Source organism: Castanea sativa, chromosome 3 (assembly GCF_040712315.1).
Source record: "Castanea sativa cultivar Marrone di Chiusa Pesio chromosome 3, ASM4071231v1".
NCBI classification, from domain to species: Eukaryota; Viridiplantae; Streptophyta; class Magnoliopsida; order Fagales; family Fagaceae; genus Castanea; species Castanea sativa.
This window is the reverse complement of record NC_134015.1, coordinates 42,868,655-42,940,743: the sequence shown is the minus strand read 5'-3', so window position 1 is coordinate 42,940,743 and position 72,089 is coordinate 42,868,655. Positions and strand designations below refer to the sequence as shown.

The window sequence follows — 72,089 nt, the reverse complement described above, 5'->3', positions numbered from 1 at the left end:
AAATCTCCAAGTTTGGCATAGTACTCCATTCATAGCTTTTTATTTATTTACTAGTTAGGGCAGCATGTGCCCACGTGCTTGCCTTGGAAAAAAAGTAGTGATATAAATCATTTGATTTTAAAGTATATAGAAATTTACATTAATCAAAAGAGACCTTAATTTTAATAATTTTGATAATTATGTCATAAAAAATTAATCTTATTCGTATAAGAATTTTGATCAACCACAAAGTTAGGGTAGCTACTTAACATATAAATATTTATTTTACTATAATAGTTTTTTAACACCTACTTGCTAAAGACAATATATCTACTCTCTAAAACTTTTTGAGAATGATAACGAATATCAGGGGCGGACCTACATAAGGGCAGAGGGGGGCCGTGCCTCCCCCCCCCCCCCCCACCCCCATTAAAAAAAAAATTTGGTATACAAAAAATTAAAGTTTGCCCTTAAATATATATATATATATATATATATATATATATATATATATATATATATATATATATATATAGGTCTCTCCTCCTCTAAAATATTTAGATATTGACCTACAAGAAAAGAAATAAATAAACAAAATTCATGCCCCTTTAACTACAAAAACAAAATAAAAAAATAAATATGGCTCATCTAATTTGACTATATATACTAAAAAACAAGTCTAAGAATACAACAAAATATCACAACATTTTCACAATACTCAAATTTAAACTAAAGTTTTTGAAAGCTTTAAAACAACGCAATGTAAATATCCATAAGTTATAAAACTTAAAGAAACAAAATACTAATAAACTAGAAACTAGATAAACCAATGAACCAATGCTCCATCTCAAGCTATGCTACTTCCCCTCAAACTACTCTCCCTTTTTGACCGAAATGGCCAAAAAGACGATCAGATTCGGACTCTGAATCCTGCTGCTGCTGCTGGTCACTCATCATGTCATCAATTTGAGACGAGAGTGCAGTGATCTGGCCTTGGATGTAGGTAAATTGAGTCATGGAGTGTTTCATGTGGGATTCTATCATGCCATACATTTGCTCAACCCTTTGAATAAGATGATCAAGACGATCGGGTGCCCGTGCACGTGCTTGAGAAAAGGGTTGTGCAGTATCCTCCAGAATTGATGTGAAATGCTCAATTTCTTCTATTGTGTCTCCACCTTCTTCATTAACTTTGTCTCTTGGGATTTGGGAGACACCAACAGATGTTCTGAGGATATGGGCTTTGCTTCAATTCACGGTTTAAGCATTGATTGGATAATCCCTTTGCATCACGAGAAGACCACTGGGAATCTTCACCCTTGTCCTTGTGATAAGAGCCATGACTATCTTGGAAATGGTAATATCATCCTTGAATTCCTATTTGTGATGCATTTGGTGAAGAGGAAGTAGATGTAACTGCAAATGTCAATCTCCTTGTGCGTGAAGAGATCAAATAGAAATACTGCCCTTGGTCCTAACAAGGTAGTCAAATTCTTCACCGAGTAGAGGTTGAAGATCATGATATAGGCCAATGCTCTCATCTCCGGGGTGAATGGAATGGTGTGCATTGCCTTCTTGTTGATTTCACCACAAAGGGTTTCCACAATTTCTCCAAGATTTTCTCGTCTCTCATCATACTGGATAGATGTGTGTGGAGTCGTTAGGCGAACCTTCAATATCTCTTAGATAGACTCCCTTGTGAGATGGAACTCTCTTCCTCGTAGTCAACTGTTTATGCGATCCCCTTCCATAACGGCATTGGCAAAGAATTCTCTTACGATTTCAACATAGACATTCCCAGTTGGGTTCAGTAGCTTCATCCACGTTCTTTCTTTGAGCACTTCAGGAATGAAAGTGTGTTCTAGGGACTCAAAATCTACAGTCCTTTCCAAGATGATTGGGGCCCTCTTATAGTAGTCATTATAGGCCATGTCTGCATCAACATCTCGAAATGCATCCGAAGAAATGCAAGGGCACTTTGAGGACTTCTTTGTGGTTGATTTCTTAAGAGGAGATATTCGCAAAATAGACACAAGCACAAAGGACCAAGGACAAAAAAAAAAAAAAAACCAAAAAAGGACCCAAAAAAAAAAAAACAAGGAAGTAAACTTGCTCAGATCCAAGTTAGTCCATAAACCAAAAGTCCTAAAAAGAACATAAAACCTAATATCACAAGACCATGTTTTAAGTGCCAAGCATGTAACAACACTAAACTAGCATGATTGAAGTGCAAAACATGTCAAGTGATGAAGTGTGTGCATCAAGTGTGCATGTGGTGTGCATATGTGATGCATGATCAAGGCATGACCAAGCACACTTGGGTCAAAGTGTGTAAAACACACAACCAATGTTTAAAACGTGTTGAGAATGTAAAAACATGGTAATCCCCAAAGTTTGGTACTCATCGTAGTCCAAAACAATACCAAAATGCCATTTGGGCATTTCATCAAACACATAGTATGCATACAAACCACTAACATGTAAAAAAATGCATGAACATGATGAAATTTTGCCTAAATACATGTTAAAATGCCACTAGGGGCCAACACAAACACAACCAAACAAAATGGGACTCGGCCCAAACAAGAAAATCAAAAGATTTTGCAGAAAAAAAAAAAAAAAAAAAAAGTTTTCCCTAACCCTTTCAAAAATAAACCCATTCCTTGAAATCCTAGAATCTAAGACTAAATCTAAGTAATCAAAAGTAAAAAGATTTTGTAACATACCTTAGATAAGTCCTAGAAGAGATTGATCTTGAGTTTTGGTTGAGTTTTTAGGAAAAAATATGTTCTGGGTTGAGAGAGGCATAGAGGAGACAAAATGAGAATGTTTGAAAAACTGTCGTTGTTTGCCTTTAAAAACTGCAGAATCGCGCTTTTCGTGGGTAAGCTTGTCGCGAAGTTACTTGCGAAAATGCCACTTAAGCACATATTAGTTTTTGTGAGTAGATTTTTTTCGTGAAACTCTCTGTATGAATTTCAGTGTATTTTGAATTTTGCCATCCTGATTTTTACGGGAAGAGATTACTTGCGACCTACTCTCAAAAATATATCTGAAAGAGTTTTTGTTAAAAACAAGAAATAAACACTTTGGACAAAAACTCTAAACACATAAAAGTATAAAAACACTTTCAAAAACAAATAAAACACTCAAAAATATTTTGGGTTTAATCAACAAGCATTTCAGCATATACATCACATTTAAACACGTACAATCACACAAATGGAATAAGCATTCATTGAAATATTAGACTTATGTGTTGTGTGTGTGGGTTAAGTATGAACTAGTCTATAGTCTAGAATGAAGCTTCAATGATCAATTCAAGCAAGTCATATACAACCAATACGAAATCAAGTGACCTGTCTCACTTGTAGAAATGAACGTATATGACCCCTCACTAATGTGATTACAATAGATTGAAAGCTTTTCATTTAACTTCCATTTTTCATACTTTTGATAAAAAAAAAAAAAAAAAAAAAAAAAAAAAAAAAAAAACAACTCAAATTTTTGAGAAACGACGTCATAAATTTTTTGATAGAATTTTGATGAATTAGCCTTTGACTTTCAATAATTGTATGGTTTCTCATAAACGATGTCATAAATGTTTGGTTTCTCATAAATTTTTGAGAAACCATACATTTCAATACAAGTCGCTTTCCCTTTTTCCTAGTCAAATACTTGTGTATGCGACGGCTTTTATAGCTCAATATCTCTTTTTGATATGTGATAATGGATGAGCTATAAGCAAAAACATAAAAGTAAATGTGAGGAGATATATAGGCACAAGTCTACGTATGTTTCAAATTTTTTGTGAAATACAAATATCTCTTTTAATTACTTGAATTATGGTGAAACTCAAATTTTTTGTGATAATAGTTTAGATAAGTATTTTATTTTCATTAATAGTTTATATATATATATATATGTGTGTGTGTGTGTGTGTGTGTGTGTCAAATTATCCGTAATAAATAGTTTATATCTTTATTTCATTTTGTTTCTAAAAAAAAATCTTTATATCATTTATCAATAATAGCTTAAATGCGTGTGTGTGACTATTTGGTTATAACTTACATAAATTCATGTTGGGTTATAGATTGTTCTTGGTTAATTAATTCAATTATCCAAGTTGATTAATTAGTTCAATATATATGCAAATCATAGAGGCACCAACAAATCACTAAATAAACTAAGTGCAATTGAAATTTAATAAACACAATGATTTGTTGATGAATGGGAAAAACTTCTCGCAAGGAAAAATCCCACCAGGTAATTTTCAAGTCATCACTCCTAAGAATCTATTAATCAAGAACAAGTGGTTACAAATATAAGAAATCTTACCACTACTCTGTTGGGGTTTATGCCCTAAAATCCAATTTATTGGCATGTCATAAATAATTAAATTGTTTAATTGTATGAAATTATTTATAAATGAACTAATGAGACATTATTATAGTCCATGAGATACATTGTATATGATTTAGTCACAGAAGATGTAAATCACAAGTTCCTTGTAAACTCAAAATGTAATTCGTAGTCGGCGATGAAATTGGGCATTTCATCTACGAAAACTATAACACATCAACTAAGATGATATGTCTTGATCATGGAAGTGAAGACTTCTAGTTGATGTGTTGATATGTCTTAAGAGTTAAAACATATTGGACTGGACCGCTGTGAGATTAATTATTCAATATACAACTGTCACTTGAATAATTAATCTCACGACTTCTAATTATATAGACTTTTAATTCTGAGAGGGTAGTGAACTTAATCATGAAATGTAGGTTACTTTGATATATCAAGAGTGAGATCTAATATTCACGGTCAAAACGTCAACATGTTGGATAACCACACGTAGTGTTGAGGGAATACATATTCTCAAGATAGAATCCATAATCTTTTTTGTAGAGACATGAAATATTCCCATGAGATAAGTTTAATGGGAACTGGTTATTCAAGACGTCCACTTTAGTAAGGAGTTACTAAAACTTATATTTATTGAAATTGAATTTCAATAAATGTGAATAACTAAAAAATTAAACCAGGTACTCAAGGATAAAATATTTGTTTACAAAGTGACAGTTTATTATGACTTTGTTCACTATGGATATTTCATGGAGGGGTCAAATCATATCATTAGAGTCTTGGGATATAATATATTAATAAGGCCTAAAGTACAATTATATTTATATAGTATTATTAAATATAATTAATGGTAACTTTAGACTTGTCAAGAGTTGACAGAAAAGCTCAAGGCCCATTGAAGCTAGAGTCTTATTTGTTCCATTTGGTCCCATCTCAAGCCATAAACTAAAACCCAATTGGGTAGGCCTAAAAGGCTAACTAAATTAGATAATCAGTTTTTATTTAATAAACTTTATTAAATAAAGTAACTACCAAGGTAGTTATTATGTACATATGATGAAAAGAAAGAAAACAGTTTTTCTCTACAAGGAGAAGAAGAATGATTTTTCTTTGAGAATTAACATACATAAAAACTGATTGAGAAACCACACTTCTTGGGCACCATGTGGAATTGAGATGAAGATTAAAGTATTCTCAAGTCTTGGTTTTGAATTTCACTGCATCAAAGTACGCTTTTGATGGAAACATGCATGTACACAGCGGAAAAACAACGGATCTAATTCATTCATAAATATTAACATGCACTATGTATGTTTCAAAATTTGAGAACAAGAGAGTGTACCTTGGAGCGGTGAATTTCAAAAAACGAAGTTCAAAAGCACTTGGGAACACTCTCAATCTTCACTCCAATTCCACTAACGCCTAAGATGTGTGGTCTCTTTATCAGTTCGAAAGGGAGAATGTCAAAATGTGTCTAACACTTCTTACACCACTTTGCGATGATGTTCTTATAATTCTCTACAGAAAATTTTGTATGTTTCTTCCTTTGTATCTAACTAATTATCTAATTGGGCTGGCCTTTTGGGCCTTTCCAATTGGTCTTAAGTGTGTGGCTTGGAGTGAGACCAAAAGGGACCAATAAGACACTAGCTCCAATGGGCCTTGAGCTTTTCTGTCAACTCTTGACAAGTCCAAAGTTACCATTAACTATATTTAATACCACTATATAAATATAGTTGCACTCTGGGTCTTATCTATAAATTATATCCCAAGACATTATTGTACATGGAACCCCTTCATAAAATATTCATAGTAACACAAAGTTATAAATGTAGACTGCCACTTTATAAATTATTACATCTTATCCTTGAGTACCTGGTTTAATCCTTTAAGTTATTCAACATATATTTATGAAATCCAATTCTATAAATATATACTTTAGTAACTACTTACTAAAGTGGTTAGGCCTAACTCTCTGAATAACGAACCCATTAAACTTATCTCAAGAGAATATTTTGTATCTCCGTTAAGAGACTATGAATTCCATCTTGAAAATATGTGTTCTATCAATACTAAATGTGATTGCCCAACATACTGAGGTTTTGACCGTAAATATAAATCTCACTCCCGATATATCAAAGCAACCTACATCTCATGATCAAGTCCATTATTCTCTCAGGATTAAGAGTTCATGCAAATATAAGTCATAAGTTTATTATTCATTTGACAATCGTTAGGAGAATAATAAATCTCACAGCGGTCTAGTTTAATATATTTTAACTCTTAAACATATCAACATACTAACTAGAAATCTCAATTTCCATGATCAAAACAAATCATCTTAGTTGATATGTTATAATCTTCATAGATGAAATACCCAATTTCATCACCGACTACGAACTATATTTTGAGTTTACAAGGAACTTGTGATTTACATCTTCTGTGACTAAATCACATAAATCACATACAATGCATCTTATGGACTAGATGATAATGTCTCAATATTCATGTTACCATTATTTTTAGATAATAATAAAACAACTTTATTAAACACAACATTAAGTCATACATAATGTCATACATAGTATCATACATAGTATCATACAATAGGATTTAAAGGCACACATCTTAACAATCTCCCACTTGCCCTAAAGACTATTGTGCACTAATCTAACTCCCATCTCGTCCAAATGTGACTCAAAAGTCCTTTGGGGCAAGGCTTTAGTAAAGGGATCCGCTAGATTCTTTGCACCATCAATCTTTGCTACAACCACATCTCCACGAGTAACAATGTCTCGAATGATGTGATACTTTCTCTCTATGTGTTTTCCTTTCTTGTGATTCCTTGGATCATTGGATTGTGCAGCCGCTCCACTATTGTCGCAGAACAATGTAATAGGAATTTGCTCAATTCTCATAACACCAAGATCAGAAAGGAATTTCTTGAGCCAAATAGCCTCCTTTGCTGCCTCACAAGCAGCAACATATTCGGCTTCCATGGTGGAGTCCGACGTGGATTTTCTGAAATCTAGATTCGATTGAAAATCTGAATCTGTATAGTCAATGGGAATTAAATCTTTACAATGGTAAACAAGCATATAATCTCTCGTTCTCCATAGATACTTGAGAATATGCTTTACAGTTTACCAATGTTTAGATCCTGGATTTGATTGATATCGACTGACCATCCCAACTAAATAACAAATATCCGGTTTAGTACAAAGCATGACATATATGAGACTTCCCACTGCAGAAGTATAAGGAACTTGTCTCATCATGTTTTCTTCCTCTTGAGTCTTAGGCCTTTGGTCATCAGACAGGGGAACTCCATGTCTAAAAGATAGTAATCTTTTCTTGGAGTTTTGCATGCTAAACCGTTCTAGAACCTTATCAATATATCCAGTTTGTGACAAGCCTAACATCTTATACTTTCAATCTCACCAAAGCTTGATCCCTAGAATATTGTTAGCTTCACCCAAGTCCTTCATATTAAATTGGCTTGACAACCAAATTTTAACCGATTACATTACCCTTACATTATTTCCAATGAGTAGAATATCATCTACATAAAGCACTAGGAACATTACTACTTTGTCTTGATGTCTTTTGTACACACATGGTTCATCAAGATTTTGTTCAAAACTAAATGATTTGATTGCCTGATCAAATCTGATGTTCCATGACCTAGATGCTTACTTAAATCCATAAATGGACTTTTTCAACTTACATACCATATACTCTTGGTTTTTTGCTATAAAACCTTCCGGTTGCAACATATAGATTTCTTCTTCAAGATTTCCATTTAGAAATGCAGTCTTGACATCCATTTGCCAAATCTTATAATCATAATGAGTAGCAATGGGTAAGAGAATTCTGATAGATTTAAGCATGGCTATTGGCGAAAAAGTTTCATCATAGTCAATGCCTTCTTTTTGTGTATACCCTTTCGCCACTAGTCTTGCTTTAAAGGTTTCAACATTTCTATCTATCCCTCTCTTCCTTTTGTAAACCCATTTGCAACCAACAGGTTTAATGCCGTTAGGCGCCTCTACAAGATCCCATACATCATTGGAATACATAGAATCCAATTCAAATTTCATAGCTTGGACCCAATGATGAGCATCTATATCATTTATTGCCTCATCATAAGTGTAGGGATCCGATTCAGTCTCTTTAGAGATAGCTTCATAAGTTTCTCCTAAACCTATAAATCTCACAGGAGACCTAACAATTCTCCCACTACAATGAGGCATCTATATATTAGACATCTCATGAGTAGTATCTTGTGGTGTATCTAATACAACCACATCATCTCTAGTTTCATCCATTGATTGTTCAACTACAGGTTCATCTATTTCAGCTAAAACAACTTTGCTCCTAGAATTAAAGTTATTCACATAATCATCCTCCAAGAATTTGGCATGAGTGCTAACAAACACTTTGTTATCCTTATGATTATAAATAAATAACCCTTGGTTTCCTTTGAATACCTTAAAAACATGCGTACTTCCATTTTAGCTTCCAACTTATCAGACTTCCCTTTCCACATGTGCTGGACATCCCCAAATGTGGAGATACTTCATACTAGGCTTGCACCCACTCCACAATTCCTTAGATGTGTTGGGAACAGATTTTGATGAAACTAAATTCAAAATATGCATAGCAGTTTTTAGTGCATATCCCCAAAAAGTAATCGGTAAAGTTGAATAACTCATCATGGACCTAACCATTTCCAAAAGAGTCCTATTTCTTCTCTCCACTACACCATTTTGTTGAGGAGTTCCAGGTGTAGTTAATTGGGATACAATCCCATTCTAAATTAGATAATCCTTGAAATCCTCAAAAAGGTATTTGCCACCTCGATCAGATCAAATGGCCTTTATCCATTTACCCAATTGATTCTTAACTTCAGTCCTAAACTCTTTGAACTTTTCAAAAGTTTCAGAATTCCATCTCATTAGGTACATATAACCAAATTTAGAGTAATCATCTGTGAAAGTGATGAAGTACTCATAACCTCCTTTAGCTTGGGTTGACATAGGACCACATACATCCGTATGAACTAATTCAAGCAACTCTTGGGCTCTTCTACCTTTTGCATTAAAAGGTTGTTTGGTCATTTTACCTTCCATACAAGATTCACAAACTGGAAATTCATCAAAGTCCATCTTTGATTAGTCTTTGAATCCTATTTGAATTAATATGACCTAAACGCAAGTGCCAAAGACATGCATCACTAGAAGGAAACTTTCTCTTTAATGATTTTACATGAGAGTTATTATCTAATTCAAAATTGTATAATTTATGCTTATCAGAAATTAAAATATAAAGACCATTCACAATATTGCTAGAACAGATGAATATTTATCCTTCTTTATTACAACATTGTCCTTCAGGATAATACAATACCCATGTTTACCTAAGTAAGTTGCAGAAATTAAATTCCTACGAACATTAGGTACAAATAGATAGTCTTCCAATATTAAAACCCTAGACTTAAAGCATAAATTAACAATACCAACAGCTACAACTGGAACTCTACTCCCATATGCTAAGGTAAGAAATAATTCTCCTTCATTCAGCTTTCTGGTCTCCTGGAACCCCTGCAAAGAATTGCAGATATGATTAGTACAAACTGAATCCACACACCAAGAATCTGTGGGATTCTATACCAAACATATTTCAAGAAGAAAAGAATTTTTCATATCCTTATTCTTGGTAGCTTTAAAACTTGGACAATTCCTCTTCCAATGTCCTTTCTCACCACAATTGAAACACTTTCCTTTGGGCTTCTTTCCCTTATTGGAAACTCCCAAGGCAATTTCTTTACCCTTTTGCTTAGTGAATTCCTTCTTCTTCTTCTTTTTACCCTTGCCTTTCGACTTAGGTTGAGAAGTAAAAGCTTCACCAACATTGGCTTCAACACTAGAAGTACCAAGAATGCCTTCCGCCGCTACCAATTCATTCATCAATTCAGACAAAGAATAAACCTTTTTGTTCATATTATAATTCAGTCTGAATTCCTTGAATGATTCCGGTAGTGACTGGAGTATCATATCCACTTGGGATTCTCCATCAATGTCGGCACCTAAAACCTCTAATGTATTCAGATTAGAGATCATTGTAAGACAATGCTCTCTCACTGAACTACCTTCAGCCATTTTGGTATTATAAATTTGCCTCATGGTTTCTTGCCTTGCCGAACGACCTTGCTCAGCAAACATCTCCTTCAGACTATGCATAATGTCTGAAGCTAGTTCTACATCTTGCATTTGATGCTGTAGAACATTTGAGATAGATGCTAGGATATGGCACTTGACCATTTCATTATATTTCTACCAGCGATCATATCACTGTTTTTCCTCAAGAGGAGTATCTAATGAAGGAAAGTTAGGACATAGTTGAGTATGCACATATTTGTGCTCTTCAGTCGTTAAAACAATGTCCAAATTTTTTTTCCAATCAACATAGTTGGATCCAGTCAATTTGTTTTAATTAAGAATATAAACAAGTGGGCTAAATGATGCTATGTTCAAATATGAAAATAATAAACATGAATATAATAAGTAAACTAGACATTATCAATTTAACATATAAACATATAGTATGGAACCTTAATAAAAACTATAACATAATATATGCAACAACAACCCAATCCCATGTTTTATAATTTCTTAGTAGCAAGTTTATTATAAATACTATGATTGATTGAGAATTATTCTCATTATTAGTGTTATCATGATAACTCTTATCAAACACTAATAATATGTCGTATTACCTTTGGCCTCTAAGTAATAATGACATAGCTCATTTGAGAGGTTAACATTACACTTAGTCTAGTGTACACCATTATCTAGAATCATGTGTAACCACATTTCATCTCCCTTTATAATGTTTAAACTTGTAGTACCATGAAACAAAACACCCTTCTTTGGGATCGCGAGGCATATATGCCAAGACGAGGTGCTTGTCCACACTACTTTAAACGGGTAAGTTCAATCTCGTAGTACTATGAAATAAATACCCTCCTTTGGGATCGTGAGGCATATACGCCAAGATGAGGTGCTTATCCCACACTACTATGAACCGATAATGGAGGCCGTGAGTTCCAACCCTTGTATCTCTCTCCCACTAGATATTTTAAAATAAAGGCTTTTAATTTAAAACATGCATAAACAAATTACACATAGCCTTACTCTTTTATTTATATATGAAAACACTTAGAAAAATTCTAAATCCACAGTCCTTGATCGATCCTCGATAGCTGCTCGATCGATCAAGAAAAGTTCTAGATGCTCAATTGATCCTCGACAGATTCTCGATCGATCGAGAAAAAGTTCTACGAAGCTCGATTGATTCTCGATAGATCCTTGATCAATCGAGAATTCTTTTGTCAGCTCAATCGACGCTCGATAGATTCTCGATCGATCGAGCGTCGCGAATTTCAAAATTTCCAGAATTTTTAAAAGACAGTTTTTTAACGTTTTCATGAACAAAACAACCATCATACAATCATAATGAACATAAATTGATATCAAAACTGAATTACATTGACGCTATAGCCTTAAAGTTCAATTTAACATACTTAAACTAAAAATTAAACAACATCATAATATCAATATTAGTTTTTATCAAAAACAATAATTTCAACAACCATGCAGAAAACTAATTTCTAACAACATGAAACTATTGTCACTAATTCCAAAACTCAAAACAAGTTAAACAGATACGAAATGAAGACCGCTCTGATACCATTTGATGGAAACATGAATGTACGCAGTGAAAAAACAACGGATCTACTTCATTCATAAATGCTAACATGCACTATGTAAGTTTCAGAATTTGAGAACAAGAGAGTATATCTTGGAGCGGTTAATTTCAAAAAACGAAGATCAAAAGCACTTGGGAACACTCTCAATCTTCACTCCAATTCCACTAACGCGCAAGATGTGTGGTCTCTCAATCAGTTCCAAAGGGAGAATGTCAAAAAGTGTCTAACACTTCTTACACCACTTCGCAATGATGTTCTTACAATTCTCTATAGAAAATTCTGTATATTTCTCCCTTTGTATCTAACTGATTATCTAACTAGGCTCGCCTTTTGGGCCTTTCCAATTGGGCTTAAGTGTGTGGCTTGAAGTGGGACCAAAAGGGACCAATAAGACACTAGCTCTAATGGGTTTTGAGCTTTTCTGTCAACTCTTGACAAGTCCAAAGTTACTATTAACTATATTTAATACCACTATATAAATATAGTTGTACTCTAGGCCTTATCTATAAATTATATCCCAAGACTTTATTGTACATGCAACCCTTTCATAAAATATTCGTAGTAATACAAAGTCATAAATGTAGACTGCCACTTTGTAAATTACTACATCTTATCCTTGAGTACCCGATTTAATCTTTTAAGTTATTCAACATATATTTATGAAATCCAATTCCATAAATGTATACTTTAGTAACTACTTACTAAAGTGGTTAGACCTAACTCTCTGAATAACAAACCCATTAAACTTATTTCAAGGGAATATTTTGTATCTCCGTTAAGAGACTATGAATTTCATCTTGAGAATATATGTTCCATCAACACTAAATGTGATTGCCTAACATACTGAGGTTTTGATCGTAAATATAGATCTCATTACTGATATATCAAAGCAACCTACACCTCATGATCAAGTCCATTATTCTCTCAGGATTAAGAGTTCATGCAAAAATAAGTCGTGAGTTTATTATTCATTTGACAGTCATTAGGAGAATAATAAATCTCACAGCAGTCCAATTCAATATGTTTTAACTCTTAAAACATACCAACTAGAAATCCCCATTTCCATGATCAAGACAAATCATCTTAATTGATATGTTATAGTCTTCGCAGATGAAATACCCAATTTCATCACTGACTACAAACTACATTTTGAGTTTACAAGGAACTTGTGATTTACATCTTCTGTAACTAAATCACATAAATCACAAACTATGCATCTTATGGACTATATGATAATGTCCCAATATTCATGTTACCATTATTTTTAGATAATAATAAAACAACTTTATTAAACACAACATTAAGTCATATATAATGTCATACATAATATCATACAATAGGATTTAAGGGCACACATCCTAACAACTTTCTATTCTTTGTTTTAAAATTCAATGATACATGTTATCTCTCATGATTGAAGTAAATCCGTGTTTTGTTGCTTCTGCTGCGTGTTTTGTATGAGATGCAAAACTAGTTTTTTCCATCATACTCTGGCCTATCCCAAATACCAACATTTGCTCTTGTAGAGACTTCTTCCTGTATGCATGGATCTCAATACGTGTCTAACTTTCCAGCAACTGATTAATTGTTGTTGGATGTAAAGTTCTTCACTTCAAAGCACGATGAAGATTTGGAAGCATTTGGTTACAAAACGCTAAAGTGCACAAGAACGCAGTAGCTTCTTACAGGGTGTATAAATTCTCTAATTGAGTCTGTATGTCTTTAATGACTTTAAAATAAAGCTTTTATATGGTTTGGAGGTTTAGTGAATGAAACCCTAGCAATCCAAGTCATCATGAGCCAAAATTCGGATCTGAAAATTTTGAAATCGCAAAGCTTGATAAATTGAGAGGTGTCGAGCTTGTGTCGAGAATCCTTCATTAAATCTCAATAGATGCTAGTGTTGAGTTTCGGTGAATCAGCTTTTCTTTGCTTGTTTCTTGATTCAATCTTCATGTCTTTAATTATACCACTTGTTATGTAAAATTTACATGCATCTTGATATATTAAACACATCTTAGACTACCCAATTACACGTAAAGTGCATTTTGTCAAAAGATAAGCAAATATATAGAAAATATTACCCTAACAATTCCATTCCTTTTAATTCTCTGTCGGATTAGTTTAGATTTGGTTGATTTTATAGTGGAATGAATTAATTTTAACAAATTAATCAATTATGTAATTGAAATTGATTTCTAGTTAAATTCCACAGAGTAAATTAGTCACCAAACATAATAGAGCACTAAAGAAAAGTGCATAATAATATGGTGATGAAGTAGAAAACTCAAGAACAACAATCTAAGGGAAAAACACTACAAAGGTTTTGAAACTCCAAGAAAAAATTCACTAATAGAATCAAAGCGCTTAACATTGAAACATACCATTGGAGGTAGCTAATTGGTACCTCCAATAGTGAATAATTCACGTAATCAAACTCAAAAGAACTCAAACTTTTTATCATGGTTTGTCAACATGTAATCAATTGAACCTAAGCACCTTATACTCCTAATCCCCATGAATAATGATTTTAATCTCAGATATTTAAAGTTACATCGTTTTTGACCTATAAAATATCAAAGCAAATACTTTCTCAACAAAAAAGAAAAAATCAAAGCAAATATATTGTCAAAATTGCTCTGATAGATGATACTACAAAATTCATTTTAGATATATCAATTTAGTAAATATGTATCAAGGACAGAATTTGAACAATGTTTGTTTGTTTGTTTTTATTTTTTTATTTTTAAGGATCCGGATCTTCTATAGTAATGCCATGCCTCTTCTTAAAGCAAGTGATCTATCGGGACCAAGCCCTCAATAATTAATAACATAAATTATACAAATGCATATCTTCGAAAACTATGAGGTTAAAACTAATGCTTCAATGAATAGTCCTATGTATAGCCTTTAAATAATGTTTCATCATTTAATAACTTTTTACCAAATTAAATTTTAAAAATCTTATCTTTGAATTACATGTTCTTTATATTCTTAACCTGCATATCAAATGTTTTATTAATTAGATGTTATTTATTATTTGATCTAAAAACTCATCTTTCATAGATAATTTTAAAATACAAAAAATTTGAATTTAATCATTTGCTAGATGACATAGATCTTGATCTCTCCAATCATCTTTGAAATTTTGCAAGCATGATGAGTATAAAAAAAATTAAAAAAAAAAAAAAAAACACTGAATCTGTAAAAATTTATATCCAGTAAAATAAATCTAAATAGTTCAACGTTAGTTAAAGTCATATACCATGTATAACTCGGTGTGATTCACTAAAGAACTATTGGGTTGTAAGCTACATAATCATTCCAAATTCTTATAACTCTCAAATCCCCAAGTGACAAAGTCAAATCCCATTTTACCTGTTCATATATAATAGAAGCAAATATATTTGTAAACTTGTTCAATATTTTATACTATAAAATTCCTATTAAATTTGAACCTTAGGTATGAAGGAAGAAAGTTGAACATTAATTGTTTATTTAGGGGATCTGAATCTTCTATTATGTTTCTTTCTATAATCAAGTCATCTATCGGAACCACGTCCTCAATGGTTTATATTTATTACATGAATTAGACAAATGCATTAGACAATGGAATCATTTAAAAATATAAGGTTAAACTAATGCATCAATAAATAGTACTAGGTACAACTAGCCCAAAGTCACTTACTTTTTCTTTAGATCAGTATTATATTTGCATATGTTAATGTTGATTAAATTTCACTCTCATGCTATTATTATTGAGCATGCCATATGTGAATAGGATCTTTTCCAACACGAGTGTAATTGGAACAATTCATTTGAAATGGTGGTAATCACCGTATACCCTTGGTGCGATAATCACTCTATAGGTATAAATGCTTGTGGAGTGTAGGGGGTAAGGGCCGGGGTTCAAGTCTCCAGGAGGAAGCTTCACACACATATACACTTAGATTAGGCTAGAGTAGAAATTCTATCTTGTATAAAAAAAAAAAAAAAAAAAAAGGAATGGTGGTTGAGATTTTATTATTTTCCAAATATGGTAATATACAAATTATCAACAATCATTTTAAAATTTTAAATGTGAAAAGTTAATGAATTCCTTAATTAAGGATATTGGTTAAAAAACTATTTTTATGAAAAAAAAAAAAAGTAACTCATTTTTTTATGGATTGTTTTTTTATTTCCATAAAAATGGTATTAAAACTTTTTTAAAATAATCAATTTCCAAATGTCCCAAAGGCATTGGTTAACCGGACCCATTTTAAATAATGCAACAATACATACAACTTTACATTTATATTATTTAATCTAAGCCATGAAATTAATTCATTTAAGATGAAAAAATTGGTAATATGTGATTATGGGGGCTTATGTCATGCCCTAAAATCACTATGTCAAAAGCATTAGAAAATAAACCATCTAGAGAAACAGTAGGAGACTTGTTTTTGTTTTTCCCATTCCATCAAGTTAACAATATTTGTCCGTATTTTATAAATATAGCATACTAAAATCTGCACAAAGTAAGTTGGAGGTCTGTGAAATATTTACAAATAATACAAAGTACAAATCATACACATCTAAAAGTATATATTCAAAATAAATAACAAAGCATCAAATTAATGATCCAGCATATATATTATGCTAAAATTAATGTACACAATATAAGTTAGATGTCTATGAAATATTAACAAACAATACATACTACAAATCATATGCCTCTTAAATGTACATTCAAAATGCATTAGTCCTAAACAACAAATAATCCAACATAGAGTCAAGATCCTCCCAAACCATTCAATCCCTACCTGCACCAAAAAGCAATTAGTGTCCTAGTCTGATGATAAAAAACTATCATCAATAATGAATGATATAAATTGAAACTTTGTAAAAATAAAAAATCCTCCCAATAAACCATTTATGTAGAGCAAGTCTCCAAGTTTGGCATAGTACTCCATTCATAGCTTTTTATTTATTTACTAGTTAGGGAAGCATGTGCACACGTACTTGCCATGGAAAAAAAGTAGTGATATAAATCATTTGATTTTTAAAGTATATAGAGATTTACATTAATCAAAAGAGACCTTATAATTTTAATAATTTTAATAATTTTGATAATTATGTTGTAAAAAATTAATCTTATTTGTATAAGAATTTTGATCAACTACAAAATTAGGGTAGCTACTTAACATATAAATATTTATGTTACTATAATAGTTTTTTAGTACCTACTTGCTAAAGACAATATATCTACTCTCTAAAAACTTTTGAGAATGATAACGAATATCGTCATCTTCTTATAATAAACAACTAAGTTTTGCTAAGAAAGAAAAAAAAGATAACAAAAAGCATGTGTCATCGAATTTTTCATCAGATAAATTATAAGTTTTGAAAATTTAAACCTAGAAATCAAAGTTTTTTAGATAAAAAAATAAAACACCTTATATCATCATTCCAAATTTCTAATAATTTCTACCATTTAAAACTCAAAACACGTAAAGAAATATTTTGGGATGTTAAAATTTAGCGGTAGTAATTTAGACATTACACAATAAAATATTTTAAGAATCATAAGCTTTCATTAGGGTTTAATTAAAAGAATAAAAATATGACATATTTGCTCTTTTCCAAAATATTAAGGGAAAAATTGCTTAATTTTAAAGTTTAAGGAAAAATTGTAAACTACCCCAAACATAAAGGATGAAAAGTGTTTTGCTCCTAAGTTTTTGTTTTTGTTTTTGTGTATACAACTATGTGTCTTTACTTAAAATGGTGTGTAAAGAAAAAAATATACAAAAAGTCAACCTAAGAAAATTGTATATGAAATAGTGAATTTTGGCTCAACAAAGTTGATTAAACCAACAAAAAATTTCTAAAAACACAATAAAATGACGCAATATTTTTATAATACCTTTATAATTTTGTTATATATTATTTTAACTTGTATAGAATTGACAGCTCAGTAACTTTGAAAATATTGTGACAACATCAATATGTCTTAATATTTTTCACACAAAAAAATGCATGTCCATAAAATTTTCACAACAAATTATAAGTAGCAGGTTACTACAAGTTGTTATTAGTGGGCAAAAAAAGTAGTTTCATTGGTAAGTTTAAATTAGAACTAATAAAAATTTACCACCTTTGATTTGTTATAAAAGTGTTGTGAAAATTATTGTGGATGTAACACTTCTTTTTCACAATACTTTTATTTTTAGTTGCGGTTGGTTCTAGTGTAATATTTTATAATTTTATTTTGACCTATAATGAATTAACACCTCAACAATTGTGAAAATATTGTGCCAATTTGTGGTGTTAATATTTTATTATAATGTTCAACAGCGCAAATTTGACAAACCAACAATAATATAGCAAGTCTACTATAGCTTTATGTATTTTCCAAAAAAAAATGCAGCTAGCAAAACAATGAAAATTGAACAAACTGATACAAGCTACTGTAGCGAAACTACCGTACATTTTCCCATTCACTCTTTTTATATATAGAAATATACATTGCACTTTCAATGTAAATTTATATTGTAAACACATAAAAATTGGCAAATGTTGTACACATTTGCAAAATTTGTAGAATTTTTTTTTTTTTGGGCAAATGTATATAATATTTGCCACTTTTTTGTGTATATAATGTAAGCTTACATTACAAGTATAAAGTAAACATATAAAGATCCTAAAAAAATTAAAAAAAGCTCAAACCAAATCGGTGAACTTGAAGAAAAAAAAAAAGGAAAAAGATAACTCACTATACCAAAAATATTGTTTATAACACTGTTCATGAACTGTTGGCTCTTTTTATTGATACTAGTGTGGGTTACATGTGCAAGGCAAGTGCTACCCTATTAGTGAGAAAATTAATATAGATTTTTTGTTATTAAAGAAGTATAAAGTCATGTACTTAAATTTAAAATAGCTATTTGAATATCTATTTACTATGACAATTTCTTAAAACTGTTTACTAAATGTAATATCTACTCATCAAAAAATACTACAAAGAATGATAATGAATGTTATAATCTTTCCATAATATTTAAATTTTTGCAATGAATGATGATATATGCAATAATTGTTTTGAAGATCTTCATCAAATTAAATACTTGCAATCATCTACAGTGAAGAATTTGTTATTCATACTTCATTCTTTATCATCTTATTTTATGAGTTTAACTACGATGTTTAGCTTACTTATTTTTAATGAACACTCTTTTAACTAGGAAAAGTAATTAAAAAAAGAACAAAATAACAAAAGACATCTGTCATCAAAGTTCCTGTTAGATAAAATTACAAGTCTAGAGGATTTAAACCTAATAAATTTGTGTTCTCTAAGTAACAAATAAAATACCATATATCATAATTCAAACTTTCCAAGTATGACTACTAGTCTACCACATAAAATTCAAATTGCACGAAGAAAGTTTTTAGGATATTAAAATTTAGTAGGAGTATTTTAAACATTGCACAATAAAATATTTTAGGAATTATAAGGAGAAAATTATTCAACTTTAGTTTGGGCGGAAATGAAACTACCCCAAACATAAAGGAGGAAAGTGCTACTTCGTCAGTTTGTGTTTGCGTGTGTTTAAAGCAATGCGTTTTTTTTTTTTTTAACTTGAAACAATGTGTTAAAAAAAAAAGAACCTAAAAGAACTATGTATAAAACAATGAATTTTGGTTTAACAAATTGACTAAAACAAAAAAGAAGTCTAGGAACACAACAAAATGTCACAATATTTTTACAATACTTTTATTTCTACCTATGATGGGTCCTGGTCTGATATTTTATAATTTTATTTTAGAGTAAAACTACGTCCACAATTTTTTAATAATAAATCCTAGGCGGTAAATTGTTACTAGTTTTAAATTGGTTCAACCACTTTTAACTGTGCATTTAAAAAAGAACAAATAAAAAGCCAATTAAAGAAAATTATGCCTAAAACAATGAATTTTGGCTTACCAAATTTTATTAAACCAAAAAAGAAGCCTAAGAACACAAAAAAATGTCACACATAAAAGAAGTTTAAGAACTCAACAAAATGTCACAACATTTTCGCAATATTTTTTATTTCCAGCTATGGTACGCCTCAATTTTTTTTTTGGTTTACGTCCGCAGTATTTTTACAACAAATCTTAGGTGAAAAATTATTACTGTTTTTGAAATTATGCATTAAAAACAAACACACAAAAAGACAACACAAGAAAATTGTGCGTAAAACCGTGAATTTTGGCTCACTCAATTTGACTATATATACTAAAAAAGAAGTCTAAGAATATAACAAAATATCACAAAATTTTCACAATACTTTCATTTTCAGGATTTGAATATATATATATATATATATATATATTTTTTTTTTTTTTATTTGAGAGAAATACTACATTCATAATATTTTTAGAACAAACTCTAAATGACAAGTTGTGAAAATATTGTGAAATTTGTGAAACAGTCGCGAAACTCTCTGTATGAATTTCAGTGTATTCTAAATTTTGCCATCCCGATTTTCGCGGGAAGAGATTACTCGTGACCTACTCGCAAAAATGGCTTTGAAAGAAGTTTTGTTAAAAACAAGAAATAAAAACTTTGGACAAAAACTCTAAACAAATAAAAGTATAAAAACATTTTCAAAAACAAATAAAACACTCCAAATTCTTTTTGGGTTTGATCGACAAGCAATTGAGTATATGCATCACATTTGAACACGTACAATCACACAAATTGAATAAACATTCATTGAAACATTAGATTTGTGTGTTGTGTGTGTGGATCAAGTATGAACTAGTCTATAGTTTAGAATGAAGTTTCAATGATCAATTCAAGCAAGTCATACACAAATAGTACAAAATCAAGTAATCTATCTCACTTATAGAAATGAACATATATGACCCCTCATGGCCAAAATTGGGAATTAACCCAGTTTCCCAAACAATATAATTAGTAGGCACTGTTACAAAACTATATTTTTTACTAACATCTCGAGTCTAAAAGAGTTGATTATGGGCCTAAAAATCGAGTCTATGAAGGTAGATTTTCATGGTCTGACCATGTCTGATATGACATTTTTTCCACGTGGCGTCCACCTAGAAATCGAGTCTTAAAGACTCGATTTATAAGCCAAAAAAATGTTAAGTCTCAAGTCTCTCATGTACAAGCCCAGAAACATAGAAATCCTAGCATAATGAAATACCAAAAAAAAAAAAAAAAATTAAGAAGCACAATGAAATCCCAGTCTCTCATGTACTAGAAATCCCAGCACACTAAAATACCAAAAAAAAAAAAATTTAAGAAGCATGATGAAATCCCAGTCTCTCATGTACAAGCCTAGGCTGCATGACCGAAATCCCAGCACAATGAAATACCAAAAAAAAAAAAAAAATTAAGAAGCACAATGAAATCCTAGTCTCTCATGTACAAGCTTGGGTCGTGCGGCCTGGGTCGGCGGCGATGGGTTTGTGGCGGCTGGGCTTATATAGATCCGCGTGGAGGAAGAAAGAAGCAGATGGAGAGGTAGTGAGGAGAGAGATAGGGAGAACAGATGCACAGAGGAAATGAAACACAGAAGGAAAATAAGAAAAGCAAAGTCAAGATATAAATCGAGTTTTAGAGACTCGATTTCCAAGTAGACGCCACGTGGAAAAACTACCACATCAGACGTGATCAGAACACTAAAATCAAGTCTCAAAGAGTCGATTTTTAAGCCCAAAATCGACTCTCTTAAACTCAAGATGTTAGTAGAAAATAAAGTTTGAAAAAAGTGTCTACTAATTATAATGTTTGAAAAACATAATTTCCAATTTTGGCTGACCCCTTACTAATGTGATTACAATAGATTGAAAGCTTTTCATTTGGCTTCCATTTTTCATACTTTTGATAAAAAAACAATTTAGATTTCTGAGAAGCGATGGCATAAACGTTTTTATAGAACTTTGATGAATTAGCCTTTGGCTTTGGCACCATACATTTCTAACGAGTCGCTTTTCCTTTTTCCTAGTCAAATATTAGTGTATGTGATGGCTTTTGCACCTCAATATCTCTTTTCGAGATTTGATAATGGTTGAGCAATAAGCAAAAACATAAAAGTAAATGTGGGGAGATATATAGGCACAAGTCTTCGCATGTTTCAAGATCAAATAAGACTATTGAATAATCATTCATGACAAGCTTGAAGATCACACTTAGAAAATGTGCATACATAACAAGCTAAGCTTGTAAATGCACTACGCCATTAGTACAGAGGTACTAGGCCAAATTCACTTGTGATATACACAATACAAGCGATCAAACTTTTTAAGATTTTTCACTTTTAATGGGTTTTTGAATTTTTCAACACACTCAAAAACATAACAAGCAAAGTAAGATCAACAAAAACGACAAGTGAAAACTTGAAAAATAAACATGCTACAAACCAGATGCAATGACACAAGAAGATTGTATATGTCATGATGTATGAATCTATGACCCCAAAACATTAGAAGTATTAATGCATGAACATAGAGAGTGATCATGCATGAGTACCCTTCTTCACCCACACTGTACGAGTGTTTTAGGTGAGATCCTTAGATGGAAGGGTACGACCAACATAACTTTCAAATCTCGAATTAAAGCTAGCAAGGCAATATGAAATGTTCTTCAACATCTCCATAACATCTCCAATGAGTTGTCCTTCATTTTCTCCTTTAGCTTGTGCTCCCTTTGGCATCCTTCTTGAATTTTCTTGGCCATGCACAGAATCAGCCCTCTTGAGTGCTTGAAGCTTGAAGAAATTTGGTCTTGTGTGCCCTCGCACGCCACAATGATGACAAAAGTGCTTCACTTGAGGTCTCCTTTGATTTTTGGGTAATGACTTCCCTTTATCCTTTGGTTTTGCACCAATGGTTCTCTTTGCAACAACAGGGGTCTCAATCTCGAGCTTCTCCACTTTGGGTTTCTCTATATTTTTGGCCGATACAAACCTCACTTCCTTCTTGGGTTCGTTGCTTGAGCTTGCTTCACCAGTATAGCCTAGACCGGTCTTGTCGTGTGAAGATTTTTGAGAAGAAAGCACCCTGTCAAGTTTCTTGGTGGAAATGCACTCCACTTTAACATTAGCTTGGATAATTTCAAGTTCAAGAAACTTGATTTTTGAATAGGCTTCCATTGATTCTCCCTTTAGCCTAGACTGGTCTTTTTCAATTCTCTTCATCTTCATGACGACATTGTTTGCAACCTTGGCATATTTGCCACAATCTTCTAGCAGTGCATCATACACTTCTTGAAGGTTCTTCTCACCTTCGTTGAGGCACACATCCTCATCTTCCAAACCTTCACCTTCCGAATGCACACTAAACTCATCAACCAAGTTACTTAATTCTTCACTAGAGTCAACCGTGGTGATTGCCATGAAGGTTGAATAGTTTCCCTCATTATCACACTCTCCTTCCGCATTAGAATTTGAGCTTTCAAAATCACTAAGGGTAGTGGCAAACACTTTACCCTTTCCTCTCAAATAGTTTGGGCATTCCTTCTTGAGATGTCTATGACTGTTGCATTCATAGCACATGAGTCCTTGAGTGGATGCAGAATCCTTCCTATCTTTCTTCTTGAACTCCCTTTTGTCATTCTTGGAGGAAGAGAACTTTCCTTTGCCAAATGACTTTCCATTGTTCTTCATTTTGAGAAATTTCCGGAAGTTTTTCGTAAGAAATTCCACCTCCTTCTTTACGTCATCTTCATCGGAGGAATCACCCACTCTCTCATTTATAGTTTTGAGAGCAAGTGATTTGCTGGACTTGTGAGAAGGCAGTCTGAGCTCATATGTTTGGAGAGATCCAATGAGTTCTTAAATCTTTATCTCATCCAAATCTTTATAGCTGTGACCTTAACCTGGAAGCTTTCGGGTAAGGATCTCAAAATCTTTCTCACCACCTTAGCATCTTCAATCTTCTCTCTAAGATTGAGCTTGGCAATCACTATCTCGTTGAGTCTCCCACAGAAGGAATCAAACGACTCATTGTCGCTCATCTTAACTTCCTCAAACTGAGTAGTGAGCATTTGAATCTTGGTGTCCTTGACCTTCTTGGTACCTTCGTAGGTTGTCTCAAGAATGGTCAACGCCTCCTTAGCGGTCTTCACATGCAAAATCCTGTGGAACTCATCCGTAGAAACATCACAAAAAATAGCATTAATTGCTTTGCTATTGGTGTTTGCCAAGGCAAGAGCAGCCTTATCCCATTCAGATTTAGCAGTAATAGGTCTTACATACCCATTCTCAATGGAATCCCATACCATCTCATCAATAGCACAAAGAAAAGCACACATATGTACTTTCCAAAAAGCATAATTGCTCCCATCAAATAATGGAGGAGCATTAAGAGATTGGGATCTATCCATCTCACTTAGCGTTTAGGATTACATAAGATGAAATCTGATAAGTGCACCCGCTCTGATACCAATTGAAAGCTCGGATTTGTGTGAAAACACAAGAGTTTGTTTAGACCCTCAAATAAAAATTACGACTAGATTGCTTTTTTTTCTAATTTAAGTTAAGTGCGAAATAAGAGTAAATGAGTACAAACAACCGATACAACTACCCTAAGCCATATTCATGCAGTATCAACAATAAAAGATAAGCTTAAAGAGTAGGGAAAAGAGATGCAAACAGAAGATAACACCCTGATATGTTATTAAAGAGGAAACCAAAGAACTCGGCGAAAAACCTCTTCGTCTCCCTCCAAGCAGTAAATCGATCTAGTAGAGAATAAGTTGGAGTACACGAATAACAAAAGACCATCCAAGCCTAGTCTACCCAATGTACTTGAGCTCTTTAAGCTCCTGCTACTAACTGGCTTCTTGGAACCTTGTCTTCTCTAGCTCTCCCGGATCTCGCAATTCAACCCGATTGCATCCGCCAATAAATGGCTCCTTCCAATATTTCTCAATAGCACCAAAATCTCACTTGACACTCAGATTGGGTGTGGTAAGTGTTTGGGCTATCAAGCTCTCATGAATTTAGAGATGGAGAAGTAGGAGTAGAAGAAAACCACAAGAAAATATGTAGATGATTGTAGATATAACAATCTTTAGCTCTCAAGTGTATTTTCTAGGGTTTTTTCTTTGAAAAACACTCCTTATAATATGTGGGTAATGAGAGTATATATAGTGTGGGTAAAGACTTGATAAAACAAAACATGAAAAATTATCCAAACAGAATGTTTCGTGAGTATTTCGCTGGAAGACCTTACTCGCGAGACACTTGTGAAAATTCTAGTCTGGCATGACTCTTCACATTCCAGTCATGTGCTCTATACATGGCTCTTTTGCGAGATAGCTTCTCACGAGGCACTCGCAAAATCCACTTCTTCATCGTTTTAAGCTTGAGTCTTCACATTCTCTCACACTCATCCATTACAATTAAAAACCAACATAAATACAGGGAAATGATTAAAGAAATTACAATCAAATTTGACACAGAATTAAAGCGAACATAAAATAATTGTAAATTACAACTTTACAAAAGAAACTACACAGCACATACTGTGATCAAAATAACACTAAATCAAAACACAAAAATCCAACCTATGGCTGCATGACAAGCCATCACGGACAGAAACCATTAATGGTCACAAAGATGAAACTCATTTGCTATCACACAAACATTACTCAAATATCGTCACGTAGACAAAACTCATTAGCTATAAAATAGATGGAACCAAGGTAACAAAGATACAGTAAACATAACAAAAGCAGAGTGCCAAAACACCATTGCCACATACACTGCAATATCTGATTGGATAATTAGTGATCTCACATCACAAAGGTAAAACCTAAAAAGCTTACAGCTATCATATAATCAAATTTCATAGTATTTTTTCAAGTAGTTTCATCAAAACTTGGAAATAATTAAAATTTTAAAAATTTTAAACTATGGTAGTATCTATGCATACAAAATATTAGAGTTTAACTTAAAAAGAATTATACTTATACAAAATAAAAACCCAAAAAGAATTATAGAATTGTTTTTTTTTTATTCCCAAATGTAATTACTTATACACTTCATTTTATGAAAACAAAATAAATTTTACATATAGAATTTGACGTCTCTTTAATAGTTTTGAAAAGTAGGATAATTTTTTTTTGTACACTTTTTCTTCTTGATTATTAAAACTTGAGAAATGCTAGCGACACACACTTTTGCACAACTTTAGCCACAACTCGCCACATGGCGAGTTGTGATTGATTAGAGTGTATTAGTCACAACTCGCCATGTGTGCAAAAGTGTGTCCCTAGCATTTCTCTTAAAACTTTTACATTAATGTCAACTTCTTTTTTGGTAATCAGACGATCCATTAAAGACTAAGAAAAAACATCAAGAACAGTACAGGTTCTGTCAACAAAAACTCCATTACAATCCTCATCCAAAATAGTCCTAATAGTCTCAGGAGGACAATCAAAATGCACCAAACATAAATTCTAGTTCAACCCCAACTTAGCTAGCCTATCTGCACAACAGTTTGCCTCCCGGTAGCAATGATTAAATTGAATTTGTTGGAACTGCATCATCAGCTGCCTGCAATCATCCAAAATGGGAGAAATGATATTATTCTCATAGTTTGGGTTCCGAAAAACATCGAAAATTGACTTGGCATCAAGTTCGACAACAAGGGAGTGAATATTCAAATTGCTGCATAGTGCTAGTCCATCTCTCATGCCCCACAGTTCAGCTGCATAACTAGTAGTTGACCCAATATTCCTTGAGAAACCAGCAAGCCATGCGCCATGTTCATCCCTGATCAAACCCCCACATCCTACTAGACCCTGATTTCTTGCAGCAACCTCGTCCATGTTAAGCTTAGCCCAAGCAGGTGGTGGTTTCTCCCAACACACCCTCTTGATAATGCAACGAACCAGCTCTCTTGGGGGTGAGACACAACACCTAAACTCCACTACTTGATTTTTGATATCAGTCACCAAGTTAAGGTTCTGCATTTTTCTGTTGAAGAAAAAATCATTCCTATTTCTTCCATATGTTCCAAATAGTGAAAGGAAAAAGAACTTTCCAAGGAGGTTTTCCAGCAGGTTGGTTGATATACAATCTACCATTTAAGTTTAACCAATCTATCAGATTACAAGTCCAGAACCCGTGGTTGCTTGTCTGCACACCAATCTGTTTCCACAACAACTGAACCCGAGGGCAGTCCCTTAAGGCATACAAAATAGATTCAACTTCCCTATTGCAAATGGGACAATTTCCATCTTCTACCACTCCTCGTCTTGTGAAACATTCTTTAACAGTAATGCTATTGTGAGCACATTGCCATAAAAAAGATTTGATGCGAGGAAAAGTCAGAGCTTTCCAAATCCAATTTGTTGTAAATGTTGCAGTTTCCTCCCTACCCACTGCAAGTTTGTATGCACTCTTTAAATTAAAGCTACCCTTCGGATTCTCAGCCCATGGAAGTTTATCACCACTTCTACTTATTAGAGACAAAGGAGTGGCTTGAAGCACATGTTTTATTTTTGAGGGAAAAACAAAAGGCACTCGGTTCCAATCTAACCCCAAGTCCACCATGATATCTTTGATGGCCCAATTGGCAGCCTCTCAAGTTAAGGGGCCCTACATAAGGTGTCTAAGAGGACATTGTTTCATCCACTTTCCATACCAGAAGCTTAGCATGCTCCCCTTCCCAACCATCCGACTACTCCCTTTAGTGAAAACTTCTCTTCCTTTTTTTATTGCTGCCCAAATCCGAGAGCAAGGCAGCTTGTCTGCATTGGCTGCATTTAACCTCATGTTATTGCAGTATTTTGCTTGGAGGACTTTAGACCATGGTGCATCCTTTTCAATGTTAAGCCCCCAATTAAGCTTGGCCAGCATGGCTATGTTTCTTCCCCTAGTTGTTTGCAATCCTAGACCCCCATCTTCTTTAGGCTTGGTCACCTTATGCCACCCAACCCAATAAATCTTCCCCAATGACTCTGTTGTGCCCCAAAGAAAGTTTCGGTTCACTCTATCAATACCATCCAGAATTTTCCCTGACAACAAGTTACATTGCATGACATAGGATGGGATTGCAGTTGTGGAAGCCTGGATAAGCACATTATGCCCTGCTAAGGACAATAAATTGGCCTTCCAACCTGCAAGTTTCTGCTTCACTCTATCCAAAATGAAATTAAACTCGTTGGAAGAGGACCCCGGAACCTTCAAAGGAATCCCTAGATATTTTCCAATGTTTGGAGTGGAGGTAAAACCAAGAACGTCACTTAAAGATTCTCTTGTGTCAATGTCAACATTGGGTGAAAAGAAAACTCTAGATTTTGCTTCACTCACCGATTGACCCGACAAGCTACAAAAAATATCTAATACATCTCTAATAGCTATACAGTCTGTAAGATCCGCTTTAGCAAAGAAGACGATGTCATCTGCAAAAAGCAAGTGAGAAAAAGCCAGGTCGCTTTGAGAGACTTTGACTGGCTGCCACAAATTCTCTCTACATTTCTCCTCAACTAGCTACCCAAGGAAGTCCATGCAAAGTATGAAGAGGTGAGGGGATGTCAACTTCTACCCTAACGTATATCTACTGAAGATCCTATCTGTATACATCCAAAAGAAAAAATATATATAATGAAGATGACGACAAAAGCCATGGATTATTGCCTTCATCGTTTCTTTTAATGTCACTGTACGTTTTTAGATCCCTTAAATACAACCAAATTAACCTAGCTATTTGGCCAAGTGATTAACTTAGGTAAATTATGCAGTTCTAGGTTAACACATATCAATCATATTATTGTAAAGTGCAGAAAATAAAGAACACAATAATATGATGACCTAGGAAAATCAAACTGGTAAAAGACTTAGGGAGGATTTAACCTAGCTATTTTCAAGGTAAAACTGAATCCACTATGAAAGAATTGAAGTTTACACAATAGCGACTTAGACCACTAACATCCTATTGCTACCTCGAGTAGGAAACTTACTACCATGACCATGTGACAGCTCTGAGTCTAGGGGCTACTTCTTTCTTGGATTCCCAGCAAGCACAAGCACTCCTACTTGTATATCTTTAAGCTATTGAATCTGCAACTGAATTGAGCACCAAGCTCTTGACATCAATTTAGATCTTGATATTCCTAAGTGTATGTGAAGGCAAACACCTCTAGATCTCAAAAAAGATTCACACACACAGCATGAAGAGCATCAGTAGTAACTCTTAAAACGTGGCTAGGGTTTTCTCTTTTATACCTAGGGCAAAATATAAAACCTTACACGTAAAACGGGCTTGGGCTGAGTTGGAAAATTCTGCCAAAAAAAAACAATCTTCACGATTCTCGATTGGTCGAGTCTAATTCTCGATCGATCGAGCTAGGCAGAATTGCACAATAAATCATGCAGCAACTCGATTCCAACTTTACATAAAAGACACATACTTTGAGCACTCTAAACAAGACTAAAACGTTTTAATCATGGTTTGCTAACATTACAAATTAGAGTTCTAATACATTTAAACCTAAAGGTCTTAGAACCCAACAAACTCCCCATTTGGCAATCCGTGACAAAACACAAACATAACAAAGTGCTCAAAGTTTACATAAAGACAGCCCATTACTAAAACATAGCCCTACATAACAAATTTAACCTAACTACTATCCATTTGTTACAAGTGTAGATAGCAACATGACTGAATCAACCTGTATATTCCTGTAACATTTAACAAACACATAAACGCATGTGTGGAAAATACAAGTAACACAAAAATATAACTTCTTGATTTCACATAAAACAAAATAAAGATATATATCATGAATAACCTCATAAATATAAATCAATAATCAATGTGAAACAAGAAACATATAAACAAAGTATCTCCCCCTATCATGGATATCCCAAACACAATACGTCATTAGCCAAAAAAGTAAATACAGAGTGAAGCACCTAGATACAATCTAAAAACTCCACAGCTCAATCTCCCCCTAACAACAAAAACTCCTCTCTACGCCATATGCACTCCCCCTTTTGTGACGAATTGCCAAAGGACACTCACTCATCATTAAAAGGAGGTGGCGGTCTAATACTCTCCAAATCCGCTCGCAAAGCATGAAGCTCATCAAACATATCCACCAAAAACTGACCATGAGCCGCCTAAACGGTCATGACAATCTCCAACATACGTCGAATGTCTGAATCATCCGAAGTAGAAGGCGAAGGAACATCAGTAGCAGCAGGAGGATCGACAGACGCCTCAGTAGAAGTATCACCTGTAGAGGTGGGAGGAGGAGGAGGTACGACACCAGAAGACTCAACCCTAGGACTTTTAGAACTTGCTTTCAACTGAGCAACCCTCTATCTAAGAAAGGTGGCACCTATAGGAGCGATAATATGGACAGGCTCAAACGCGGGAAACTCCTCTAAACCAAGATGTAAAAGAATCCGGTGAATAAAAATGGGGAAGAAAAGAGCATGAGCCGTAGAACTACTCCTATAAACCTTGTTCAAAGAACGAATAAACAGATGAGGAAAACTGATAGGAGCATCAGTAACAAAGGCATACAGAAACACACATCGCTCAATAGGGATGGTGTGTAGATGAGAGATAGGCCATAAAGAATGACAAGCAATCATAAAGAAAAGATAGTGAACCTCAGTGAGCTCAGTACTAGTGATCCGAGGATTAGAACCCCATTGGATAGAAGACCTAGTAATGTAAGACATGATGTCATCTAGGGGAGGAGACTCATTATAAGGGTAGACAGGATGCTGGACCACAGGTACCCCAAGAGCATCTGCCACTACCAAAGGAGTAATGGTATACTCTTCACCTCGTATCCAAATCTTAATTAAAGTGTTGGAATCATAGACGTGGATAGAGAAGTTTGAGTAGAATTCTCTAATCAGGGCAGCTAGAGGTGGATGAGAAATATCCAACAATGGTAACCAACCCTGACGCTCAAAGTTACGTCTAATCTCACCATCTAGCTCGTCTAACAAAACTTTTCTCTCAGCCCAAATGTTCCTCTTAAGGTTAAGTGTCTCATAGGTCGCTTGGTGTTTCTCACTCAAGAAACGCTCACTCTCAAAGAATGGAGCAGAAGAAAAGGAGGATTCTTGTTGGCTCTAGTTTTTCTAGGCATGATGCTAAGGAAAAGACAAGACAAACAGAAAAGAACCAAAAAGGAAAACAAGAAAACAAAGGGCAGACTGCAAGTTAGCACAATACAATATAAAAAATAACAATCTATATGATGCATGAACAGTGTAAGCACATGATGCATGTTCTAATGTAGTGAGAATAAGTTCAATGTAACTTTAAAATCACAAAATTAGCTTGAACATAGAGTTTATATCAAAAACCCCAAAATTTCGAAAAACCACTTGTACAATTTTCAAGAAATTGACCAATTGATCATTAAACAAGATAGATAACATAATATAATGATCATATGAATCAATCCAACAAGCCAATTTCATCAAATTAAACCTAATTGAACAAATCCTCAATTCGGGTAGTTTCAAGCCCTAGAATTTCCAATTTTTCACAAAACCTCAAATTGATCAAATTAATGCACATAGAACAATTGTATATCATCCCACAACAAACACCCATTGATCAATTGTGAAAGAAAAAGCTTAAAACATCAAAATCCCAAAATTTTCTTAGGTTCAAAATTAACCCCAAAATGCATGAAAAACTCAATAAAGCATGAAAATAAATGAAAAAGGAAGAGTAATATGGTCTTACTGGCCTTAGAGGACAAAAACTTTGCAAAAGAATCAGAGGAAAACGACAAAAATTTTGATTGGAAGCTTTGACAGATCGGATAGAGAGAGAAAGAGTTTGAAAAAGTTTGAAAAGTGTTCGAACACGTGAGAAACAAATGTTTAAAAAAAAAAAACTCTCTATACGACTTTCGATTGATCGAAAATTAGGTTCGATCGATCGAAAAGATTTCGATTGATCCAATACCAATCGAGCACCGATCAAAACTAACAGAAGTTGACCAAAATTTTAATCGCAATTTTGATCGGTCGAGAAACAGATTCAATCGATCGAAATTCTTGAAAAAACAAAATTTTGAAAGTTAAAACAATTTTATGTAGAAGACTCCTCAAAGCATTGAATTTTGTGAATAAAATGCATGAGTATGAGATGAAATGCTTTTCCAAAACACTTGTTTTGATCCCAGTTTTCCCAAAATTTAGAGTTTCCATAAATTTTCCTTAAAAACCCAAACAGCAAACATGTTTTGCATAAAACTCAATGAATTTTCAAACTTGGTTGGCCAAACCAAGATCACACACAATAACATGTACAAAGTTTAGCAAAGAGTAATTTGTGTAGTGTGTGCAGCTAGCAAAAGCTTGAGATACATGTGAGATGATATGTGAATAGTAATTAAGTAAAATTTCTAAAAAATCCATCACATACATTTAAAAGAGACTATCTCTCAAAGAATTACATCATATAACTCTCACATCTCCTAAAATAAAAGCTTGTAATCATGTAAGTTTCTTGATTTGCTTCATAATATACACACAAATTTTATTTGATCAGAAACTTATTAAGAATTAGCCAGAATAATGTACACACCAATTTTATTTGATTGATTTAATTATAGTCTAATAATATACACACCAATTTTAGCATTAAACGGAGGCTACACCTTATATTCTTTTTCTGCAAGTGCTACACTTTCTCGAGCACAAAATCTTACGATATGCACTAAGGTGTTCATGATTGGCTAACAAACAGTGGTGAGATGGTTATTTATGCCTTTCTCATTAAGTTCTAGTTCACAATCAAAAGCATGTGACTTCAAGATTAAGATCAAGTGATCAAAAACTATAAACATCTCCCAACATAACATGCACTACAAAGATCAAACTAGTAAAGTGCAATAAAATAAGCTCATCCAAGCTAAACAAGGTACATAAACATGTTATGTAAAGATAATATGGCCAACCTTAATTTAAAATTCAAGAAAACAATGCAAAACACATTTTGCTTCTCGTTTCCTCTCCTTTTTTTTGTTTTTTGTTTTTTTGATGAAAATAACAAAAACAACCTAGAATGAAATGCATGAATGTTATGCAATGCAAATCCTAGAAAAGAAAAGAAAAGAAAAAAACAAAAAAAAACCAAGAAAAAAATGGTCACAAAGAGAAGAGCAAAGAAGCACAAGGATCATGTTAGAAAGACTCACTTAGATTGAGCCTTTTGCATCCAAAACTTTTTAGATGCACCTTGAGCATTGGAGTTCTTATTCACATTAGAGTGATTTCCAACTCCAGAATTGGAATAAAGGTTTAAAACCTTTACCAACTCACCAATAAGTACCATAGGATCTTGTGCTTGAGGTACAGGTACTTTTGGTTTATTTGCTCGCTTAGCAGCTTGCAACTTGAAACAGTTTGGATGAATGTGCCCAGACTTTCCACAAAAATGACAAACCCATGCAGTTCTATCATGCAACTTGCCCTTAGAAGGATTAGAAGTCTTAGGTTTAGACTCTTGAAGATCAACCCTAATCTTTCTAGGAGGTGTAACTTCTACAGGTTTGACAACCTCACACATAGGGGGCTTAGAAGAAGGAGCAAAGTTTGTGGAATGTGTTTCAAAAACAGAGATGCTTTTTACAAAACCTAACCCAGTTTTGTCTGAAAGAGACTTTTGAACACTCAGTGTATGATCAACTTTGGAACTAGCAGACCTATTAGTTTGTTCTCTAGCAACAGATAAATCATGTTCCAAATTCTTAACTTTATCAAGTAAAAGCATGTTCTCAATCTTCACATTATTCAACAATTCATTAGTATCAAACAGTTTCACAAGAAAATTCTTTTTATCAAGCTCAAGAGATGCAGTTTTCTTTAAGCCTAGATCAACATTCATAGCATCCTTTACAGCAACTTTGCAAAGTTTATTGTAGGCTTCTTGAAGATCTGCATCCTCAGAGAGTTCCCCATCAAAAGGGCTCTCCTCAACAACAACAATATCATCAACTACAGCAGTAGCAGTGAAAGCAATGAAGTTTCCATCCTCATCACTACCAGACTCATTGTCAGAAATTTCATCATCACTAAGGGTTACAGCCATAGCCTTACCCTTAGACCTCAAGTATGTAGGACATTCAGATTTCATATGACCATACCCTTGACACTCAAAACATTGTTGTCCCATAGAATTATTAGAAGGTTGACCAACTTTTTCTTTAGGTTTTTCAATGTTCTTAACCTTAGTGGGATCATTCCTCCTAAAATTTCTAGGTTCAGTAGTTTTCTTACCTCTTGCCCTTTTGTTGTTGTTCTTAAGAAAGTTTCTAAAGTTCTTGGCAAGATATGCAATCTCTGTAGCAGAGAGCTTATAATCAAATCCACTCACATCAACATCATCAACAGACTTAAGAGCCATTGATTTGGATTTGTTAGTCTTAGGTAGATCCAACTCATAGGACTGAAGAGATCCTACAAGTTCATCAACAGGGATGGAGTCCACATCCTTGCTTTCAGTGATGGTAGTCACTTTGGGTCTAAAGTCCTCAATCAAAGATCTAAGAATCTTCCTAACAATTTAAGGTTGATCATAGATTTCACCTAGATTATATGCAGAATTAACAATATCATTAAGTTTAGCATAGAATTCATAAAAAAATTTATCATCAGACATCCTAATGCTTTCAAATCTAGTAGTTAATTGCTGCAACTTATTAATTTTAACTGCCTTTGTGCCTTCATGCACAGTTTAGAGGATATTCCAAGCAGTATGAGCAACCTCAACATTAGAGATTCTCTTAAATTCCTCCATAGAAACAACATTAAAGATAGCATTCATGGCTTTGCTATTGAAAGCGGCTGCTTCTTTCTGAGAAGTTTGCCACTCACTCACAAGAGTAGTAGGCTTCTCCCATCCGTATTCAACGGAGTTTCAGACTCTCTCATTAATGGATTTCAAGAATGCTTTCATCTTGACTTTCCAATAAGCATAGTTATTTCCATCAAAGTGAGGAGGAATAATAAGAGAGTGTCCGTGTTCCACGACAACCGGGGTCAAGGATCAGCTCAGAGATCAAAAGATCTACAACAAAAGAGCTACCCGCTCTGATACCACTTGTACGTTTTTAGACCCCTTAAACACAACCAGATTAACTTAGTTATTTAGCCAAGTGATTAACTTAGGTAAATTATGCAGTTCTAAGTTAACACATATCAATCATATTATTTGTAAAGTGCAGAAAATAAGGAACACAACAATATGATGACCCAGGAAAACTAAACCAGTAAAAAACCTAGGAAGAATTTAACCTAACTATTCTCAAGGTAAAACTGAATACACTATGAAAGAATTGAAGTTTACATAATAGCGACTTAGACCACTAACATCCTATTGCTACCTCGAGTAGGAAACTTACTACCATGACCATGTGACAGCTTTAAGTCCACGGACTACTTCTTTCTTGGATTCCCAGCAAGCACAAGCACTCCCGCTTGTATATCTTTAAGCTATTGAATCTGCAACTGAATTGAGCACCAAGCTCTTGACATCAATCTAGATCTTGATAACCCGAAGTGTATGTGAAGGCAAACACCTCTAGATCTCAAAAAAGATTCACACACACAGCATAAAGAGCATCAGTAGCAACTCTAAAAACGCGGCTACGGTTTTCTCTTTTATACTTAGGGCAAAACATAAAACCTTACACGTAAAACGGGCTTAGGCTGAGTTGGAAAATTCTGCAGAAAAAAACAATCTTCACGACTTTCGATTGGTCGAGTCTAATTCTCGATCAATCGAGCTAGGCAGAATTGCAAAGTAAATCATGCAGCAACTCGATTCCAACTTTATATAAAAGACACATACTTTGAGCACGTCTAAACAAGACTAAAACGTTTTGATCATGGTTTGCTAACATTACAAATTAGAGTTTTAATACATTTAAACCTAAAGGTCTTAGAACCCAACAACCACTCTTGCTTCATTAATTATATATAAACATTAATATTGTGGCCAGAATTTAAAAACCAAAAATCTGCAACTTGGCAGAACTATGAATTAGTAAAACGAATAAAACCAACCAGTTGCAGACAAGTGCAATTTCCTTGGTTTGAATAAGTTCCTTGAATTCATTGACTCTATAAATGGTTGTTTTCCATCCTTGTATACCAACAGCCATTAGCAGTATCACTTACAGTTTTACAAGATAAAAAAATCATGACAATTGATATCGAAGTTCTCTCCAAGGAGAGCATCAAACCTTCGTCCCCTACTCCTGAACACCTCCGCCATTACCAGCTCTCATTTATTGATCAAGTTTCACCTCAATTTTTCATGCCTTGGGTTCTATTCTACCCAAAAGACACCAATTTTAATCTCAACAATCAAGAAAAACGTGAAAAGATTAAGAAATCCTTATCCGAGGCCTTAACACGGTTCTACCAGCTAGCAGGACGTGTGAAGGACGACGGTCCTTATGTCGAATGCAACGACAATGGTGTACCCTATCTAGAAGCCGTGGCCCAATGTGAGCTTTCTGAGTTTCTTGAAAATCCAAATCTTTCTGAGCACAACAAATTCCTCCCATATCAATTGGCCGATGTCAATGATTTACTGGCAGCTGTACAAGTCACCTCCTTCAACTGTGGTGGGATAGTGATTGGCCTAGAAATATCTCACAAGGTAGCCAATGCTTCATCATTTTTCTTATTCCTCAACAGTTGGGCTGCTACTGCTCGTGGTGATAGCAACATATTGTCTCCTTGCCTCGATGCTGCTACGATATTCCCACCAGCAACTCATTTACCTGCATTCAATCCACATATGGAAATGTCAAAGAACAAAACTGTGTTAAAAAGAATTGTCTTTGATGCCTCTGCTGTAGATACTATCAGAGCCAAATACAGTTCTAGCAACAAAGATATCGAGTACCCACGTCCCACACGCGTGGAGGCCTTATCCTCTTTCATATACAGTCGTTACATTGCTGTCATTGATCAGACTGAAGCAAACCCCAATAAGGTCTACACAATAATTCTTGCAGTGGATCTACGTAGGAGGTTGGATCCGCCGGTTCAGCAAAATTGTTTCGGAAATCTAAGCCAGCCCACAAACTTTGCCGTCTCCAACAACACTGAGGACGGGTTTTCTGGCATGGTTCTCCCGATGAGAAACGCTATAAACAAAGTTAACATGGATTGTGTCAAAAAACTCTGGGATAGTGATGGGCGCTTCAACTAGAGCACAGAGAATGCTGAAAAATTAAACAGAGGAGAGGTGGTTCCAATGGTCTTCACTAGCTTGTGCAGGTTTCCTATATATGTAGCCGATTTTGGGTGGGGGAAACCTGTTTGGGTAGGTTCGACTAAACTGCTGTACCACAATATTGTTACTTTCATTGACACCAAATCGGGAGATGGAATAGAAGCATGGATTTGCTTGAAGGAAGAAGACATGGTTAAGTTTGAAATGGACAAGGAGGTGCTCACGTATGTTTCATTGGCAAAAAGTTGTGTGTTTTAGGCAGTCTCTGGCTTGGAGTTAGTAATGATTTCTGCAGCATATGAATTCCAATTCTGTGTTGTCCAAGATCTTTTACATGTTTCAAATAACTAGGCCAGCAGCAAAAAATAAGTTGGCTTGATTTGGAGTGAATAAGATATTTCTTTTCTTTTTCCAATTTCTTTTCTGTAGGACACATTTTATGCCTAAATGAAAATTACTTGAGGTCATGATTTAAAAATGTTATATTTAAATTAAGAAAAATAAGAGTTTTTGAACACATGCATAGCGCTTATGATTTATGTAAAACTAGTTGCGAACATGCGCAATACACTAAAAAAATTGACGATTTTTTTTTTGTTAAGGGAAAAATGAAAATAATAGAGGAGACCTATTAGTGTTAGTTCCAAACATTTTTTAAAATGATGTGATTATTTTTTAATATATTAGAGTGCTTAGTGTTAGTTCCAAATATATTAGATTCTAATTTAGTTATTTGAAAGTGCTTTAAATTTAGTAATTTTTTTTGAAAGAAAATATAATGTATTTCACTTTCAATTATTATATAAGGCAAGATATTTTGTAAATAATGTAATATATGTGTGTTTGAAATTTATTTCAAGTACTTCTTTTAAAGGGTTCATTCTTTATACACTTTGAATGACCTGAAGAACAAGCAAATATTAGTACATCTATTAGTTATATCAAAAAAAATCTACAAGACTTTATAACATAAGAAGAATATTTTTACGAAAAACCTATCAACATTATGCTAAAATGTGACACAATTGTCAATGAATTAGCTCTTTTTTTTACACAAACCTATCCTCCCAAATTGTCATCAAAGTGGACGGAATGGACTGAAGTAAACCAAAATGGATTAGATGGAATGAATGGACTGAACGGGACTAGATAGGCCGAACTAGACCAAAAAAGATTGAAATGTTACATTGATGTAGCTATGCGAGTGTGTTAACTATAAATACTAAACTTCAGTGTTTAGAAATTATATACATGAATTCATATGGTTAATTTCAATAACATTTTACATGAAAAATAAATTTATTTGGAATACTCAATTGTTATCCAGAAAAAAAGAAAAAGAAAAAAAAAAAGTCAATTTAGAATATGACATTTTTTTATCAGATTTAGTTCCTTTGTCAACAATTGAAACCAAAACCATCAAAAGATAAAAGAAAAATTATTAACATGTCATCAATAATATAAAAATATAATTATGCACTTGAATTAGTAAAAAATAATTAAATATAATTTTTTACTGAATAGATAACTAAATATTTACGTATTCACAATAGTCATATGTTCATGCTTTTAATTGTATTATTTTTAAAATTTGATTACGCTATGTAATTACAAAGAGTATCAATAGAGTAAAATACATTTATTTCATGTATTAAATATTTATACATGTTGTACTAATTATTTATATAAAATGAATTTATTTTTTTATTTATATGACATTCTTACTAAAATTTAGTTGCATTAGAAATAATTGTAACAATTTCTAGCGAAAGATAAAAGCATTATTTTAATGAAAAAGAGAAAATAATTAAGTTAGAAGAAAATAATTACTTATTTGGCTAATCACTCAAGCAACATATTTAAAATTTTTAAGTATTCTAATGTTAAGAATTTGTGTTTCTTTTTTCTAATAACATGTAATACAATTAAAGTTGATGATTTTCTAAATATACATGGACTATAAGATAATTTCTTACAAAATAATTTAAAATGCACCGTGCATAATACAGGATATCTGCTAGTTAACTTAAAACCTATAGGCATTTTTCCTTGTAAAATAGCCAATGAATGTCCCAGGTCAAAAAGAGTTCATTAAGAGACATAGTGACATACCAAAAGCTTTCAGCCACTTAGGGAAACCTTTGAGAATGGGGCTACCATATCCGCATCCCTGGTGTCTTCTTTCACTTGCCTTTTATTTGTATGGGGGTAGCCAAGTCTTTTTCTCTATGTATTACTCTTGGGAGAGATAGGTAATTAAATTGGTCTTTTAATACAAAATTATGTCATACTTAACACGAAAATATATGGACAAGGGACATTTTTATTTTTATTTTCGAAAATGGATTGAGCATCATTCATTCATTAATAAAATTAGAGTCCAACTACAACGCCTCAAAGGCAGGTGGTGGTGATTCTTCCAACCATACAGTATCCTTATCTAGACGACTAGCAAAATAGGCCAAAGAAAGGGCAGTGGAGTCAGCACTGCGTCTAACGCAACTGGCTGACAGACCCTGAAGTCCCACAGCTAAGCAGCGAACATCCTCATATATATGTCCAAGTCTGGACCTATTACGCCGTGTAGATAAAATAGACTTCATTACAAAAACATTGTCTCCCTTAGTGACCACCTCCATGAAACCAGCATCCACTGAAAATTCCAGAGCTCTCTGACACGCCAACACTTCTGCTTCCTTGCTGTTTGCCACCGATGGTCCTTTAGCTGACAAGGCAGCCACAACCTCTCCCTTATCATTTCGAATAATTGCCCCAAAACCCAAAGCATTTGTGTTAGTGAACACTGCAGCATCAAAGTTTAACTCAAATTTATAATTTTTGAGTGTCAATCATGCATGTCGATAGTTTAGGAGATTAAGATTAGTTGTTGGGAAATTTTGGGTAGAGCTAACATATTTTTTTAATTTTTATTTTCCAGGACCCGCATCTGGATGTAGCAACACTATAATTTCCTTGAATATTAATTATGGATTATTTCCTTTTCTCTTTTTTTGTGTAAAAGTAATGGATTATTTCTAGAAGCTCTAAGGATAATATATATATATATATATATATATTCCAATCCCTGGACCTTTATGCTAACCCATATATGATTGCCTAAGTCTACAAGCAATGTTGAATTTGTAGGAAGGGGACCCCACTTAGCCGTGTACTTTTCTTTTGGCAATACTCGGACCGTGTAATTTTCATAATCAATAGGGTAACATCAGAAAAATCAGCAGTTGAACAACTTATTCAGCAACCAAATTTAATAAAACGAACAAATTCAGTGATTAGTGTACAGACATTGATGTGAGATTTAGCACAAGGCTGTGAATTCTTTGACTCTTTCCAGCAACCACTTTAGCCTCACACAGCAACTATTAGTAAAGCCACCTTTAGTTGACTTTATACGAGAACAATGAAGTTTGATATCCAAATTGTATCCACAGACATCATCAAACCCTCTTCACCAACCCCTGATCACCTCCGCCATTACACACTATCTTTCATTGATCAAATTATGCCTCAAATTTTCATGCCCTTTGTTCTCTTTTACCATCATGATGCCAGTGCTAATCTGAGCAATGCAGAACTCCATGACCAGCTTAAGAAATCCTTATCGGAGGTCTTGACACTATTCTACCCACTAGCAGGACGGGTTAAGGAAAAGCTTTACGTTGATTGCAACGATGAAGGCATTCACTATGTGGAAGCCAAGGCCGAATACAAACTTTCCGAACTCCTTGACGATCTAATCCCAGATGAGCTTGATAAGTTCCTTCCATTTGAACTGGATGCTGTCAATGGACTAGCTATAGCGGTCCAAGTTACATTCTTCAATTGTGGTGGAATGGTGGTCGGTCTGGTCTTCGATCACAAGGTTATGGACGCTTGCTCTTTCTTTTTTTTCCTCAAAAGTTGGGCTGCTACTGCGCATGGTAGTAGCAGCAACATAGCGACTCCTCGATTCGAATCTGCCAGGTTCTTCCCTCCCGAAAACAAAATTAACGCTTATCCAAGTGCAGGAAGGGACAAGATTGTGGTAAAGAGATTTGTGTTTGATGCACCTGCAATAGCGTATCTTAGAGCCAAATACAGCACAAACAACAAGAACATTGAAAAGCCACGCCCCACTCGCATGGAGGCCTTATCAACTTTCATATGGAGTCGCTTCCTTGCTGCAACCCAACAAGAAAGGACCCCAATAATGTTTACGCAGCACTTCTTATGGCAAATTTACGTACAAGATTGGATCCGCCTCTTTCAGAAGATTATTTTGGAAACATTAGCGCAAACACAGTTGCTGTATTCCCCTGGGATACTGAGGTTGGGTTTGATGGCATTGTTGTTCCGGAAGAGATGCCATCAAGCAAGTTAACATGAACTATGTTAAAATACTAAAAGAAAATGGTGGCCAAACGACTTTTTCTCTGGAGAACTTTGAAAAATTCATTAGAGGAGAGGTGGTCTACTTGGCCTTCACCAGTTTGTGCAGGTTCCCTGTATATGAAGCAGATTTTGGGTGGGGAGAGCCAGTATGGGTAGGCTCGGCCAAATTATATTACAAAAACCTAGTTACATTCTTAGACACCAAGTCTGGGAATGGAATAGAGGCATGGATAAACTTGGATGAGGAAGACATGGCTAAATTTGAAATCGACAAGGAGCTTCTGGCATATGTTTCATCGGCATTAAAGTTTTTGCATGACTGTGGTGGTTGAAAATCATAGACTAGCAAAAAATTTCTTACTTTCGTATTTGTGAAGTGTGTGTGTGTTTCTTTAAATGTTTTTGGTGTGCATGTAAAAAATTTCGTGTAATCATGTGAATGTAAAAAAAAAAAAAAAGATAGATTATATTCTGTTGTTTTAATCAATGTATATACTACTAGAATCTTTGGTACCAGTATGCAATACCCACGGAGGTTTTGAATCACATAGGTAAGGTCGTGTAAAAGGCTTGCTTGAATAAGATATGCTAAGTTCCATAAGAGGCTTGTGACTTATCAATACCAATCCATTATGGCCTCAGTTATTCTATGCTAATATTTTAGTCCAAAACTCCACCAAATAAACATTAGTTTTCTTTCTCCAAAGATTTCTCAAATATGTGCCACGAATTTATTGGCTGAGCGAGGAATTTTAAGGTGGAGAGAAGAATTTCATGCATTTGACGCTCGGTAAATTTGGCCAAGGTGGAAGAACGGTCGTGGAGGTTAACTCAATTTATGTCTCTTGTTTTGTGGAATTTAACTCAAGGTGAAGATTTTACTAGAAATTGTCTCAAATTTCTAATTTGACTTGGTTTTGAAGATTTTTTGGTGGAATTCAAAGTAGAGATTTGTTGGACGCAGATCAGAGTTATATTGGATTCGATCTTCACCATGAAGAGACTAACATCATGTGATCATTTTACTAAAATTATTAAGAAATGAATGAGAAATTACCTTCTAAAATATCTATTTAAACCTGGGTTGAAACTTGAAGTGGTAAAAGTCCCTAAAGCCCACTTAAGAAAGTAAATAGGCCATTGAGGGGCCCAAGTGGCTAACCTTTTGTGTAAGGGGGAGGACCTACTCAAGTGGGCCTTCTACTGCACATACTTGCATTGCATGCACTAGGCCTAGGGTTGGGCTGTGTGCTGGTGCATGTATGTGAGCTGAGATCGTCCAATATTAAATTATTTTATATTTCATATCTGCTAATTATGCCCATCAAGGTTTTGAAACTCGAATGAACCGTAAAAGGAAGTTGTTCAAGATTTTTGAGATTGAACCAAAGTTGAATTGGAGTCGAACTATAATGATATCATAATTAATTAAAATCTAAATATGGGTATTAAATTTATAAACTAGCAAAATTAACTAATATATCAATATATGTGAGGAAAATTTAATGATTTTCAAGTATATATTTAATAATTAAATAATAAAGTTAATAAAATAAAATAATAACCATGAAAACATTAAAATTTATGATTAATTTTTGAAGTAAAGTTGAATATCTTTGAAGGATTTTAATTATAATTTTTCTTATTTCTTGTAAGAGATGGATAATTTAATTAAGTAGAATAAAATTGTGTTAAGTTGTTTTTATAAAAAAAAAAAAAAAAAAAATTTGCTAAGGGGTTGGACTGCACAGTTCTTGACCGGTTCGTGCGGTCCAACCCCGATTTTAGGGGTTCATAGAATTAACTAAAAATACGGTTCTTTATGCTTATAAAATCGGTTTTTATCCCGGTTCTCGGTTTTCACAGTCCGACCTCTCGGTCCGGTTCGGTTCTAAAAACAATGTAAAAAATGTAGAAATAGATGAGCTGACATCGTCTATTTGCTTTTGCTCTTTTTTTTTAACCGGTGCATGTGTTAGAAATAAAGTGCCTCTCAAGTCATTTAGTTGCTTTTTCATTATCATTTTAATTTTATGAATACAATCCTCCAATGAGAGAGAAATATATAATTCTATTCATTGTGCACACAAGAGGGAGAAATCTTTCATTTTGTCTACTTTGTCAGTGAGTTTAATTAGTTTTATTTTATTTATTTACCCGAAAAATCAGTCTATTGTTCTTGTTTGCAAAATCATAAAAGTAAATTATTTTATTCATTATACCTGACAATCTCAACACATATTTCCTTTCTTGAATTTATTTTTGTGATTCACGTGAAAAAATTCATGTTGATCTTCTAAATAATTCAAGTTTTCGGGTACTTGAGAATTAATATTGTTGGACTCAATAAATATAATTCTATTTTTTAATGTTCTAGACAGTTTGAATAGTATATATTTTACTTAATATTAATTTTGCGTACTATAAAATTAGAAATTTGTCTTCCAGTTCATTCAAATTCGTTTAGAATTCTTGGGTCAATTTCATCACATAGTTCATAAATTCTTATCTATACTATATATAATAAGATTTCTATATTTTAATTAGATTTTACGTAGTTCAAAAATAAATAAATTAATTAATGGTAACTTCATTTAAAAATAAGAACATAAATGTTAAATAACAAATTTCATTTTAAATTCAAAAAGAAAATTTCTGAAAGAGAAAACGTTCTATCAGGCTGTGGCGTAAAACCAGGGTTTTACGCCAGCCAATAGATTCCTGCCACGTGGACTCTCACCTAAATCCCTCTCCAAGCGGACTCCAAGCAGAGAACGAAGAAAGAAAAGCACAGCCTGAAGACAAAAGCTCACGCCATTCATCTCTGCTTCCTTCACGCGAACCTCCACCACCACACAGATCGTTGGAGCAGAAAGAGTTCTTGCCGTGCCCTTTGCTTCCTCCTTTGGGGTTGTGCCGTCCTTTGCTTGCCCAAACTTCCACCACACCACACACCGAAGCTCACCGCCACAAAGGTCGCCGGAGCTGTGCGTGGAGCTTGGAAACATACCGGAGCCGCCATGAGCCACGATCCAAAGGTTTGTTTTTCATGATTTTCCCTTTTCCCCAATTTGGATTTCGAATTATTTTGGTTTTCCTGTTTTCTGGGTTTATGGGTTCAGTACAGTTGTGTTTGGGATTTTGGGTTTTGGAATTGGAGTTTAAGGGTTCTGGGTATTGCTAGTTTTGTGCTAATATTGCTCATTACTAATAGCTTGAGGCTTGTTCCTGAAAAAAAGAAGAAGCTTGAGGGTTTTTTTCTTTGAATCTATGAACTGGGATTACTTTCTGTGTTTTGAACTATTAGTCTTTGAATTGATGACCTTGCTCAACTGCCTTCTTTCTTTTGGGTATATGATATATGCTTGTTGTTCATCAACCGGGTTCTTTTTATTTTTTTTTTTGTTTCTTTTCTTCAATTTTTACCCCTATGCTCCTCTGTTTTTGTCATGGATTTTGAGTGTCTTTAATTACTATTATTATGATGATGATAATGATGGGGATTTTATAGTTAATTCATGTTAATTTCATGGCCATCCGGGCATTCAGGGGCCTCTGTGTTGGTTGGTTGGACTTGGGAGTCTAGGCTAGCAATTAACTTTCTTGTAGTGAGCCACTATAGGGTCATGAATGAATTAGAAAGCTAAGTTGACACCATAGGATAGAGTTCCAGTGAACTTGGAGCATTGAAGTGCTCCCACAAGGATTTGATAACTATAAGGATCAGGATAAGGCTCATCAGTAGATGAGAAATGTCTGTCTTTCTCAGGCACTGGAGTAATAATGGGTTTGCACATTTGCATGCAAGCAAGTTCTAAGATATCCTCAGCATACTAGTTTGACATAAAAACAGGCCATGTTGGGTAACGCCTAGAAAGTGATGAAGAAAACACAAGACCTTGATGGAGAACTCATGTCCCAACTGAGAGATGAACCAGTTGATGCAATTTGAGGACAAGACGAATGCTGGATATCCTTGCCTTTGAAAACTTCCAATACAAGGAGAAATGTTTCTAAAAAATCGATACTATCAACTTGGCTAAACCTCTTAGCCACCAACTGAGCTTTGATACGTTCCAAGGAGCCATCTTGTTTCAATTTTGCTTTGTAAACCTATATACTCCCAATGGCATTCATGTCAGGGTGATGTGCCAGCGCCATGAGGTCCAGATTTGCATTTAGGGCAGCAACTTTTTTCATCCATAGCAGCAACCCATCTAGGCTGACATTTGGCAAAGATGATGGATTTTGGTACAATAGTTATATTATGAGTAACCCTTGCTACATGAAAATTAAGGTACCTTGGAGTTGTCATAGTAGGAAGTGTGTCAACTGTTGGTTAGCGACTTGGTATAATATATGTGGCAGGTGGTGAGAATCCTGAAATAAGGGAGGCATAAGGCAATAGTTTTGTTGATTGAGGTTGCCTCCCAATCTATGAATGTAATGAGCTCCCCATCAATTTTATTATTCATATATATATTTCTTTCAATTTTTCAATTTGTGTTTCCCTTTTTTTTTTTTTTTAAACCTTGACTTAAAACCTTGACTGAATTGTTTCCTTTTTTTTCTTGGATTTGTATTTCTTTCAATTTTGCTTCTTACAGGTGCCGTTCCGACAAGTTTACTTACTGTGGTTATTGAATTCTCCGCTGCCAATTTTAGCCTTTGGGACATAGCTGGTATCATTTATTTGATAGCTATTAAAATATTTTTAGTTTCAAATATAATTTACTCCTACTTGTAATGTCAATTTTCTCCTACTTGTAATGTAATTTGCTCTCTAGATGTACCAAAGTGCTCTCTATTTGTTTGTTGGTTGCCATTTATGAGTTATGGATTTCTGCTGTGAACATCTTGGTTGGTTTTATTTTGATATTTATCCTAGCATTACCAAGTAGCTCTAGCTCATGAACTTCTAGTTCCTCTATATTCTCTTTCCTTTTCAACTTTATCCTCTTTTACAATATTTGTTTGCAGGTTTTGTTCTCAAATGTAAAAACTAGTTTATGAGATAGGGATATATGACATAATTATGTTTTTTATTTTACCAATAGAGAAAAAAGCTGCCAGTAATCTGCTTTGGTGAGAAATTCCCACGAGATAATATGTCTTGTATCTCTTGTCCTGCACTTTATTATCCATTAAAACCTATATATTACCCAGGTCTTAAATTGAATTCTAATTATTTTGCTTCATCTTCTTTGATTAGATTGTATATAGATAGTTAGTCTTTGTAATCTATACTCACAACTTGTAATCTCTCTTTCATTCAATAAAATCTGAGTTTTATTTGGAGAGAGTCTTCAAGTTTTTACAATTATGCTTCCATGACTTTACAGTGTAATATTTCTTATGTGTATTTCCTTATAATGGTGTTAGGGAGCAGAGCAACAGACATTTGTAAGTTCTGAAGGCATAAACCAAGCATTGTTAAGTTCTAAAGACATAAACCAAGCATTGTTTAGAGATGTTGGCTATGGAGGAAGATGTTTATAGAAGAATAAGGTGAAAAATGATTATTCTGGAGCAGATTACAAGGCTTGAAGAGATGGATTTTTAAATTTGTTCTTCTTCAAGGAATTTTACAAGCAAGAAGTTGTGATTATAATGTCTTCTAAATAAATTTTCGCACATTTATTTGGTCCATCTCAAAAGCAATTATGTACTGTTTACTTGAAAATTTTTTTTTCAAGGATCGTTTTGGTTCTTCTCTAACTCCAGAGTCCAATAAATAAAGCAATAGTAAAATAGTTTTGTTATACTATGTAAAAAGATTCTTATTGTCGATGGAAAAGTGTGAGGTGACAAACTGAAACACAAATTATATAATGTTCTTGATATGGAGTAACTTCAATGGCTGTTTTGACTGCATTCTTGTCACCAGGGTTTAAGCTTATCAGACATTTCTCAGCATCTTGAATCAACTCCAGCTTCAATTTGTTATCATAGGCATACATGTACCATCAATACGTATGGCATTTGGCATTAGCAGTTCACGGAATGACAAAATTATTGAAGCTTAATTCAATTGAGAAGCCATCATGATTGTTAAAAGTTAGTCACCAGCACAGACAATATGGAAACAAATAAAAATCTCACTAAAAGTCATGTATACGGACTTATATTCACTCTAAAAGTCATGTATACATATTGTAACATCAGCTTTTAGAAGGTTTTGATGAAGCCACTACATATTTGATGGACACCAGTTCACATTTCATGTTAGTTACATTCCCACCGACACGCCAAGTTCTTTAATATCTTCTCACTTGACATGCCATCTGCTCAGTAACTTCCTACAGCCAGAATCAAACATCACTAGTGTTACTATAAAACATTAAACTAGAGTACCAAAATTACTAGCATTGATATTACTGATTGCAAATAATGTTGTGCAAAATATACCAGCGACGCTGACAATTTAGATGAACGGTAAGATGAAGGTGATAAAATGCAGTAATCAGTAGCCATCTAAACTAAAACCAGTTTCATGTGGCGTACATGCTAACAATTAATGATGTATAAAAGCATTGAGCAGATCATGCTCTTTCATATGTTGATGCATTCCTACACCAACGCCACCACAAAGACATACATAGAACAAAAAGAATAAGTGAGCAACAGTAGGGCCACAAGCAAAGAATTATGGTATGACTGTTACAAGGAATCGCCTTGATTTTGACAGGTCCAAACAGAAGAAAGAAAAATCCTGTAGTTAACACAAGTTGCTGGTATTTAAGGCTTTTCCCTAGCCAATTTTCTTGTGAGGAGAGGGGGAATCTGAAAATTTTCCATAAATCTTACTAAGCTAATAACAAACTAAAGATTGTTGGAAACAATACTTATCTCAATAACAGAACATTAGCTTAACAATTACTGTTGTCACATTAAGCAGCTTATACTGGCTTGGGGCCTCTCACATTTTCCATTTTGAACCAACAACCCATCTCGACTCTTCCAATCACGAGGTAGGGGTTCACATTTCTCAACCAAGATACAGCAGAACCTGCAAAATATTTCTGGACAAAACCCAAAACCAAGCTTGATAGAGAATGAGTACAGCAAAGGTAGCTTTTTTTCTGACCCAAATCTTGATTCACATGTATTCTTGTTTGACTTATATTACAGGTTTTACAGAAGTCTGATACCTTTTGGGTCCAAACATGGAAAAAAATTAAATCTCCATTTAAAAAAAAAAAAAAAAAGAACATGTAATCAAAACTATAATGTTAATGTCATTAATCTATGAAGTCAACAAGACAATTTTAGCGTGAATCACAAGACTGCTTAGGTAATTAGCTTGAGCACAATGTGTAGCTCGTCAAAATTTTAAAGAATAGCAATATTTGTTGGTATTGTGCCCAATGGAAGCCTAAGATGTTCCTATGCAGCTAGTTCACACAATTTGAAGTCTCTATCTCTGTATATAAGGCAACATTGTGTAGTGTCCAGGAATTACAATCAATATGCTTCCCAAATGCATTACTCAGAGGTTGACATAAATAATTAAATATGAATCAAAAGCCTAGTTTCCTTATTATCTTCTTTGAATTTTAACTAAGCTTGGGCTATTTGGAACGCAAGAAAGAAGTTCAATTTTGAACAGGTTCAGGCGCATCCAAGGGTGATTATACAGGGTGCTAGTGGATTATTGTAAGACTACCAAAGCATGATGGCAGCACAGGTCTAATCTGATAGCTAGAGGATAGTTGTTGTCTGGCCTCATGTTCTTTTGGCCTTATTCGATTTCTTCTTTCTCTTTTCCTGGGGATATCGCTTTGTTGGGCTGGTGTTCCCCCTAGCTGAGTTTGCTCTTAACTCAGTTTTTACTTGTATTATTCCATAGTATCAATCAAAGTTTCTATCGTTTTTAGCTCCAAAAAATAAATGTTATATATATCACAAAGAAAGACCTCTTTTAGGCTTCTAGTTTTTCACATCTAGCTTTAATTTTTATCATTGAGCTTTGTGAAAAATCACTAATTTTTACAATTTCAAAAGCATACAAAAGTAACCTTTACAGGGGGAAAATAAACCACAAATGAAAATAACAAAAAATAAGCAAAACCCGATCTTATTACTTAGGAATCTAATAAAAAACCATCAAGATATAATGATTTGCATAAAAAAAAAGTAAGTTTCAAAAAACAATCATATTCATTTAACCCTAACACTTAGGAACTAAATTAGAAGTTATAAGAACTACAATCCTCCAAGAACTACAATCAGATTCATTTAACCCTAACACTTAGGAATCTAATCAAAACCCATAAACCCAGAAAAACCCATCAAAATAATTCGAAATCCAAATCGGGAAAAGGGGCAAATCATGAAAAAAAACCGTTGGATCGTAGCTCACGGCGGCTCCGGTATGTTTACAAGCTCCACGCACAGCTCCGGCGACCTGTGTGGCGGTGTGATTTGGTGTGTGGTGTGGTGGAGGCTCGGGCAAGTAAAGGACGGCCCAATCCCAGAGGAGGAAGCAGAGGGCACGGTGAGAACTCTTTCTTCTTCGAAATCATCCTGCTCCGGCAATCTGTGTGGCGGTGGCATAGATTCGACGTGAAGGAAGCAGAGGCTGTGAGGCGTGAGCGTGAACTTTCTTTTTTGAAGTCATTCTGTTTATTTAAGTGATGGACTGACGTGGCAAACATCTATTGGTTGGCGTAAAACATTGGTTTTACGCCAAGCCTGACCTAATGTTTTCTCTTTCTAAGATTTAGGATTTTTTTTTCCCTTTCACATTTAAAAAAGAAATTACAGTTATTGCTTATCTCTAAAGTATATTATTTTTATTTGTGTAAAAAATAATATATATATATATATATTTCCAAATTATAATAAATGCAAATTATTAACTTTTTCCAAAATAAATAGAAGAGTTTTTGAGCATGTGTGTGAGCATTGAATTTTACCTTGTTTTCAACATTTTTTTAAAAAAATTACCTATACTAACTTTAGCATTTGTTAATTTTTTGATATCATGGAAAAATACAACTATTTATTTTAAATTGAGCGGATAAGATGTTAGAAACTTTAGATAGAGTTAGCTTAAAATTCTGCATGATCTTAATTCCTTTATAGCATAACAGTTTTAAAACAATCTCTTTATTGTTACTTGTCAAATCTTTTATCACTAGCCCTATAATTTTATTTTTATTTTTATATAAGATAGAAATTTTACTCTAATCTAATTTAAGTGTATATGCGTGTCAACTTTTTTCTTAGAGACTTGAACTCTAGCTATTTCCCCTCATACCCTACAAGAACTTTGTACTTGTAATTAAAGCTACATTTATCCATTCTAAATGAAGAACTTATTATTACTGTTCCCCCTGCAAGTGTTTTCTACCAAAAGAGGTAGATCGTCCGTTTGAGTCTAAAAATCAAATTTTCAAATATAAAATTTTGGGATAAGACTACCTACTATGACTTCTTTCAATTCTACAAAAATATGAGTTTTATACACTAAGTATGACTTTGTGTGTGTGTGTGTGAGTTGGATGATTAATTGATTGTAGATCATGGTATTTCCTAATTATTGTATACCATTTGTGGGTTAACCAAATGAACGGTCCCTGCACCACATATATGATTTTTGATATATTCATTTGCAGAATGCTTGAGGAGGCAGCCTTTGGTTTGGTTGTTGGTTGATGACGAGGTTCCAGCTCCGGAACAAAGTTGCACATGTAGTTTGAGCCGAATGTAAGCTGTAACTTTGCTATCTTTTTGATTCGGTACACATTATAATATTTGATAGTGTTGTTTTCTATTTCTCAAAAAAAAGATAATGTTGTTTTCTAAAATTAATTGATATTATTTTTTCTTTTCCGGCTGTACGAGGTAAACATTTTTTGTCGTGTGGGTAAAAGCACTTTCCCTTGTCAGAAGCATAACCATAATAAATAAGGAAAAATCTTTGTCTAAATAATCAAATGGAAATTGAAAAAATAAAATAAATAAACGTTTAAAGCAAGATAACGATGGCAAAATTGTTATCTCCGATATATATGCTCATAACCTCCAAAAGATTGAAACATTCAAGTTCAACCTCTCTTTTTCTTGTTTATTTTTCTCATAAAATTTTCTTCTGTTGTTTTCTTGGATCCGTATCCAGAAAGCAACACCAGAATTTTCTGGATAAAATTTGTGAATTCTAGAAGCTGTAAGTGCAACTGTGCAAGGTAAAAATGTTTTATTCCTATTGCTTGTGTAACTTGTGTTGACGGTTAATAATAATATAAATGCATGACTGATTCAGCTGTTAGTTAAGTGAGAGTTACGAGTACATAATTTCAATTCCACCTTACAAATAACGAACTCAATTTTTCACAATTATGAATGACTGATGTTTTCAATTCCAATGCTCTTGTAACACCATGTTATTTCTCTTATTGAAAAAAGAGAATGTATCTGGAGGTTCAATCTATTGTGAGATTATGAAATTCTTCTACTGCTTGAGGAAGAAAATCAAATAAGTAACTTTCAAGACAATGATTTGCATGAAGATCCAAATCGAATGGCGATCATCATCTTATACCATAATTTAGACAATATAAAATCTGTCACATCTCAACCCAACCAAATGAGTTAGGCACATGAGAACGATCATATTATTCATAAAGCTATGTCTAACAAGTGTACAAAACGCCATTAATGTCTAATAATTTTACTTTGTACATCCAGTTATTTCCCAATAAGTAAGCATGCAATTTCATTCCGGCCCATATGAAAAGATCATATATGATGTTATAATACAAATCAAACAAATATGACATTCTAAATATTGTTTCATTTCACTAACTTTACACATGTTTGATCCAACTTTGAATATGTAGATTTTTTTTTTTTAATAAAACCAACTTAATAAAAGAAATGGTAACATTCCAACAAGGATTGAAATTCTGGTTCTTTTGTTAAATAGATGTAGCTAAAATAATTAAATGAAATTTTGTAAGGAAAGAAAAAATACTACTTAGCAAATTAAATATTATATTTAAAAAAAAATATAAGTTGCCAAGGAAAAAAGTTAATTACATTTTTTTGATAGGATCAATTATTACTTATTATTATCTATAATGTAAAGGATTACTCTGAAAATGAGATATGCGTATATTTAGGTTAATTGAGATATGCGCCAAAAAACTTTGTTACTTCTAAACCAAATGGAAAGGATTATTCCAAAAATTTCACGTAATAATTACGAGAGTTCCTATATGAGACTCCCTTTTAAAGTGGATTTTTCATTTTTCTTTATTCTTTTTTATTTCTAATTTTCAAGATATTTCATTCTATATTTTCTTTTTCTTTTTCTTTTTTTAACTCCTTTTCATGAATTAAATCAAGTTTCCCCACGAATTTTTTTTTAGTACGTAGAACTCTAATACGAAATTATTTTAATGAAATTCTAATGTTTAAATCACTTTACGGTTGAGTGGATAACTAATCTCCATAAAAAAAAAATCATGTTATTAATATCCTAAAGTCATTATTCTAACACTAATTAAATTGGATCCTTCCAATTCAATAAATTACACTCACTTGGACCCTTCTAATCTTGAAAGTTCCCCAAATTCCAAAACCCTAGAATTAACATGAAATTTTTTTGGGGGGGGGGGGGGGGGGGGGGGGGAATATGACATTAGAAATGATTTCTTACTTTAAGGATGACTTAATCTTTGCACCAGAATTTGAGAAATGCTCAAGCTTTTTTTTTTTTTTTTTTTGAGAACAAGGAATGCTCTGCCTAAAACACCCTATGCCAACTAATTGCCTTAATATGTTTAGTCTATTAACTGACTAGAGGTTATTAACCTAATTTGTTTTTCTTAAAACCCCCTTCAAATTAAGACAAAATACAACTAACCCCATAATATTATTATTATATCTACTAATTTACGCAGATTTAATTAATCTATTTCTCTTTTCGGGTATCACACAATCAAATTTCCATTTGCAACTACCATACAACAATTCCAATCCAAGGATATTTATGTTCACCAATAACTGCCTAAACCTATTCCAAGTTGACTTTGCTTGTAGTAGTAGTATGGAAGGGCACTCCACTTAGACATGTCGTTTTCTTTTTGCCAATACTCGAATCCTGTACCTTTAATAATCAATAATATAAGCAAACATCAAGAAAGATCAACAACCCTGACTGATTCTTGTTCTGATATAGATGTGAGATATAGTACAAGCTGTGAGTTCTTTGACTGTTTCTCTACAGCAACTCTATATAACTGTGGCTCTCATGGTGGCTTTTTCCATCATCGAATGCCAACAACCACTTAGCTCCACTTTAGCTTCAGTATCTAGAAAAGCCACGTTCAATTGACTTTCTACGAAAACAACGAAGTTTGATATCCAAATTTTATCGACAGACACCATCAAACCCTCTTCGCAAACCCCTGAACACCTCCGCCATTACACACTCTCTTTCATTGATCAAATTACACCTCAAATTTTCATGCCCTTTGTTCTCTTTTACCCTCATGACGCCAGTGCTAATCTCAGCAACATAGAACACCATGAAAGGCTTAAGGAATCCTTGTCAAAGGTCGTAACACGATTCTACCCACTAGCGGGACGGGTTAAGGAAAAGCTTTACGTTGATTGCAACGATGAAGGCGTTCACTATGTGGAAGCCAAGGCCAGTTGCAAACTGTCTGAATTCCTCGAGGATCCAATCCCAAATCAATTCAACAAATTCCTTCCATTTGAACTGGACGGTGTCAATGGAATAGCCATAGCAGTACAAGTCACCTCCTTCAATAGTGGTGGAATGGTGATCGGTATAGTCTTCGATCACAAGGTTTTAGATGCTTGCTCATTCTTCATGTTCCTTAGAAGTTGGGCTGCTATTGCTCGTGGTTATACTGACATAGCAATTCCACGATTCGAATCTGCCACGTTTTTCCCTCCAGAAACTTCACTTAGCCCTAAAAAAATGATCAAAGATAACAATATTATGCTAAAGAGATTTGTGTTCGACGCATCTGCTATAGCAGATCTTAGAGCCAAATACAGCACCAACAACAAGAACATGGAAAACCCACGTCCAACTCGCATGGAGGCCTTATCAACTTTCATATGGAGTCGCTTCCTTGCAGCAACCCAACCAGATCATGACCCCAATAAGGTATACGTAGCATTTCATATAGCAGACCTGCGTACAAGGTTGGATCCACCACTTTCAGAAGATTATTTTGGAAATCTGAGTGTGCCCGCAGTGGCTGTACTCCCTTGGGACACTGAGGTTGGGTTTTGTTAACGTATAGTATTATGGGCTTGGCCCAACTAGGTTACTTACTTGTATAGCACACATTGTACTACTTGTACAGCACTCATATGCCTCCTATATATAAAGGCACTCATGTATATTATTTCAGCATGAAATACAATACTATTGAATTCAGTATTTTTAACATGGTATCAGAGCCACTGCTCTAACCTTTTCTTAACAGTCTTGTCTTTATTGGTGTAACTTCATTCTCAATATTGCTTCCGCTGTCACAACAACTGCCACAGCCTTTCGTCGTTGAACCTTCGAGTCTTCCAGACATCGTCCTCAGGTTCTGGACCTGTAGCAGCCGCTGTTGAGGAGTTCGAACACTGCAAAGACCACTGCCTTTTTGGGTACCGCCGTGAATATTGCTCCGAAAAATTTTCCAAAGGTACCACGAAGATCGTCTTTCTCCGATCTACCTTTTCGTGAAAACCTCATAGTCATCGGAGGCTCCACGCGCCCTCACGCGCCGCCCAAAGCTTCTGCACTGAAGATCACCCGCCGAACCGCTTGCTTACGTGCCGCCACACGCCAGACTGCTCCTGCTGACGTCAGCCCTAGCCACGTCAGCCCCAGCCACATCATCACTGCCACGTCATCACTACCATGTCATCGCTGACGTCATCCTCCAGCGCGCTGCTGACGTCACCCGCCACATCACTGTTGACCGTTGACTTTTTCTGGAGTTGACTTTTTGTAGTCCAGGTTCTTTTTACTCAGTTTTTCGCGTAGATTTCATTTTTGTAGTCTGATTTTGCATATTGTGTCTCTAAATGGATAAAAAAGATGTTTTTCTTCCTCGCCCCATCAATACTGTATTGGAGGGGACTAGGAATTACTTATCTTGGTCTTGGTCTCAAGCTATGCGTAGTTTTCTTAAGGGTCGCATGCTCTGGCATTATTGCACTGGTGCAATCACTATTCCTGTGAAGGGGGCAAGTGAAGAAGATGTTGCCTTTCTCAGTCGCATGATTGAATGGGATAGTCACAATCACATAATCCTCACATGGATTCGAAACACTTCCATTCTCTCTATCTCCAATTTGCTGGGCAGCTTTGATGATGCGAAATCAGCATGGGATATGTTGGCCAAAAGATACTCTACCACTCACGGATCCGCATCAACTCAGGCAAGAACCGAGGCAGTCCATCAATGACTACTATGATCAGCTTCGCTTCATTTGGGACCAAATTGACCTTTCTGATCCAACTTGGGCATGCTCAACAATATGCTGCTATTAGAGATGAATTTTGTCTCTATGAGTTCCTGGTGTCACTCCACAAGGACTATGAGCCCATTCGAGGTCAGCTTCTTAATCGTTGTCCTCCTCCCTCTCTTGATACTGCTGTGAACGAGTTAGTAAGAGAAGAAGCTCGCCTTGCAACTCTTCGAGCCCAGGATAAGTTTAATGTTCTGGCCCTTACTCCTTCTGCTCCATCCATAGAGCAACCTCAGCACTCAGGTGATCCTTCTGGCTCCAGCAATCGTCGCAGACAGACCAATAAAAAGTTCTGCAACTATTGCAAGCGCCCTGGCCACACTATTGAGACTTGTTACCGTCGCAACAAATCTACTGTTGTAGTTGCTAACACTGAGTCTACTCCGCCAATGCCTCCCATTTCAGCTGAGTCCTAGTCTTTTGGATCCACTATCAACCTCTCACCCACTGAACTACAGGAGATCATAGCTCAAGCTGTTCGTATGGCTGGTAATGTATCTCTTTCCACTGCTCTTTCAGTTTTACTCGGTAAGTCTCAAACTTACTTTTTGATTCTGCCTGTTGCAATCACATGACACCTCACTCGTCCTTATTCTCCAAACTTGACCCTGCTCCACATCCCCTAAATATTCACATAGCTGATGGTTCCACCATGCATGGGAATAGTATTGGTTTTGTTTCAACCTCCAACCTCTCTGTTCCTGGGGTCTACCATGTTCCTGACCTATCCTATAATTTGTGTTCTGTGGGACAATTAGTTGAACTAGGTTATTGCCTTATTTTTGACTATTCTGGGTGTATTGTGCCGAGGACGGGGCAAGAGCTTGGGACCGGCCCTAGAGTTGGGCGTATGTTTCCAGTGGACAATCTTCATCTTCCATCTGTTGCTCCGGTGTCTGTTGCTGCTGCTGCCGCTGCTGCCGCTGCGGTGTCTTCCTTACCCTCTCTCTCACTTTGGCACTCTCGTCTTGGTCATGCACCCTCCTCTCGGGTACAACAGTTAGCTTCTAAGGGTCTGTTAGGTTCTGCGTCCAAAGACAATTTTGATTGTACTTCATGCCAGTTAGGAAAGCAGCCAGCTTTACCTTTTAATAATAGTGATTCTATTTCTAATAGCATTTTTGAGTTAATTCATTCTGATGTTTGGGGACCTTCTCCTGTTGCTAGTATTGGTGGATCTCGATATTTTGTTGTTTTTATCGATGATTATTCTCGTTACAGTTGGATATTCCCTATGAAATCTCGTTCTGAAATTTTGCCAATATATAGTAACTTTGCAAAAATGGTTGAAACCCAATTCTCCAAAAGAATCAAAATTTTTCATTCTGATAATGCTCTTGAATACACTCAATATGCTTTTCAAGCTCTGTTACACTCCTATGGCACTGTACATCATCTAACTTGTCCAGGTACCTCTCAGCAAAATGGTCGAGCTGAACGAAAACTTCGTCATATTCTTGACACTTTTCGTACTCTTCTTCTTTCTGCCAAGGTTCCTCCTCCATTATGGGGTGAAGCTGCTCTTCATGTTGTTCACACCATCAACCGCATTCCAAGCACTGTCATCCATAATCAAACTCCGTATGAGCGCCTCTTTGTGTCACCCCCTGACTATCATCACCTTCGCTCTTTTGGATCTGCTTGTTTCGTTCTTCTTCAGCCTCATGAGCACAACAAACTTGAGCCTCGATCTAGACTTTGTTGTTTCCTTGGTTATGGCGAAACACAAAAAGGGTATCGATGTTATGATCCTGTCTCTCATCGCCTTCGTATTTATCGTAATATTGTCTTCTGGGAACACCGCTTGTTTGTTGAACTCTCTCATTTTCGTTCTTCCCTCACTACCTCATCTGTACTTGAAGTCTTTCCAAAGGAGTCTCATGTTCCTTCTCCAAATCCTCTTGATCCTTCTTTGGACTTCTCTATTCAAACACCAGATCCTTTTAATATCTCTTTTAGACAAGTCGAAGATGAGCAGATTGATGACGAGCTACCCCAACTTAAGCCTAGGTCCCCCGCTCCTGCTCCGCCTGAAGATCCTCCACAAGACATTCCACCTCGTCACTCAACCCGGGTAAGATCCATTCCTACACATTTACTTGATTATCATTGTTACACTGCACTTGCTACACTCCATGAGCCTCAAACCTATCGTGAGGCCTCCACTGACCCTTTATGGCAGATTGCAATGAAAGAGGAACTTGATGCATTAACCAAAAACCATACTTGGGACTTAGTTACTCTCCCTCCTAGACAGTCTGTGGTTGGTTGCAAGTGGATCTACAAGATTAAGACTCGCTCAGATGGGTCCATTGAGCGCTATAAGGCTCGTCTTGTTGCAAAAGGTTTTACACAGGAGTATGAGATTGATTATGAAGAGACCTTTGCTCCAGTTGCTCGCATCTCATCTGTTCGTGCCCTCCTAGCCGTTGCTGCTGCTAGAAAATGGGATCTTTTTCAGATGGATGTTAAAAATGCATTCCTTAATGGGGACTTGAGTGAAGAAGTTTACATGCAACCTCCTCCAGGTCTCTTCATTGACTCCAACAAGGTTTGCCGCCTTCGACGAGCATTGTATGGTCTTAAACAAGCTCCTCGAGCCTGGTTTGCAAAATTTAGCTCTACTATCTTTCGCTTAGGTTACACTGCTAGTCCTTATGATGCTGCATTATTTCTTCGTCATACTGATAAAGGCACCATTCTACTTCTCCTCTATGCGGATGATATGATCATAACTGGTGATGACCTTAGTGGCATACAAGAACTCAAGGATTTTCTCAGTCAGCAATTTGAGATGAAAGATCTTGGCCACCTTAGCTATTTCTTGGGTCTTGAAATTACTCGTTCCTCAGATGGTCTTTATATTACTCAAGCCAAGTATGCTTCTGATCTTTTGTCTCGTGCTGGACTCACTGACAGCAAGACTGTTGACACCCCAGTTGAGCTTAATGCGCATCTGACTCCCTCAGGGGGGAAACCATTGTCTAATCCTTCTCTTTACAGACGATTGGTTGGCAGCCTAGTCTATCTCACAGTTACTCGTCCAGACATTTCCTATGTTGTTCATCAAGTCAACCAGTATTTGTCTGCTCCACGGTCGACTCACTATGCTGCTGTTCTGCGCATTCTTCCATACTTGAAGGGCACTCTCTTCCATGGCCTTTTCTACTCGGCTCAGTCTCCTCTTGTACTCCGTGCATTCTATGATGCTGATTGGGCAGGAGATCCCACTGATTGTAGGTCCACCACTGGCTATTGTTTTCTCCTTGGCTCTTCCTTGATTTCTTGGCGAAGTAAGAAACAAACCTTTGTGGCCCGCTCCAGTACTGAAGCAGAATATCGTGCTCTTGCTGATACCACATCTGAGCTTCTTTGGTTACAATGGCTTCTTACAGACTTAGGTGTGTCTACATCCTCTGCTACTCCTCTTTATTGTGATAATCAGAGTGCCATTCACATTACTCACAATGATGTCTTCCATGAACGGACTAAACATATCGAGATTGATTGTCATTTTATCCGTTATCATCTTGTTCATGGTGCTCTCAAGCTCTTCTCCGTCTCCTCCAAAGATCAACTTGCAGACATCTTCACCAAGTCCCATCCTAAGGGACGCCTTCGTGATTTGGTTGACAACCTCAAGCTGGTCTCACACCCACCTTGAGTTTGAGGGGGGCTGTTAACGTATAGTATTGTGGGCTTGGCCCAACTAGGTTACTTACTTGTATAGCACACATTGTACTACTTGTACTGCACTCATATTTACTTGTACAACACTCATATGCCTCCTATATATAAAGACACTCATGTCTATTATTTCAGCATGAAATACAATACTATTGAATTCAGTATTTCTAACAGGTTTGAAGGCATTGTTGTTCCCGTAAGAGATGCCATTAGGCAAGTTGACATGAACTATGTTAAAAAACTCAAAGAGCATAGTGGGCAGACGAGTTTTACGAAAGAGAACATGGAAAAATTTATTAAAGGAGAGGTGGTTTACTTGACCTTCACCAGTTTGTGCATATTCCCTACATATATGACACAGATTTTGGGTGGGGGGAGCCTGCATGGGTAACATCAGCCAAATGGTTGTACAAAAATCTAGTTGGCTTCTTCGATTCCAAATCAGGGAATGGAATAGAGGTTTGGATTAACTTGGAGGAGGAAGCCATGGATAAATTTGAAGCCGACAAGGAGCTTCAGGCATATGTTTCATCAGTTGAAGTTTCTGTGTGACTGAGTTGGATTGATAATCATGATCAGGGCAAAAACTGGCCTATACTATCTGTATTTGTAATTTTTTTTTTAATGTTTATTGTGTGTTTTTTAGATTTCCCTACTAGGGTAGGGGAAGTGAAATAAAATACTCTTTTTATCCCTTGATATTTTAAGTGTGTGTAATATATTTGTTAATGGGACTAAAGGAAGAAATAGAAAGAAAAAATAAGTGTGTAATGTGTTGTAGAAAAAATTTAAATTAATTATAGTTGTTGGGTTATTTCGAGCAGGTTGTTAATGATGAATGAATTAATCAATTTTATATGGTTGTGCCAATTAATCAATTAAGAGTTAATCGTTTCAGCAATTCAAGTATATAGCAATTAATATTTCTCAAAAAAAAAAAAAAGTACATAGCAAATAATTATAACCCCAATTGCATAGGAAACAATAAAAAATAAGGCATGTAATATTTGATTAAACTTGATTTTATCATGTATTCATGACCAATAGGCATGTAACATTTGTAATAAACCAACACCTCCCTTAGTCTTTAAATCGAGGACTTGTCTTCGTTAGTGATAGAGAGAGAAAGACAATAGGTGAGTAGTTCAAAAAGAGAGTGATAAAAAACTAGGGCGGGAATTTAAGATTTTGACCCTTAATATCTATTATTGGCCCCCCTCCCCAAAAAGTTTTACAAATTGACCCACGAAACCCAAAAAAAAAAAAAAAACTATCTGACCATTCCTTTTGCCCAATTACTCTAGGAACACCAAGATAATCGTTTAGATAAACTAAAACACCAGCAAAAAAATTCAAAAATCCGGATAAGTAAAACATTTAGGCAAACCCAAATTACAAACAAATAGATCAGTTATCCGGTCTATAGCAAAAAAAAAAGAAAAAAGAAAAACCAATAAGACAATTACAAATCACAAATCCCAAACCAAATAAATCACAAACCCCCCCCCCCCCCAAAAGTTTTACCAAATAATTCTCTTAGTCGAGTTCTCTCTGTCTCTCTTAATGCTCACCCTTACCCTATGATGCACGAACACGGACACAGACACGGACACGACACGGACACGGATATGGCAATACGGCAATTTTTGAAAAACAAGGACACGACACGGCAATTAAATAATTAATTAAATTTTATATTTAGGCATATTTTTTAATATTTTTAGACATAAAATACATTTATATCTAGAATTTAAATTATGTACTAATTATAGATAAGTAAACTAACACCCAAAGTAGTACAATAATACACATAAAATGTTTAGAGTACAAACCAAAAGTTTAAATAGACTACATTCAATATCAAACTAAAAACATAAAACGAAATAAGCAAGACACACAAAAATAAAAATCACTAAATTCATAATAAACATTATAATTTATAAGACAAGGTTGAGTAAAGAAGGAAAAAAAATATATATATATATACAGTAAAATATAACACAGTGAGTGGGATTTAAAAAAAAAAAAGAAGTTTTGGTGTTATAAATAATAACATAGCGCGCCACAGTACACCAAGTGAAGGGTCAGTCAGCAGATAAAAGAAAAAAAAATCACGAAACAGAGAGAAGAAGAAGAGAAGATCGGATCTGTCCATGCCGAGAGAGAGAGAGAGATTGGAAGGAACAGAGGGAGCTCGCCGACTTGCTGATCGGTCTGATGTAGCTCCGGTGAGGGACAGATGGCAGCGGGCAGAGGGAACTTGGACATCGGTGGGTTTCTAGGCTGTGTGGGTTTCTATTTTTTTTTCTCCCACTGCTGGCGTGTCTACCACGTCGGGGCCGTGTTGGCGCTGTGTCGAAGAAGCGAAGAAAAAAAAAAAAAAAAAAAACGACACCGCTCGGACACCGGAGTCCAGCGAGTCATACAGGTATCGGTATCCGACATGTGTCGAACACCGGTACGTTGGCAAAAATGCCGTATCGGTGCAACCTAGCCCTTACCTCCTTGGGTCTGTTGGTGACTCCATAATTTGGAGGTATGATTTCTCTCTCTCTCTCTCTCTCACAAATTTTCAATTTTTAATTGTTCTTAACTTCTTTCGAGGAAAAACAGTTATTAACTTCTGATACTTATCCTCTTTCGTTTATCTTCGAAATTAACTTTTGATACTTATTTGAGTTTTTTTGTACCAACTAATCACAAAATTTGGCCAATGTAGCTGCGAAGCATAAAAGACCAAGCTTCGGTTTTGAATCTCTAGACTTCATCGCCACTTCAACTTGATCTCTCTATCAATGAAAGTGTTTTTTTTTTTTTTCGTTTTTCTTTTGTTAATTTAAAAAAAATAATAAAAAAATAAAAATCTCTTACTTCATCGCCACTTTCACATGACTGGGTAGGATCTCTCTTTCTTTGATTTTTTTTTTCTTCTTCTTTTGTTAATTTTTTTTAATATTGAAAGATAGAATTTCTCTTTGATGTTTTTTTTTTGAATAAATAGTAATACTTATTAAAACACATATAAAAATAGTAATACAAGTATTTTTAACCTTATTTATAATACATTATATAACCAGAGTACAACTACAAAATGGCCTAACCTTTGTAGTTTTAAACTGGGATTATAAACAGCAGACATTAGACACACACACAACCAATATGTGGTAAACATTCTTTTTTTTTTTTAGTAAACAGTAATACTTAAAGTATTTTTATTATTACGAGATACAATAGATTTTATTGCTTTATACTGGATTTACATTCAACTGTATACTACTAGCAATAAATAATGGTGATGCTTCAACCCATTTAATACTTTGTCCCGGTAATCCATAATTTGCCAATTCTATATCCTTTTTGTATTTATATCTGGGATTTTCTTTCTATAGAATGCAATGGAGAACATGCATCTAGGTAGTTATTTTTGGAAAATAACTAGAGTTACACACTTTTTAAACAATTTACAAATTGTTGATGTTGTGAAGGGTTATTGGTAAGTAAAAAAGTTATGGTAGTGATGAGTCCATATGAAAATTCAGTTTGTAAAAATATTATAAATAGTTTGTGGTTGTAATATTTCTCTTACTTTTGTGTTATAAATGATTTCCATGATATTCACATAAGTGTTATTGCAAATTTCCAATCTCTCCTTTTTTTGTACATCTGATTTTTTTTTTTTTTGGGGGTTTCTCTCAGTGTTTTAGATTTACATTGTAAATAATCGAGAATGAACGGTCACCTAGAGCAAGACAAAGGATTTTTAAAAAGTGGAGCCAAACGATATGGTAATGTTCTTTCGCAATAACATCTAGGGGAAAATGAAGTCAGTCCTTCATAAATTGGCTTGCAGTGATATAGCGGCGCTGGTGCAAATTATATCTCTAGTGGCGTCCTCAAGATCATCTTGGAGAATGTGATTGGGGATATCCTACCCTAAATTTACTGTTACCTCATGTAATATGCATATAGCTCCAAATCCACAGATTCTTTATTCTGGATTGTTGCACATGAACTCCCTTATTTGTGACTCTAAGTTCGACTCCCAAAGATTATAATCAGCAATTTTAGCTAACTGACTGCACACAAACTTTCCTGTTTGTGGCTCCAAGAAGTCCACTTGAAGGTTTAGACCAACAACCACTACAAGAAATCTGAGTTTAGGCGGCATTTATTTTAGTGACGTTTTTGAATTCGCCGCTATAAGTAGTATACTGTGACGTTTTTGAAAAACGCCACTAAAGAGTGAGTGTTTAGCGACATTTTCAAAAATACATCGCTATAACTCAAAACAATAGCAACGTTTTTGAAAACACCACAAAATGTTGTTTAGCAGCGTTTTTTCTGGTTTATAGCGACATTTTAACAAAACGTCGCTGTAGGTATTAAAGAACACCGGCAGTACCACACAAACTTTTGCCAGCAAAAGAAAAAAAACTCTTGCTCCCATTTTTGACTTCTCCACACAAACTTTTCCCTGCAAAAGAAAAAAACTTTTGCCCCTCTTTTTTGACTTTTCCACACTTACCAACATTTTATTTCCCACACTTCTTTTCCCCCCCCTTTTTTTTTTTAACTTTGTTTTTCTTTCTTTTCTTTTGTTCACCGTGTCCCACACTCCCACTTCCCTTCTTTTGTTTTTCTTTCTTTTTCTTTTGATTCACTTCGTGTCCCACAATCTCAATTCTCTTAGTTCTATAGTCTCTCCTCTCCCACTCCAAAGCAACCACACCTCTTCTCCCTCAAGCCGCCACACATCTTCTCTCCTCCCTTGCTACCCCTAGCCACCGTTGTAGCAACCCCAAGCCACAGCTGACCCACTGTGTCTTTAAAGTGTAAGTCTTTGTTTTTGGCTTATGAGTTTGCTTTGATCTGGTTTTTCTTTAATGGTCATGGAGCTTTTGTGCTAATTTTTGCTCTTTTTTCTGTTTTGGTTGGAAAGTTTTTGTTGTTCAAGTTTCTTTAAAGTGTAAGTCTTTGTTTTTGGCTTATGGATTTGCTTTGATTTGGTTTTTCTTTAATGGATCATGGAGTTTTTGTGCTAATTTGTGCTTTTTTTTTATTATTGTTTTGGTTGGAAATTGGTATAGAAAGCTTTTATTCAAATTTGGCTTTCTGAGCAAAAGGACCTGAGGATCGAGGGCCAAATGATTGTAAGTTTATGTACAAGTTTGTAAATCTTGTATTTTTTTTTCTACTATTAATTTTTCTATAGTTTGTAGATTTCAATTTTTTTTTTTTTTTTGTTTTTTTGTTATTGGTTTTGTGGTTTAGCTAGCTTGAAATTAATTTTTAAAAAGAACCCACTACCCACTAATGTCTGCAAGGAGATTCTTCCATTAGATGAGGATTTTTGACAAAAAAAACAAGAGGACAAATGCTTTTGCGACGTTTGTAACTATTAGTGTTATTATTTGTGGTGTTTTAAAAACGTCACTAAATCTATTTTTTCCCATAATATACGAAAATGTTATATTATTTAAAACGTCACTAAAAGTTTTTGTACGCCACTAAAGAGTCACATATAGCGACATTTTACAAAACGTCGCAATAGAGCTATAGTGATTGCTCTATAGCGACGTTTTTGAATGTCGCAAAAGATAACGTCGTTGTAGACCATTTGTGTCTATAGCGACGTTTTTTGGGGTTTTAGTGACGTTTTACAAATGTCGCCTAAACCCAGATTTCTTGTAGTGAACTGTTGTAGACTAGATTGCTCATTTGCTCCATGGCTTCATATAGATCTACAAATATTATGGCAGCAACAACATTGTTTTAATTTTCTCTATATGCTCTCGAACTCTCACAAGTTGAATAGATGGAGGCTTAGATCTACTTTAAATGTCTCTAGTATTGTGAGATTAAGAGAAACATGGTCATAAAAACCCTAGCCACACAAACGGTAATTTGTCTTGCAAAAAAGCCTCTATAAGGATGGCTTATGATGTCCTTTAAATAGCCCAACAAATGGATCACAAATTGGGCTTGAAACGAGCAAGTTATAAGCATTTTTGCGTTTCAAATTTTTTCTGATTCATGAATCTTGATCGATCAAACTAGTTGTTGAAATATAATCAAAAATTTCAATCGATCAAGTTTGCAATAAAAATTAGGGAAACTTTGTTTTTCTTGCACTGAACTTGAGTCTTTCTTGAGCTGGACTTGGGTCTTTTTCTTGAACTATAAAATACACCTTTAATTAACACACTTAAGACTCACCAAAAACACTATAAATAGATTACATTTGATCATAGTTTGCCAACTCAAAAATATGGACTCTATACCTCTTAAAGCTTTACCCCGCAATAGCAACATTGGAATAAAATCTTGACTTCAACCTTGATCACCAATCTCCAAATATAACGTATTTGGATTTACTTCTTGAATTCTAGTACAACGGTGAACGAGAGAGATTTAGGGTTTGAAACTCTTTTTGTGTGCTCTCTCTCTCTCATGGCTAAATCAACCCAATCAACCCTAATGTTACCTTATGAAATCTAGCAAGTAGGGCATGAATATAGGTTTAAAATAGAGTGAGAAGAGCGATAAAACAATAGTTAGGTAATAGTGAAGCAATACAAATCTAGTAGTAATTAAAATAAAAGTAAAGTAACTCATATCAAACAATGAAATAACCTACATTGAGCAGTTGAAGTAATTTCAAGTTCAATAGTATTGTAACTTGTTTTTGCATATTCCACATGGCCAAGAACTTTGTCTTCTTTTCTTTTATTATTTTTTAAAAGAATTTTAAGAAATAAGGATATTTAGATATCTTCGAATACCCAGAAGAAGCTAGGGAGATAAACACATTGGGGTGTCTTTTTGAGTGGTTAATATAATATATAAAGACACACTTAACCCAAAAGACCTAACTCAATTGGAATGAGCTCAACTATATTATATTAACTACTATTCTTCTCATGATTCTAAAAAAAAAAAAAAAAAACTACTATTCTTCTCATCATTATTTAATGTGAGACTTCACTCACATATATACACTCAATATAAACTATTTTATAATATTATGAGGATCAATTAGTGAGCCCATTCCCTGGGAATAGATAAGAGAAACAATGGGGGTCATGACTCCTGAGTCTTATTTTGTGAAGTAAAAAAGTAAGGGCATTGACCCCTCTATGCGAAGCAAAAGAAATAGGGGTCTTGAGCCATATTTATGATGCATAAGAATGAAAGTCATGAAATAAGCTCATGATGTAGACATTCTTGTTAGAAAATCTGGTTTTGTATCTCATACAAAACACACAGCGAAAGCAATAAACATGGATCTATTTCATTCATGATTGATAATATGCACTATGTAAATTTTAGAATTTAAGAACCAGATAGCGTACCTTGGTGTGGTAAAATTCAAAATAAAAGATTAGCAGTACTTGAGAACACTTTTAATCTTCACTCCAATTCCACTTTATGACCAAAAAGTGTGGTCTCTCAATCAGTTTCCAAGGGAGAATAAAGGAGTGGCTTCACTCACACATACACACTATTTCATAATGATGTTTCTCTCTTATAAAAAATTCTCTATGTTTCTCCCTTTTATATCTAATTGATTATTTAATTGGACTGGCCTATTAAGCCTTTCCAATTGGGCTTTAGTGTGTGGCTTGGAGTGGGACCAAAAGGGACCAATAAGACACTAGCTCTAATGGGCCTTGGGCTTTTCTGTCAACTCTTGACAAGTCCAAAGTTACCATTAATTATATTTAATACCACTATATAAATATAATTGCACTCTAGGCCTTATTAATAAATTATATCCCAAAACTTTATTATACATGCATCCCCTTCATAAAATATTCGTAGTAATACAAAATCATGAATGTAGACTACCACTTTGAAGATTACTACATCTTAATCCTTGAGTACCCGGTTTAATCCTTTAAGTTATTCATCATATATTTATGAAATCCAATTTCATAAATATATACTTTAGTATCTCATTACTAAAGTGGTTAGGCCTAACACTCTGAATAACTAAACCCATTAAACTTATCTCAAGGGAATATTTTATATTTCCATTAAAATATTATGAATTCCATCAACACTAAATGTGGCTGCCCAACATACTGAGATTTTGATCGTGACTTTAACTCTCACTCCTAATATATCAAAGCAACCTACACCTCATGATCAGGTCCATTATCCTCTCAGGATTAATAGTTCATGCAAATAGAAGTCGTGAGTTTATTAATCATTTGACAGTCGTTAGGAGAATAATAAATCTCACAGCGGTCCAGTTCAATATGTTTTAACTCTTAAAACATATCAACATACCAATTAGAAATCTTCATTTCCATGATCAAGACAAATCATCTTAGTTGATATGCTATAGTTTTTGTAGATGAAATGCCAAATTTCATCACCGACTACGAACTACAATTTTGAGTTTACAATGAACTTGTGATTTATATCTTCTGTGACTAAATCACATACTATGCATCTCATGGACTATATGATAATATCCTAATATTCGTGTTACCATTATTTTAGATAATAATAAAATAACTTTATTAATCACAACATTAAGTCATACAAAATGTCATTCACAACACCATACAATAGGATTTAAGGACACACATCCTAACAATTTTGTGGACCATGAGCATAATTCACTAACGAAATTTGGGAAAGTCCAGCTCATGTAGATGAAGTCGGATTGACATGGGTCCGTACATGGTATCTAAGTGGGCAATACGGAGCAAATCATGAGATTGAATTTTGTAGCCATGAATATAAAAGAATGGCCTCAACGTTTCCATATCTCAAAACTGAGCTAGGTAAACTTGTTGGGTATTGTGACTTAAAATCCAATTTGTATCACGTTATTTAATCACTAAAAAGGTTTTATTATATGATAATTAAATTATCATTAGACATTATGTTATTTCATGAGATGCATTGAATGTGATTTAGGTATAGAAATAAGATTTGCATATAAGAAAATAAAAATCACAATTGCTTGTAAACTCATAAACTATAGTTGGTGGTCGGTGACGAAATTAGGTATTTAATCAGAGAAGACTCCGCCATATCAATTATGATGAAAAATTAACCACTATGAATTTTTGTTCTCTAAATGACTATCAGATGAACAAATTAATGATGTCATGACTGCTATATGTAATAAATATCAATTTTGAGAGGAATGTGAACTCAAACGTGAAATTAATGAGTTTTAGCCACACAAAAAAGTGAAATTAATGTATGTTACTTTAATGTATACTGAAGTGGGATATTGTATGTCAATACCTTCGTACGTTGGGTATTGCATGTAGCATCTTAGGAACACTATTCCTCATGAAGGAATCCATATTCTCAGTAAGAGACAATAAACATCCCACTGAAGTAGATTTTGTTTGTTCGTTTAGACCTCTTAAACCAGATTGTTTAACTTGATTAATTAACCAAGTTGTTTATTAGGCTTATTATTCAGATCTAGGTTAAACAAGCATATATCATATCATGTACAAATATGGAAAAGTAAATAACACCACGATATGATGTCCTAAGAAAACCAATGAAACAAACTATTTCAAGGTAAAAACCTGGGAAGGATTTGACCTATCTATCCTCAAGGTAAAGTAAATCTACTATAAGTGAATCAGAGTTTTTACAAAATATTTAACCCTAAATCTATTGATACCTCATGTAGTAACTTACTGACATGACCACGTGCAAGATCTGATTCCACGAACTCCTTCTCTCCTTGGATTTACAGCAACACAAGCACCCTTGTTTGTGACTTTGAGATCCCACTCAAAGATTTCAGATCACCAGCAGTAATGATCTTGTAGCAACAATTAGGTTCTACCACCGCTTGATTATAGATCTTGCTCCGGTAGATTCTTATGTAGTTAGAACGTACAAAACCTCTTAGATCTCATAAAGAGTAACACATAAGTCTTCCAAAAGTCTGGAAAACATTGTTAAGGTTTCCCTTTTATATGTGAACAAGTTAGAATGAAGCCCTAAACGTTTTCGTGGGCTTGGGCCTTATTTAAAACTTCTGCAGAATTTGATATCTACGATTCTCGATCAATCAAGCCTAATTTCTCGATTGGTCGAGCTTGACTGAAATTGACTCCCTTTTTCTGCAGTTAGCTGAACTTGAAGCTTGAAACCTATACTGTTAAGCATTGCCTAATACATAGACTAGAGATGTTTTGCTCTCGGTTTGCCAACACATTTAAAATATGATTCTAAATATTTAATCATAAATCTTTAGAACCTAACAATCTCCCCCTTTGGCAATCCGTAACAAAGCACACATACACAATGAAATGCTTAAGTTAAATACCAGCCCAAATACAATATATTGCCCTAATACAATTCTAACACAACTACTAACTATTAGTTGCTAGTATAGATAATAGTTGTTGAAAGAATTAACCTGTAAATTCCTGAAACACTAAAAACAAAACCATAAACGCATGTGTGGAAGATACAGTACCAAAATCAAAGTAAAAATCTGATCTTTAATTCACAAAACATATAAAGAGAGACAATAATATCATAAAGATAACCTCATCATCAATAACTATCATAATCAACAATCACATCAATGTTTGTGAAACAATAACAGAAACACTGAACAGATATAAATAGCGACATATAAAGATAAAAGGAAATATAAACATCAAAACCAAAGAAAATATATGAAACTCCTCCTAAGTACAAAAACTCTAATCCCCATAAGTATAAAAAGTCCTAAAACCTACTCCCCATTTTTGTTACGATTTGCCAAAGGCAATGGAAACATCAATCATCAGAGGGTGGAGGAGGTGGAAACACACTCCTATAGTCGGCAAAATTAGCTCGTAAGGTAGCAACCTCAGTCAACAACTCATCCTAAAGCTGTCCATGAGTTGCTTGAGTAGTCATGAAAGACTCCATCATGGCACAGAGTGAGAGAGGAAGGGTAACAATAGGATCAACATCATCAACACCACCAGAAGGATCCACATTAGCAATCGAATCCACAAAAGTCTCCTCAACAGCAGGCATAACACTAGAGGCAGGAACTGTAGTAGAAGCTTCACCTCGTGATCTCTTTGAAGTCCCAATGCTTGGTTTAGCACTCTTCATCTGAGCTTGTCGCTATCTAAGAAAGGTGGCTTCTATAGGGGCAGTGATGTGAACTAACTCTAAGGGAGGAAAATCTGACAACCCTAGAAGCCTCAAAATCCTATATATGTACATAGGAAAGAACAATTTTTTAGCTTTACTCATACTCCTATAGATGTCAACAATGGTTTGAATAAACATAGAGGGAAAACACATAGAATCATCAGTAACAAGAGCATAAAGGAATGCACACTTATCTATAGGGACAGTATAAACATGTGAGATAGGATAAATGTGATGGCAGGAAAGCTATAAATACAAAGAGTTAAGCTCAGTAAACTTATAAGAATTGATTCTTGGTTCAATTCCCCAAGAAACAGATCTACCACAGAGTAGAGACATGATATCATCAACAGGGGGAAAATCAGTGTATGGATATGTGGGTTTACGAACTACAAGCACTCCTAAAGCTTCAGAAACTATATGCTTATTAATAGTGAACTCTTGACCTCTAATCCAAGAAATCAAATAATGACCACTTGTCATTTCAGAATAGATAGAGAGATTTTAATAAAACTCTCTAATCAAAGTAGCAGGAGGGGGATCAGACACTTCACACAAAGAAACCCAGTTACTAGACACAAAGTTCCTATGGATGGATGGATCTAACTCACTCAACACAATCTCCCTTTCACCCCAAATTGACCTATATTTAGTTAAGGTCTCATAAGTCTCTTCACACTTATCAATGAGAAACCTAACTCTATCAACAAAGGCTGACCCAGATGAGGATGAAGCATTGTTCCTATTAGCCCTAGTCTTAAACTTCCTAGCAACCTTATGAGCCATGACTAAAGATAAAACAAAAACAGCAGAAATCAAGGGCAGACTGCATCAAAATGGGTTAGAGACAAGATAACATGGAATTTTTGAAAAACTAGATGATGCATGTCAATAGTGCATAGATGATGCATGACCTGATGCTCTAAAAAAGTTCAAATTTATCACAATCTTGAAAACTAACCAAGAAAATTAAGAATTTTACAAAATCCCCAATTTTGAA

The 72,089-nt window shown here is 34.5% G+C and overlaps 1 protein-coding gene, 1 long non-coding RNA gene and 3 pseudogenes across 2 annotated transcripts; 4 read left to right on the top strand and 1 right to left on the bottom strand.

Moving 5' to 3' along the window:
- Window positions 1-23,948: 23,948 nt before the first annotated feature.
- Window positions 23,949-24,491, bottom strand: LOC142628996 (uncharacterized). Its single transcript, XM_075803002.1, has one exon. It carries the CDS (start codon window positions 24,489-24,491, stop codon window positions 23,949-23,951), a length of 543 nt encoding a protein of 180 aa, XP_075659117.1.
- Window positions 24,492-36,304: 11,813 nt separating this feature from the next.
- On the top strand, window positions 36,305-37,609 carry LOC142628995 (stemmadenine O-acetyltransferase-like; annotated as a pseudogene).
- A 3,081-nt stretch (window positions 37,610-40,690) lies between these two features.
- LOC142629735 (stemmadenine O-acetyltransferase-like) lies at window positions 40,691-42,301 on the top strand (annotated as a pseudogene).
- A 2,106-nt stretch (window positions 42,302-44,407) lies between these two features.
- On the top strand, window positions 44,408-47,575 carry LOC142629858 (uncharacterized). The gene is made up of 3 exons (XR_012843134.1): window positions 44,408-44,781; window positions 46,351-46,425; window positions 47,126-47,575. It is a non-coding gene; the product is annotated as an uncharacterized LOC142629858 (long non-coding RNA).
- A 6,246-nt stretch (window positions 47,576-53,821) lies between these two features.
- On the top strand, window positions 53,822-60,496 carry LOC142628994 (stemmadenine O-acetyltransferase-like; annotated as a pseudogene).
- Window positions 60,497-72,089: the final 11,593 nt, after the last annotated feature.

Excerpts from the sequence above, each read along its gene's own strand:
- LOC142628996 (XM_075803002.1), bottom strand. The coding sequence starts at position 24,491 with ATGGATAGATCCCAATCTCTTAATGCTCCTCCATTATTTGATGGGAGC.